The following is a 72,089-nucleotide window of genomic DNA, read 5'->3' on the forward strand; positions in this document are numbered from 1 at the left end:
CTCCTCGAACACGACAAATGCACACCCAGTGTGTACTCTAGCAATTGAAATGCGCCCCGTGAACATGTAAGAGGGAAGGAACTCAAAATATCTAAGGAAAAGTTGCTATCACTGCATTAAGTGCACTGCAACTACTTTTCTGGCCACATTAATGTGGAGAGAACTTCTGAACAGTGTTGTCTTGGCTACCACAACTCACAAAAGGTTGAAAGGGGTGTCTGATGGGATGGGTACTCAAGTGGGGATCTAGATGATCAACAAGTGTAAGGTCTAAATAATCAGAAAGGAGCTATATAATGTGGAAGAACCCTCATGAGTGGGTAGTGGAAAAAGAGAGAGAGAGAGAGCACTGTAGCATGCTAAACTATCTTAATATTCAATGTGATCAGTATACGTTAAACTTTGACCTCCTTGGACTAAAAATCCATTGACACCAATGTCTTTTATTTGCGCTTGATTGTCTCTTAACTCAACATTAACCATTGCCCAACTCATTAAGATCTAGTTCTTTGACCCATACTCTACAAATTCATTGTATTGGACTCATTAGACCAAGATTCCATACATTTAGGCTCGGGCCCCAAATCGTGCCCATACAATTGGCGCCATCTGTGGGAAGAACTTGTGTGTTAGTGAGTGCAACAGTTGGACATGGAAGGATCAGGTCTAATCCAGGAAAACCCATGCCAAGCAGGTCCCCAACGGACAGAACCCACAGGGTCCCAGCGATAGGGTAATTTTCCTGGCCCAGAACTTGAACAAAATCAGAAGAATGAAAGGAATCTAGAAGGGAGTGTGCATGTCACCCAGACGAGCAAAAGCCCCTCCCAAGTGGGCAATCACATATCCCAGAGACAAAACAACCACCAAGCCATGTCGCAAGAGATAGATGACTTGAAGAGGAGACTGCGCCCTACACAGCGGAGGCAGTCCCCTTCCAGCTCCGACATATCATCTAATGATGAAGAGGACGACAATTACAGGCGGAGATCAAGAACTCCCCTAAGTGAAACCTTCTCTTATGAAGACAAGCACCATCATAGACGAAAGCACAAGGGCCCATCCAATAAGGGCCTGGGTAATGATGCCATGAATAAGGCTTTGGATCAGATCTCTAAATCACCCTTCACGCACAAGATAGAAGGGGCTAGGCTACCTCGGCAGTTCCATCAACCTACGTTTACCATTTATAATGGTCGAACGGACCCCGTAGAGCATGTGAGCCAGTTTAATCAAAGAATGGTCATTCACTCCCAGAACGAAGCTTTGATATGCAAGGTTTTCCCGTCCAGCCTAGGACCCGTAGCGATGAGGTGGTTCAATGGCTTAAAAACGGACTCCATAGATTCCTACAAGCAGCTCACCCAAGCCTTTGGCTCTCGTTTCATTACGAACAACAGGGTTCCTCGACCTCTAAGTTCATTGTTGTCATTATCCATGCGTGAGGGAGAAACTCTAAAAGCATACTCGGACAGATATTGGGAAATTTATAACGAGATGGACGGCAACTTTGACGACGTCACCATCAGCACTTTCAAAAGCGGTCTCCCAACCAAGCACGGCTTAAGGAAATCCTTGATTGGCAAGCCTGTCACCAGCATTCGTCAACTTATAGACCGGATTGACAAATACAAAAGAGTGGAAGAGGACCAGCTGCAAGAGAAAGGGAAGGAAAAGATCATCCCTCAAAAGCGGAATGATTTCAGGTCGGAACGATACAACAATAACCATCCGATGAGAGATTTCGTAGGGCACTCAGGATCAACCAACACGCAGATGGTTAACACTGTATTCAGAGAACCGGTACACCAAGTTTTAGAGAAATTCAAGAATGAGCCATTTTTCAAATGGCCGAATAAGATGACTGGAGACTCCACAAAGCGCAACTAGAGTCTGTATTGTCAGTACCACCAAGACCACGGACATATTACAGAAGACTGTAGGAACCTTTGGAACCACTTGGATCAATCGGTCCGAAAAGAGAAACTGAGGCACCTTTTGCATCCTTCCAATGGTCATCCAGGCCAGACAAACCAAGAACCTCGTAAAGACATATCTTTAAGACCTCCCATGGGCATGATAAACGTCATCCTTACTACTCCGGGAAGGGCCAGTTCTTATCCTTCCAGAATAATGTCTGTGGCTCAGCTCTCCACCGAGGACAACAATCGGGAGTCCAAAAAAGCCAGGAAAGGGGCCTCGCCTGTGTTGGGATTCTCGGATGAAGATAAGATCAGAACCATCCAACCCCACGACGACGCTCTAGTAGTTACACTTAGGATCGGGGGGTTTAATGTAAAGAGAGTACTAGTAGATCAGGGTAGTACTGTGGAAGTAATGTACCCCGACCTATACAAGGGGCTGAATTTAAAACCCGAAGACCTAACAGCGTATGATTCCCCTTTAGTAAGTTTCGAGGGGAAGATCATTATTCCAAGGGGCCAAATCAGACTGCCCATACAAACCGGTTAAGACATGGTGGAGGTAGATTTCATTATGGTCGATGCCTATTCACCTTACACAGCTATTGTGGCGCGACCTTGGCTTCATGCCCTAGGGGCTGTCTCTTCTACACTTCACCAAAAGGTGAAATACCCGTCGGAAGGCCGGGTTGAAGAGATTGTGGGAAATCAAACCATGGCCAGACAATGCATGGTGGCTGCCATCTCACGCCAACCCAGTGCTGAGCCCTCGGCCTCTACTAGAAAGGACTTATAGCAATCAGCCGCCCCGGCATTGCCCGGTAATGAGCCAGCCGAGGAGGTAAAATGCGAAAATATAGAAAAGGTGATTGTTGACGCTGATCCAGAGAAGTTCTTTCAAGTCGGCTCAGAACTCCCTCCCCAAGAGAAAGAAGAACTTATTGGGTTTCTTAGAGAAAATATGGAAGTGTTTGTGTGGGACGCCTACATGGCCCCAGGGATTGATCCGAGCTTCATCTACCACCACCTAAACGTTAACCCATCCGTCATTCCCAAAAACCAACCACCCCAACGCCAGTCAAAAGAGCATGCCAACGTTGTTAGGGATGAAGTAACGAAGCTCAAAAAAGTAGGGGCCATCAAAGAGGTCTTCTACCCCGAGTGGTTACCTAATACTGTAGTGGTAAAGAAGAAGAGTGGGAAATGGCGAATTTGCGTAGATTTCAAAGACTTGAACAAGGTGTGCCCAAAAGACCCGTTTCCAATGCCTTGGATAGACCAATCAGTGGATGCAACTGTAGGCCATCCTCGAATAAGCTTCTTTGATGCATTTCAAGGCTATCATCAAATACCACTAGCCCTGGGTGATCAGGAAAAAACAGCATTCGTGACTCCTATTGGGAATTACCAGTACAAAGTAATGCCCTTTGGTTTGAAGAACGCAGGGTCTACCTACTAGAGGGTGATGACTAGAATGTTTGAGTCGTAGGTGGGCAAGAGTATTGAAGTCTACATAGACGACATGGTAGTAAAGAGTAAAGTGGTGTCCAAGCATGTAGAAGACCTCAGAGTCATTTTTGACATCTTAAGGAAACACAAACTGCGTCTCAAAGCCTCTAAGTGCTCATTTGGTGTCGGGTCCGGCAAATTTTTGGGCTATATGGTGACTCACAGGGGAATTGAGGTGAGCCCAGATCAGATCAAAGCCATTCATAATCTGCAACCTCCTTGGAACCCCAAAGAGGTCCAGAAACTCACTAGAATGATTACAGCCTTGAATCGGTTTATTTCCTGATCTGCAGATGGGTGCCAACCCTTTTACCTCCTGATGAACAAATGGAAAGGATTTGAGTGATCCGAGGATTGTGCCTTAGCCTTCCAGCGACTTAAAGAATACCTATCACGGCCACCCATCATGTCCAGCCCTGAGGCCAATGAGGTTTTGTTCGCCTACATCACGGTGGCCCCTCACGCTGTAAGCTTGGTATTGATACGAATTGATGGTGGCATACAACAACCAGTTTACTATGTGAGTAAATCATTACATGAGGCCGAGGTGCGTTATTTACCATTGGAGAAGGCAATTTTGGCAATAGTGCATGCCACGCGAAAACTCCCTCATTACTTCCAAGCGCACACAATCGTTGTTCTAACTCAGCTTCCACTCAAGTCAGTACTCCGGAGTGTCGATTACATGGGAAGAATTGCCATGTGGAGCACGATTCTAGAGGCTTTCGATATCAAATACATGCCTCGAACCTCCATCAAGGGCCAGCTCCTCGTTGATTTAATAGCCGAATTTGCCGAGCCCCCAATAGAAACAGTAGCAAAGGAGGAAAACATGGATGGAAAATCGGTTGGCACAATCTCTGCACAAGGAGTCTCACACTGGAAAGTGTACATTGATAGCGCAGTAAACCAAAGGGGGTCCGGGGTGGGGCTAGTTCTAATATCCTCTAAGAAGATTACCATAGAAAAATCATTGAGACTAGGGTTCTCGGCCATGAACAACGAAGCCGAATATGAGGCTTTATTGTAAGGAATGGCCATGGTGTAGAAAATGGGCAGGAAAGCGATGGAAGTGTTCTCGGACTCCAGATTGGTTGTGGGCCAAGTGAAGGGCGAGCTAGAAGCTAGAGATTTGAGAATGCAGGACTACCTGAGTCAGGTCAGGCGCTTGCAATCGGATTTTGAATTCTTCAACTTGACACACGTCTCTGGAGTGGAAACACGCATGCGGATTCATTGGCCACTCTTGCCACGTTCTCAGAGCAGGGTTTACCTCAAATCATCCTTGTTGAGGACTTGTACAGGGCAGATGTAGTCAAGAAGGACATGGCTCGAATCCATCAAGTCAAAGTGAGTCCGAGTTGGATGGATCTCATAGTAAGCTTTCTTAAAGTTAATGCACTACCAGAAGAGAAATCAGAAGTCGAGAAAATACGAAGAAAAGCTCCTCAGTTCTGGTTGTCCGAGGATCACAAGTTGTACAAGCGCTCCTATTCTGGGCCGTATCTGTTATGTATACACCCCGAAGCGTCAGAGCTACTACTCGAAGAGTTGCATGAGGGAATTTGAGGGAGTCACACAGGAGGAAGATCACTGACACACAGAGCCATCACTCGAGAATATTGGTGGCCGGGTATGCAAAAGGAAGCCCAAGAATATGCCAAGAAGTGAGATCAATGCTAGAGGTTTGCTCCAAATACCCACCAACCGAGAGGGGTCCTCAACCCCGTTTCCTGTCCTTGGTCGTTTGCTCAGTGGGGCCTAGATATTGTAGGCCCTTTCCCCAAAGCGATAGGAAATATGTTAGTCGGCACAGACTATTTCACCAAATGGGTCGAAGCTGAGCCCCTAGCCAACATCAGGGATGTGGATGCAAAGAAATTTATATGGAAGAACATCGTTACTCAATTTGGAGTCCCTCATGCCCTTGTCTCGGATAATGGCCTTCAATTTGATAGCAAGGCCTTCAGGAGATACTATTGCGACCTGGGAATTACAAACCAATATTCCACTCCGGCCTACCCCCAAGGGAATGGGCAAGTCGAGGCTGTTAATAAGGTCATAGTCAATGGGTTGAAAAAGAGATTAGATGATGCGAAGGGAAGATGGGTGGAAGAGCTGCCACACGTCCTATGGACGTATCAAACTAAACCACGATGGTCAACAGGAGAGACTCCCTTTTCCATGACTTATGGGGCCAAGGCTATCCTCCCCCTAGAGACTAGCTTCCCAACGCTAAGAACGAGCACCTTCACTCCAAGCAACAACGACGAACTACTAGGAAGGAGTTTGGATTTAATTGAAGAAAAAAGAGAAAAGGCAATGATTCAACTAGCCTATTACCACCAGAAACTCAAGCAGGGGTATGATACCAATGTAAAACTATGGCCACTAGCACTAGGAGGTCTGGTGCTGAGGAAAGTTTTGGGTAATGCCAAGAACCCGTCCTGGGGAAAGCTGGGGCCCAATTGGGAAGGTCCATATCGCATCACTTCAGTAGCAGGAATAGGTGCATATCATTTGGAAGACTTAGATAAGAAAATTGTACCCCGCCCATGGAATGTAAATAACCTAAGAATGTATTATTATTAATAAAAGCAGTTTTGCTTGCACTATGATTTATTATAATTGCGCGTCATGCGGTTCGTATCTATCCAAGTGTTAAACAGAACCTAAGTCCTGCATGGCTCCTTGGACCACAGGCTTAGAGGAAATTAATAACTTATGGCATCTATTTAAGTGTTAAATTAAACCTAAGTCCTGCATGACTCCTCGGACCATAGGCTTAGGGGAAATTAGTTAAATAAAACCTAAGTCCTGCATGGCTCCTTGGACCATAGGCTTAGGAGAAATTAATAACTTATAGCATCTATTCAAGTGTTAAATAAAACCAAAATCCTGCATGGCTCCTCGTACCACAAGTTTAGGGGAAATTAATAACTTATGGCATCTATTCAAGTGTTAAATAGAACCCAAGTCCTGCATGGCTCCTCGGACCACAGGCTTAGGGGAAATTAATAACTTATGACATCTATTCAGGTGCTAAACAGGTCAAACGGATCCTAAAATAGGTCAGGTCTTTTGAACTACATGTGGGGATGAAATTATGCATTCCGTAATCTTAAAATGCATATATGTAGATTTTTAAATAGGACTTAAAGCCTAAACAGACCCAAGGCAAATTTAAACCTATACTTATGTGCAATATTCAGACTGTCTGCCCCTTTTTATTCTTTTCCGCATGAAATAATTCTATGCATGTTAGTCTTTATTACCTAAGATTCACTTCACAAGTTTACCCTTGACACTTAGTCATATCGGCAAACAAAATATTATTGTAAACTCTAATTGAAGGCACAATTACATCAATTCAGAGCTATGCAATAAATTTCAAATAACATCAGGCAAAAGGACAAAGGATGAAAGGAAGAGCATTCTCATTAAGTAACAAAGATAGTACATTACGCTCGGACGTGATGTCTTTAAAACAAAAACAAAAATACACTTCTACTACAAATGATATTACAAGAAAAACCCTAGGGAGCAGGAGGGTCTTCATTTTGGCCTGGTTGAGAAGGAGGAACATCCTTGGCTTGGGGGTCAACTCCATGATCCTCGGCCTCTGCAGCCTTCTCCTTGGTGGCATCCTTTGATTTGGCAGAGATTTTTCTCCCTTTGCCCTTGCCTTTGCCTTTCTTGCCCTCGGCTCCCTGGCCTTGGTCCGCAACTTGGCTAGACCCCTTTGTAGTTTCAGCTAACAGGATAGCATCTAGGATAGCCGTAGATTGCTCGGAAGATTCTGGGGCATCCGTAGGGACCTCCCGAATCTCTGAGGGGTAGAAGATGCTTTCAAGCAACCTCCAAACAAAGTCTGCAGGGACACCCGCAACGTTGAGGGCCTTGTCCCATGTAATGCTACAGTAGTCCCTGCATACCTCTGATAGCTTCTCGACAAGCCTTACTTGCGTCTCCTCCACGCCAAGTTGGTAGGCAGCTCTCTTCTCGGCCTCGGTTGCTTCCTTGGCCAGCTGGGTTTCTTCCTTGGCCTTTTGCAACGCGGCTTTGAGATCTAAGACAGCCTGTTTCTCAGTGGCTAGATTGATCTCAGTCACATGCAACTTCTGGCGCTGATCCTCAACTTGCTTCTCCGCGGTTTTCAAGCCAACCTCAGCACTCAGACGAGCTGATTGTGCCTCCTTCAGCTTCTCAGTTAGCTCATATTGCTCCTGCTTGATAGCCCTTAGTGTTTTCTCTATCTCGGCATGAGAGAGGGCTTCAGCATCGGCCTGCGCATCCCGATACCACTCCTCGACCACAAAAAATTGTTGAGTAATCTACCTAAAGATCACAAAACAACATGAGTTAGAACAAAATATGATTCATTATTTATGTGTGTAAAGGGATAAGTTTCCTTACCATCGCAAGATCCCTCTTTAGGGATAGGAAAGGTTCATTTTGCGAGAAACGCCTGTAAGCGTCCATGTCCCTGGGAAGGAGCATGGGCTGCTTTAGGGCTTCAGTAATGTATCTTGCTCGACCCCTTTGGTATTCTCGGACAGAGGCATTCCAAGGAATTGGTGCCCCATCCACCTCGAGCCGAGGACTCCAAATAGGTTGTGCCACGTGCACTTCAGCTCTATCCTGCTCCTCATGGCTGTCCACGAACTGGGCCCTCTTGTCCCGAGGTTCCTGGATCACCTTTTGATGTTTTGTGTCATGCCGAGGACCCACCTTGCCTTCCTCGAGCGACTTGGCTGGCCTCTTCTTCTTCAAGTCAGGGTTAGCATTTAGGCCGAGGTCGGCGGGGACCTGTGAAGGAGCAGGAGGAAGGTTGGAGGGAGCTTGAGACTTAATGGGTGCCTTCGAGGTTGACCCTTTTTCCCTTGGCAACCATGAGCTCCCTTAGGCTCTTATTGACCTTGTTCAAGGCCATGATATCTTCCTCTTCGTCAGATGAGTTGTCCGGGTAGGCGATCACAAGGAGAAGGGCGCAAATGCCGGAGTTTTTGTCTAACTTACCCTTGGCGTCCGAAAGGTTAATCAAAGGAGCCTTTGGATTGTTTTCTTCAAAATAGAACTCGTCTATCTCCTCCTCTAATGAAAGGCGAGATGAGTCAATCTCCTCTTCAATAAATGCTATGGCTTTGAGATGGTCTTGTGGAGGTGGCTGTGCAACCGGTGGAAGGTTTTGTGGAACTGGCAAGGTGGTTAGGCGGAAGATCCCTTCGAGCCAAAAATCCTGGCTTAGAGACGTCGATCTGAGCTAACCTTGAACTCCCAGCTCTTATTGATTGGCCAATGTCCTGAAAGACGCGGGACAGAGGCTCGTAACCCAAGATCAGATGAGTGGCTCACAGTTGTCCGTCCTCACTTACAAAGATCTCCAACCTCAGAAAGTAATTAAGGGCCTGAACGTTGGTATGGCTGAGCCGCAGAGCAATGTGGGCTTTATCTACAAAATAGCCGAGAAGGGAATTATGGTCAGAATCGCTAAAAGGATATTTTCTACCAAAAGAAGATGAAGTGCCAAGCAAAAGGAATAAAGCTAAAAGGTTAAGTCCCCTTCCAAAGGGACTGATCCTAAAGGTATCACACCTGGATCTCCTGCCCGAGTTGGACAATGAAGACCGTCGCTCCATTCCCTTGAGGCAATCAGGTAGTCATCCTTCATACCCTTATTGGACTTGGGGAGACAGGATATCAGCCTAATGTCCTCGGATCGGGATTTAAGGTAGTAACCCGTATTGGCAAGCTACTCGTACATGTGAACCACATCATGCCACGTGAGCCCTAAGCCCATCTACTCGTTTAGGGCATCTACGCAGCCCAAGACCCTAAATAGGTTGAGGGTGCATTGGTGGGGGGTCAACCTATGGTTAATCAAGTAGTCTCGGGTTATCCTACGCATGGGAAGCGTCATTCCTCCCTCTATGAAAGCGATCATAGGAATGATGACTTGACCATATCTCTATCGGTCAGTACTCGGTCCGAGGGGAAATATTCTAAAACCTCCCCTTGTGGAATACGATACCTAGCTCTAAAACCCTCCATACAGGCAGGGCAATATAAGATGTCCGTCGAACATCCATTGTCTACCAACACCCTTCTAGTCGTATAATCAGCTATGAGCAAAGTGATGACGATCGCGTCGTCATGTGGGTGGTGAACCCTTTTAGCATCCTCGTCGTGAACGTAATGGCTTACTCTTCCGTTACCCTCATCCTTGGGGGTCATCCAGAAAGTTGGACGTTTTGTACTACCTTCAAGTACATCTTCCTCAACTTGGAAGATTGTCCTGTCGAGGTCCCTCCTATAATAACTCTTATTTCTCCAAGTGGGGGTTATAACGACTCTTCTAGCTTTCCCTTCAACTTCTCGTCCTTGTGATCTTGTCCAAGAAAATTTCTCAATTTTCCTTGCCTGATGAGATTCTCTATCTACTGCTTCAAATCAAAACACTCGTTCGTGTCATGTCCATGATCTATGTGGAAACGGCAATACTTGTTCCTATTGCGCTTGTTGGGATCTCCTTTCATTTTTTTCAGTCACTTCAAGGATGGATCATCCTTTATTTGCATTGATTTGTATAAGCACTTGTTCAAGTGGCATGTTCAAGGGCGTATATTACTGACTCTGTGCTGAAAAACTTGCCATCTTGTTGTCTCGATCTTTCTCCTCTCCCATCCGGGCCTTCTTTGGATGAGGACCCTGCTCAAGGTGGCACGGGAGATCTGCTTCCATTCGCTCAGCTCTCTTTCTCTTCTTAGTTATAATTGCGCCCTCTACATTCATGAAGTTTTGGGCTGAATGGACAAATTCATCCATGGTTTGAGGCTCTTGCTCATAAAGTTTATGGATGAATAAATCAGAATTAAATCCATTATGGAAGGATGCCAATAACAACTTGTCGTCCATCTCATCTATCGTCAGGGCTTCCCTGTTGAAACGAGTAATGAAGGATTGCAAGCTTTCATTTTGCCCTTGCTCTATGGTTAACAAGCCGGACGAGGAATGCTTATACCTTTGTCCTCCGATAAAATTGTTGACAAACAACTTACTCAATTCTTCGAAATAACCCACAGTGTTCGAAGGTATCTTGCTGAACCACACTCGTGTGGCCCTTTAAAGGTGGTAGGAAAGGCCCTACACATAATCTCGTCTAGAACCCCTTGAAAGTACATTGTAATCTTAAAAGTAGCGATATGATCAAAAGGGTCACGCGTTCTATCATATGAGTCCAAGGAAGGTATCTTGAACTTAAGAGGTAAGGGATGACTGTTGATGGAAGCCATGAAAGGGGAGTCTATTCGATAAACTAAATCATCTACGAGATTCGCCCTTTTCATGTTCTCCTTCATCTTGTCCATGGCCTTCCTCATCTGATCCATTTCCCTCTCCAAGTGTGGCACCCTTCATGAAGTGGTACCCCTTGATTAGTTCTCGAGCTCAGCATTTTCTCCTTCTCTAGCTTCTTGACTCTGCGCTTGTCCTTCTACATATCTTTCGTGGCATTGCCTCCTTAGACTGATCTCGCTAGTCAACTCTTGGTTATGACGGGTTAACTCCGCCATGGCGGCCACCATGGACTGTATGTGCTGGATGGAAGGCGGTTGCATGACAGATGTTGACTGACGATCACGATGGGGATTACTAGAAGCATTCCTACTCTCCTAGTGGCCTAGACTAGTGGCCATTGATCTTGTTCGAACCATGCAGTCTTTTTGTCGCAGGAAGATAAATTGCAAAACACAAAATTAAACTTTCCCACAGATGACGCCAACTGATGATGCAAAGAAAATCAGTAGGCTGAATGCTCTAGGCTTCAATGGGCTAGTGATTGCTTGAAAGGCCAGAAAAGAAAAAGATAAGATCAAAGGTGATCGAAATGAACCGGCCAAGAACCCTCTGATGCTTAAGTTAGTTTTTTCCTCTAGAATGTTAGAATTCCAATTTTTGGGAGTCATGAGAACTTCCTTCCATTAGATGTGGATGAGTGTTTATATAGTGTGCTTAGGAGTGGTTACTTGTCTCGTAACTTCCCCAATATTTGTGGAAGTTAGAAAGTTCAAACTTAACTTCTACAAACCGTTATAGAAGCTGGAATGTTCAATCTTATCTTCTATAACTGTCATTGGAAGTTAAGTATTTAGTAGGAAATTACAGCGATGAATCAGGATCTCGCTCATGTTTCAAAATAGTAACATGTGGTTCGATTCACTAGTCTTTTGTAGGTAAATCTTTCTAGAAATTTCCCAAGTGTTGGGGTTCGTCTAGGTGTTGGGGGTAGTCCAAGTGCTTTCCTGATGAATGACCTTCATGCCCATGGACGACCGTCCTACGAGGGATGACCAATCCTGTCTTCTTGACTTGGATGACACTCATGGACGAATCGGAGTTTATTCAATCTTCAGTTCACCATCAAGATTTAATTTAAATTAATCATGTGTGGTCGACTCTACCTAAACACAATGCATGCTGACCGTGCAAACTTGTTTATGCGATATCTTTCGATCCAATGGTCCGATTTGGAAACCAAACACACCATTGTGACCATTAGAATCTCGAGATCATTTTTATGATATGCAATGAACAAATCAATGCATGTAATGCCAGAACAAATTGATGCATGTAATGCAATCATGATTTTTGGGGTACATGAATTATCATTCAAGTCATTCTCCTTGATTAAATCATGGGTGTAAAATTAAGTGTCTACACCACCAAAGACCCTAATCAAAGGAAGCTAAGCCCCAATTGGGAAGGTCCGTACAAAGTCATCTGTTACTCAAGAAGGGGAAGTTACTATTTGGAAGACCTCAAAGGTAAACATTTACCTTGTCATTGGCATGCAGAGCATATTAAGAAGAACTACCATTAAAAGTACTACCTACGCTAATAAATTCCAACACTTGGAATACCTCGTCCTACTCACTAACAGATAAGCAAAACTTAATTTTGTTTGCAAAGCATTTTACATTTCTAGTATTCTCTGTCAAGTTGTCTTTTCTTTTACATTGTTAAGTTTACCTTTGTAATACTTTTGTAATCAAGGGTGAATAAAGCAAATAAGGCATCATTAAGCCATTTCTTTCCAAAGATCAAGTCCTTAACATGAGTACCTAGCAACTAAGCACAAGCCATGCAAAGCCAGCATATCGGCAAAGTTTAAGTTATCAAATGCATGATTAAAACTCCGTCTACTAACAAAGAGTTTAAATCATTAAAAGCATTTTAAAAAAACTCCATCTTCTCACGATGAGTTTAAATCATCAAAAGCATGGTAAAAACTCTGTCTACTATCGATGAGTTTAAATCATCAAAAGTATGGTAGAAAACTCTGTTTACTAGCGATGAATTTAAATCATTAAAAGCATGGTAGAAAACTCCGTCTACTAACGAAGAGTTTAAATCATTAAAAGCATGGTAAAAAACTCTATCTACTAATGACGAGTTTAAATCATCAAAATCATGACAAAAACTCCGTCTACTAATGACGAGTTTAAATCATCAAAGTTCATGGTTAAAATAAATAAATAAAACTGTCCACCAAAGATGAGTTCAAATCATCAAACTCACGATAAAAAATTTAAAAAAAAAAAAAAAAAAAAAAAAAAAAAAAAAAAAAAAACAAACCCATCTAACTGATAGGGAGTTCAAATCGTAAAGTCCATGATGAAAAATCCGTCTTTGAAATGATGAGGCTTGGTGGAGAAGTTTGTTTAATAGACAAATTTTAAATCAAACAAGCTCAAGACACAAAATGACCCAAAGCAGATCATTAGAATCTTCTGGAAGCGAGATTTAATCACGTGAGAAATCACTGATAAACGAAAAGCTTAGCCAGAATAAGGGAAAATGCGCAATAAATAAAAAAATAAAAATAAAATAAAAAAAATTCAAGTATAAACATTAAAACAAAGAGGTAATTTTTGTTCTTGAACAAAGGTAAAAGCCTTAAAACAAGGAGGCAGCCATTGTTCCGAAAAAAGAAATAAAAAGTAGATTATACTAAATTGAGGGAGCCACAATCTTGTCCCCTTGGCCCAAATCAGTTCCTTCAGCAATGATAACGTCTTCCCCACCACCACCACTAGCTGTCACTTCCTCTTGTTCCTTAGCCTCATCAGCCAGAATTTCAATGTTTATAGTTTCAAAGTTGAGGTTAGAGAAATCCACGACTAGACTATGGTGCTTCATCGTCCACCTACGCAGAAGCTCAAAGCCTTTGAAGTATTGGATGAACTGGAGGTTGGAAAAATGCTCAGATTTCATAAACCGTTGGATGACCTTTTCCCGCTCAGCATCGGTCTTAAGAAGAGCTACCTTTCCTCATCCTTCTGAATGATGAGCATCTTCTCCACTCTCAGGGCTTTGCTGAGTTCCTTAACCTTCTCCCTTGCTTTGTTCGCCTCGTCCATTGCCTCGTTAAGGTCCTTCCTTATCCTGGAACTTTCTGCCTCAACAGACTCCAGTTTGAACTTTAAACCTGCACCATCTTATGGATATGACAACTAACCAACTTATGAGAAGGAATGGACAACAAACTTCTAAGCTCATTGTCAATAACCACATTAGGAGCTCATCCAAGGGCTATAGCTGGATCATCCCAAAAACTCTTCCCAACCTTGCCCTTTCCCTTCGAGCAAGTGATGGGAGGAGTAGAAGCCGTAACTTCAGGAGACAGACTCGAAGAAGATGGGATAATTTGGACAGCTAGGGAAACCACGGCATCACCCTTCTCGTCGTGAAGCTTTCTCCTCTTTAGATCCGTGGCAAGCTGAGACAGGGTTTCATTCTTCATTCCTCTAATGTGAGCATACTTCTCCATACTGTACCTAGTGGCCATTTCCGCTAGCAAAGAGAGCGAGATGAGTAATCATACAAAGTGACAAGAAGACTTTCAAAAATGAACTTACTTTTTTCCTCTCAACGAATCTTTTCTAACACGTACTCAAAAGGCTCAGGTAAAATACAGCAATCAAACAAGTGACGAGGATTGACCATATCATCAAAATCCTCAATTTCTCGGGCAAAAGCAAGGGTAGCTTGGACTCGCTCACGGTGTTGACTCTCCAATTCAGGATGATCAAAAGCTGCAAGATCACGAAAGAAGCAATGTTATATATGTAAGAGGTTAATGAAGAAGTCAAGAAAAATGATAAAAATAAAAATAAAAAAAATACGCACCCAATGCTGAGACTTCCATTTTCGCAATAACCTTGGGACTTCACCCCAGAAGTCGTCAAACATGGTTTCCCATCAGTTCCAGAGATGAAAAATATCGTGATTTCCAATCACGAAAAGAAGGAGGAAACCCAAAGACGACCCTAGATTTTCTATCCCAAGGCAAAAGCTCAAAATACCCATAATGGGTAGAAGGTATCAATGATATAAATACAAAAATTCATTCAAAGTTATCATGTCCCCCTCATAGGTGGACATCCAAATCAACATACAACTTATGATCGTCCTCTAGGCATTAAGGACGAGCTGGGTAGGGACAATTTGGAAATTCGAAAGAAGTTGCATAATAAATGGATGGATGGGAAAACAAAGACCACATAGAAAAGCAACTTCGTAGAAACACACTTCACCATGAGCAAAACTACAAGCCTTCTCGCTAGAACAGAGCAAGCAAACAGTGGTTCCTTTGGGGAATTGAAATATTTTTCTAAAACCTTTCAAGTTCTTTGCCTTTAAAGAACAAAGTTCAAAAAGGGCATGCAAGGGAGTTGAAGAAGAAGACAAAGGAAATTTCGACATAGCTATATCAACCTCCATACAGAGAGATTCAGCATTTGATGATAGCCCTGTCTCTAGCTCACTCGACCTAACATCATCTCGCCTATATTCTATAGAAGTCATTTCTAGGTGGTGTTTAATCAAGGAATGGCAGATTAAAGGATAAAGGGCGAGTAAAATGGGTTTGAAAGCAGTAAAACGAGACACAAAGAGACTTGCTTGGGGATGTCAACCAGAAGAATACTCAAGATAGACTCTTAATCTAGCAAAGAAAAAGGAAATAGAGGGGCACTCCTATCTAAAGAAATCAAAATCAACCATCAAGAAAGCATGAAGAAGAAGAACCTTACCAATAAGAGAAAGGGTTTGAAATGTGAAATCCTTCGAAGCTTTAGGCACAAAGAAAATAAGACAAAAGGAGCAAAACGGTTTTTCCTAAAAAAGGGAAAAATGAAGTTAAGGCGCGCCAAAATCAAGAAAATCTCGCAGACACCACAAATAAAACAGGGACACATGTTTGTCATCTGACAAAGAGGTCATATCACATTAACTACAATAGAAGATTTTCGGGAAGCAAAAAGATGCAAACCGTCTCAACTGATCATATTCCTGTTCTTGTCCCAACACTGGATGACAAAGGAATAGGGGGGCAACTAACGGAGCCATGAATAAATAGTCTTCCATTAAGACGGATGACTGTAAAGCACATTATGCCCGTCATTAAGACAAACAATCACAACACATTAAAAGCAAAAATAACTCTAGTGATCCAATTAGCAATGAACAACAGTAGAAAGACTGTTACAAAAGACTTAATGAGCCACCTAGGCATTACAAACCTCCACTTAAAGAGAGGCTGCATTGCCATCAATGTTGTAATACCTTCAGGTGCAACGGACAAGAGCATTAACCCAAGGCATTGGCTATATAAAGCCAGCTAATTCAAGTAAGTACTCTCATAAGACATTTTCAGATATCATAGCACTCACTTGAGATTCTTAAGCTGAGAAAGAGATTGCCTAACTTAAGCATCAGAGGGCCTTTGGCTAGCACAATCCCGATGTCTTTCACTCTTACTCTTCTTTGTTTTCAACAGGCAAACAAGTTTGTCCATCGACATAGACGAGGAACATACTAACGAGGCAACTTTGTGCTTCATCAATGTCGATGGTCATGAGTGAAGTGCTTGGTTTTCATTAATCTATTATTGCTAGTTAATGTTGATGGAATTTTATATGTTTAGATGAATAAGATTTCCTCATCCAGTAGGCAAAAAGAAAATTTTCCTTGTATAACATCCAAACAATAAAATTAATATTTGACATGATTTTAATTTAGATTTTCATGCAAATGTCAATTTCTCCAAACACAACATAACTAAAGCTTTCAAGATTGCAAAAAATAAGTTAAGAAGAAGATGTAATCAATTATATTAAAATAAAAAAATAAAATCAACATTAGTTCTGATTGGATTCAAATCTTCTAGAGTTCCTAGAGTGCTCTGCCAAGTAAATTTCTTTAAATCCTCACCTATCATTTAAAATTAATGGTTTAAGATGCTGTCACATCATCAATCCACTAACTTACTCTTTTAAAAATACAAAAAAGGGGATAAGCTTAGGAAGCTGCCGTGATCTTTAACGTTAGCAAACGAATCTAACCTTTTTTTTTTCTTTTTTCTTTTTTGGATGGAACAAATCTCAAACTTGGTAAATTCATCAACCCACCAATTACTCCCGCCATTTTTCCCATCTAAATCCAAAAGACACTTCTAGGCAAAACAGTTCAAGAAGAAAACCGGACTTTCTTTTACAACTCTCCTACATCCTTGAAATTTTCAATACTTTCAATTACAAATGATGGATCCATCCAGCTCAATCCCTTCAAATCGTCCATGGATGACCATTGAAAGCTCAATGGAGGCCAAGTATATATATCAACTATCTCTCTCTCTCTCTCTCTCTCTCTCTCTCTCTCTCTCTCTCTCTCTCTCTCTCTCCTCCTTTGTTCTCTGTCTATTGTCTACTGACTAATAGTTTCTTCCTTTCTTCTTCTTTTTTTTTTTTTTTTTTTTTGTCATTTCTTTATTTCATAACTATGCTTGATATTAGATTTTTGTTTTTTTGCAATTTCACTACTACAAAATTGTTTAATGATTGCTCAAGAAAGGCTGTGTTTTTTTGGGGCTATCCTCTACCTACAAGGTGTTTGATAATTGTTCAAGATAAGAAACAGAGCAGACAAAGAAGATAATTGTACTAGTTTGTTACCCTTAGTATAATCTTAGACAAAGAGCAAGGCCACTATAATCAGAGAGAAGAAAAGAATGATTCTTATACATGACTGTTTCATGAATGACCTGTACTTATTTAGTTTGTGGTTTGCATCTTGCTTATGCAGTAATAATCTTTTTTCTTGTAAAATTGGTAAGGCACTTGTAGTGGGTTATGTGATATCCATAGTTGGACCAGTGCCACAGGGCAGTCAATGGAATTCTTTACAAGTTTTGGCAATTGGGACTCCTTTACGTATTGTTGATTTTTAAAATTCTTAGTCTTTACTTTGTGTTTGCCCCACTATGTTTATAATTAAAAGGCCAATGCCGGGTTACTAATTCTTATTACCCTTTATTTTCACTCAAATTATATATTAGAAAATCCGAAGTTAATTGATGATTCAATTGAATATTAATAAGTTAATCCATTATGCCTCTAACCACTTGGAATCAATTGAATATCAATTAGAATGCATCTACTTTGAATCACTCAATTGTAGTCAATATTAATATAATGTATATAATATTATTAGATTCAAGATAATTGTACTGGATCGAAAAAATATGATAGGGTTCACTACATAAAATGATATATATGTACTAGTGTAATCAATTTGCTTTGTGTTTTTGCTAATTTTTCTAATGATTTGCAAGCTGTAAGATTTGGAAATCTACTTTGGTGCTTTTCTTTTCATGTTATTGGGTTTTGCTATTGCGATGATTGTTTCAAACTTGTCTATTTAGGTTGAGTATATTAGTAATGGGACCTTGGTATGTTAGTAATATTTGGAATATTGAGGTTTTTTTTTTTTTTTTTGTATTTTTATAGGATGATGGACAATTCTTGTCAAAACAAGGATACCATGAATGATTGTACCCCGGAGGTTGGTATGGAGTTTGATACGTTAGAGGCAACTTGGATGTTTTGGAAAAATTATGGAAAACAAATGGAGTTTAGTGTTCGAAAGCATTATGCAAATAAAAGTAAGATAGATGGAGAAATAACATCGAGAAGATTTTTGTGTTCTAAAGAGGGTACTCGTAAGCCTGATAAATGAGATCATCTGACCAATCAACCTCAACAAGAAACAAGGACTAATTGTCTAATACGATTGGGTGTTTCATTAGTTTGTGGGACTGGAAAGTACAAGGTGTACAATTTTGTATCTGAGCACAACCATGTTCTTCATCTTGCAGCAACTACTTTCATGATGCAATCAGAATGAAAGATGTCTGATGTCCAAGCTTTTGCTATTGATTTAGCTTATACTTTTGGAATTAAGCCTAAGGAGATACATAAGTTAATGAGTAGAGAGGCTGATGGAAGGGCTACTCTTGGCTACACTAGAATTGATCAAAAAAACTATCTTTAATTTAGACGACAACAAAGCTTGATATGTGGTGAAGCCGGTAGTTTATTAAGGTATTTTCAACAATAATTGGTTCAAAATCCATCATTCCATTATGTTGTACAGTTGGATATTGAGGAGCAAAAAATTAATATATTTTGGCCTGATGTTAAAATGATAATTGATTATGCCCATTTTGGTGATGTTTTTAGTTTTGACTCTACATGTGGCACAAACAAAGAATTTAGGCCTTTAGCTATGTTAATTGGTTTCAATCACCACAAAGAGATGGTGATTTTTGGGGCTGCACTTTTATACGATGAGATAGCTGAATCATTCAAATGCCAATGTTACATTTTTCTTTTGTAAAGATTGTCCCTATTGTAAAAGAGAAGAGGGAATAGGCCATTGTTAATGCTGTCACTGTTACATTTTTCTTTTATTAAGATTGTCTCTGTTGTAAAAGAGAGGACGGGAAAGACCATTGTTAATGCTGCCAGTGTTACATTTTTCTTTTGTTAAGATTGTCCCTGTAACAAAATAGGGGATAGGCCTTTGATATGTAGCATTTTCTCTTCTTTAAAACAATTGTACCTTGTGCAAAGTTGAAACTTCTAGATTTTAAATCAATATTATTGGAAATTTGAATGTTTAGCAATAAATTAATTACATTATATTACATGTATAGTATACATGCATATATGAAACAACAAAGTAAGATAAGAGCGATAAAACTGATATTATTGCCAATAACTATTCATTACATATCCATAACTATTGAAACACTAGTAATACATGAAGCATTTTGGCCACTATTGATACATATTCTTCTTAAATATTGTGATCTTTGCTAGTATCTTTTTTCCAAAGAACTAAATCCTAAAAGCCACTGTGGATGCTACTCACTGATAGCCACCCGCATAATTAGTGTGCAATCATAGATCATCAACATCCAAGCTTTCAAGTGAACCTGAAATTAGAAGCTGGAAAAAAAAGTGTCAAAGTGGGACGTAAAGATCAATATGATACATTAAATTTCTAAAAGAAAGGGAAAAAATTGTCACATTGCAAGTTGCAACATCATGCACTTGCCAAAAATTGAGATTATAAACAAACCGGACTTGTTCTGAACTCTTTTTTAGGGGCAGAAGACTCAAAATATCATTTAAGTGAAAATAAAGGGTAATAAGAATTAGTAATCAGGCATTTGTTTCAATTATAAACATAATGGGGCAAACACAAAAGTAAAGACTAAGAATCATTCTTTTCTTCTCTCTGATTATAGTGGCCTCGCTCTTTGTCTAAGATTATACTAAGTACCTATTTGGATACTGAGTCTGCATTTAGCGTTTGCATTTCACCTTTTTTTTTTTTTTTTTTGAGAAGAGCAGATTATGCTTTTCCAGTGGGTTTCATGCACTGTTCACGGGACCCGCAAGTACTTTATTCAACAACTTTTTCATTAAAAATGGGTCTCACAACACTATTCACACATTTAAAAATTATTTTGCTATAATATTTTCAGTTTTCAGTTTTCAACGATATCCAAAAGGACCCTAAAGGAGTAAAGGTAACAAACCAATACAATTATCTTCTTTGTCTCCCCTGTTTCTTATCTTGAACAATTACCCAAGCGTAAAAGGAATAACATCTGATCTGTTCCCATAATAGAATTGCCTCACAAACATCATATTTGTACTCCAAAGGTTCATATATTTTAAACTGCTCATTATATTGCAATTATTAAAGCTAGAACTATCAACACTCTGCAGCTTATAAAAAAAAAATACATCATAGAGACTGAGAGCAGGGGAAAGTAGAAGAAACACACCCAGGTGCTATTAGTGCCTTCAAGGAACTTAAGAATCAATTTGCAATGGTCTATTATATGTGTAGTGAGTCCAAGCCCCCTGTTTGCCTACACCCAATTTCAAGCTGAGTACAAAACTGGCCTACTAGCAAATACAATAAATAATTATACAAGAAGAATTAAAATATCACATAGAAGAAACTAATGAGCAAAGTACAACAACAAACCCTTTGTCCCAAATTTTTTGGGGTTGGCTATGGAACCTCAACAAATTCATTAATATTTATTCTTTTCCTTCATTCTACTCATCTAAAGTCATACTCATTGTCACTTCCTTGATTGACATGTCTTTTATTATTTCTGCTAATGTTATTTTTGCTCTTCCTTTACCTTATTCTTTTTTTTATTCCTTCAACTTGGATGAACTCATCCTTTCTTACCATACCAGTGCATTAATCGCTCTACTCTAAACAAAACTAATTGTATTGGTTTGATAATTGTTCAAGATAAGAAACTAGTACAATTATCTTCAACTTGAATAATTCTTTTCTTCTCTCTGATTATAGTGGTCTTTCTTTGTCTAAGATTATACTAAAGGTAACAAACTAATACAAAACTATCTTCTTTGTCTGCTCTGTTTCTTATCTTGAACAATTATCAAACACCTTGTAGGCATAGGGTAGCCCCAAAAAAACACAGCCTTTCTTGAGCAATCATTAAACAGTTTTGCAATAATGAAATTGCAAAAGAACAAAACTCTAATATCAAGCATAGTTATGAAAAAAAAATGAAAAAAAAAAGAAAAAGAAAGGAAGAAGCTAGTAGTCAATAGACAATAGACAGAGAAAAAAGGCTAGAGAGAGAGTAAGATAGCTTATATACTTGGCCTCCATTGAGATTTCAATGGTCATCCTTGGACAATTTGAAGGGATTGAGCTAGATGAATCCATCATTTGTAATTGAAAGTATTGAAAATTTCAAGGATGTAGGAGAGTTGTAAAAGAAAGTCTGGTTTTCTTCTTGAACTGTTTTGCCCAAGAGTGTCTTTTGGATTCAGATGGGAAAAATGGCGGGAGTAATTTATGGGTTGATGAATTTCTCAAGTTTGAGATTTGCTCCATCCAAAAAAAAAAGGTAAGATCCGTTTGCTAACGTTAAGGATCACGGCTACTTCCTAAACTTATCCCCTTTTTTGTGTTTTTAAAAGAGTTAGTTAATGGATTGATGATGTGGCAGCATCTTAAAGAATTAATTTTAAATGAGAGGTGAGGATTTAAAGAAATTTACTTGATAGAGTACCGTAGGAACTCTAGAAGATCTGAATCCATTCTAATTGTACTTTACACCAATGACAGATGCAATGATAGGCTAGGGCTATTCCCACCGACTACCTAGCACTTTTTACCTAAACCTATCATATTTTCTCTACAACTCACAGTTTGTTACATGATTCTAGACAATTTTGATAACTCTAGTTTTTTAATATATTATGTTGAGAAGGAGTAATGCTATAGATACAAACTTTTTTACAAACTGATGATGTGATGAGTAATTATTGATAAATGAAAATGTAATATTAATGGTGAACCTAGATGAAAATCAATAAGAAGTTGGTCACATTAACAGTTTGTAAAAATATTGTAAAATAGTCAATGGCATTACTTGTTGAGAAGTGTTAAATCCACAACATTTTCACAACGCTTTTTACAACAAATTCTAGATTGTAAGTTGTTACTGGTTATAATTTTAACTCACTACTGAAATTAACTTTTTTCTCACAAGTAATAGCCAATAAAAATCTATTATTTAAGATTTATTGTGAAAATATTGTAAATATATTGCGGGAATAACATTTCTCATATTACATTACCTCCGAGTCATAGTCGTCGGTATTATCTGTTTCTCTGCAGGTTGCACGGATTTAACATTTCCCTAAAGATAAGGTAGATTTTGTCAAAATAAGGTAGATAACATTCAGAAATCTTGCATGGAACTGAAGACCAAGTACAGGTAGACTATGTGTGCCTGTACCCAAAATTAAAGTAAAGATGAATATAATATAGGAGAGACATTTATATTTGATTTGTTGGTAAAAGTCAGCAAGCTATAAATGGTAATTCTAATGCGAAAAATCCAATGGAATAAACTAGTCATGATTTTAGTCAATCGGCCTGAAAATGGGGGTGACAGGTTGGTGAGAAAGAGAACTTTGGGAATATGCCGGCCACATATTCTGGTCTTAATTAAGAAAAATTCAATGCATATAAGTTCTCAATCCCATACATGGCTTTGTACCATCACTTATAATTTTCTTTCTCTCTCTTTCTCTTTCTCTCTCAACAATCTCGAGCCAAGAAAATTTTCAGGTGAGTTTATCAAACTTCTCTATGAATATAATATTATGCCTTCTTTGAGTCTGTTTTTCACGTTCGTATTAACTTTTTGTCTATTGAATATGCCCAGGTCAATTGAAGCTGTTTGTCTCTCGAATTAGGTGTCACTATCTGCTCTATATTTCATTATTTTGTACGGAAATATTTCTACTTTTTGAGATGTAAATGGTTAGGGTTTTTAAACCAAACCCAATACGTCATTGTCGATAATATACATATACAATATTCCAGTTTAATATTTATGTATATTCTAATCCATCATTCAAAAGCCACAATAATATATTATTTTAAAGTTGTTGCTTTCGTAAATAGGATCAATAATAAACCAAATGCATGTTTTATTTCTATGATCCCTTCCCTAGCCTCTGTAATTTGCTATCTTTACATTTTTCAAATGAACCCTCTTGGGATCTATCCTGTGTGAGAAAGCCATTACATGCAGCTATTACATAAGAGTATTATCATCAAGAAATGCTACTTTATTCTATTTTACTATCCCAAAAAGCTACTTTACCAATTATACCATCCTATTTTACAATACTTTTAGCATTCAAAATTTTTATTTTCTTATTTTACCCATTAAAATAATATATCTACACAATAAAATAATATTTCCCCCAATCACCATCATTTATTCTTTCTTTCTTCCAATCACCATCACAATAAAATATTAGTTTTTTTTAGAATTGTGCTACAATGCAATTCTAAAGATAGAATTGCACTGTAACACTATTGCAAAAAAAATTGCAATACTTAGCAATAGTATTTCATGATGCAATACATTTTTGGGGCTTGAAATGTCAAATATCTCTTACATTTGGCATTAGCATTCCCCAATGCTAATGCTCTAAGATACCACCCAATTTCTTAATACATAATTGCCAATTATGTGATTTTATGAAAATTCAACTGTTTTGCCAAAGATTTATTATTGTCACTATTTTATGTGAACTTTTGCACATAAAATTATAAGGAAAGTAATGAAATTCGATTTTCAAAAAACAGAACACATCTTTTAATTCCTTTTTAAGATTTTGAAACGTATGAGGAAAATGAGAGAGTATTTGTTGATGGAAGTTTGTATTCTAAAAGAATTTCTGGACCTTTTAATCCTCATATATTTTAAGATCAAAAGAGAGTTTTAAGTTCCTTACACTACGCTTTGAACGGTTCTCCAATATTTATTTTACTTCTTCATATCTAAGTACTTATTTGATAAAAGTTACGTTATGAATTGGATGCACAGTACATAATATATATATATATATATATTACTTTTTGTCTGTCATAAAAACAATGTGGTATATTTGGTATGCACAAATTTATGTGTGTCACATTTCTTATGAAAGATCCAATGATTCTTGTTAAAAAATTGGTTGTGTCTAAACTTGTAGTGCAATTCGCGCAGGGATTGTGTGAGAGAGAAAGAGCAAAGACAAGAAAGACAGCAAGTTAGCTAGCTAGCTATGGCAAGGGAACAGTTGAAGGTGCTGGATGCACTCGATGTTGCCAAAACTCAATGGTACCATTTCACTGCAATTATCATTGCTGGAATGGGGTTCTTCACAGACGCATATGATCTATTCTGTATATCCGTTTGCACCAAATTGCTTGGGCGCTTATACTACCATCATGAAGGTGCAGCTAAGCCTGGCACATTGCCTCCCAATGTAGCAGCAGCTGTTAATGGTGTAGCACTTTGTGGAACTCTGGCAGGGCAGCTCTTTTTTGGATGGCTTGGTGACAAGTTGGGCAGAAAGAAAGTCTATGGTATCACTCTGTTGCTCATGATCATTTGCTCCATTGGTTCAGGGCTTTCCATTGGCCATGATGCAAAAGCTGTGATGGCCACGCTTTGCTTCTTTCGGTTCTGGCTTGGATTTGGCATAGGTGGCGACTACCCACTTTCTGCTACCATCATGTCTGAATATGCTAATAAGAAGACTCGTGGAGCCTTCATTGCTGCAGTGTTCGCCATGCAAGGCTTTGGAATTTTAACTGGTGGTATATTTGCTATTATTATATCTTCCATATTCCAGAGCAGGTTCGATGCTCCTGCTTACGAAGTTGATGCACTTGGCTCAACTGTTCCCCAAGCAGATTATGTTTGGAGGATTATTGTAATGTTTGGAGCACTTCCAGCTGCACTGACTTACTACTGGAGGTTGAAGATGCCTGAAACTGCTCGTTACACGGCACTTGTTGCCAAGAATGCAAAGCAGGCTGCAAATGATATGTCAAAGGTTCTGCAGGTAGACATTGAATCAGAACCACAGAAGGTTGTTGAAAAACCAGCCAATACCTTTGGTTTGTTCTCCAAGGAGTTTCTTCGACGACATGGACTTCACTTGCTTGGTACAACAAGCACATGGTTCTTGCTTGACATTGCATTTTACAGCCAAAACCTGTTCCAAAAGGATATTTTCACTGCAATTGGATGGATTCCTCCTGCAAAGACCATGAATGCCATCGAGGAGGTTTTTAGAATTGCAAGGGCACAAACACTGATTGCTCTTTGCAGTACTGTCCCAGGCTACTGGTTTACAGTGGCTTTCATTGACAGGATGGGAAGGTTTGCTATCCAATTGATGGGTTTCTTCTTCATGACAGTGTTTATGTTCGCCCTGGCTTTTCCATACAACCACTGGACTCATAAGGATAACCGCATTGGATTTGTGGTGCTCTATTCATTGACTTTCTTCTTTGCAAATTTCGGGCCTAATGCAACCACATTTGTTGTGCCAGCTGAAATTTTCCCAGCTAGGCTTAGGTCTACTTGCCACGGCATATCAGCAGCAGCTGGGAAGCTTGGGGCTATTGTTGGTGCATTTGGGTTTTTGTATTTGGCTCAAAACAAGGACAAGGCCAAGGCTGATGCCGGGTACCCTGCAGGCATTGGGGTGAAGAATGCGCTCATTGTGTTGGGAGTGGTCAACTTCTTGGGTATGCTGTTCACTTTTCTTGTGCCTGAATCAAATGGTAGATCATTGGAGGAGATGTCCCGTGAAAACGAGGATGAAACTGTGGATTAAAGACTGCTACTACCTGTGCACCATAACTTTTCCTTATCAGTTATTTTTGTATGTCTTGAGCACGATGTTGTAGCTATTTGTTTAAGTTTCTCTCAATAAGCCCCTATTTTTGTCTTTCTTTTTAAATGTTGTGATGCCCCACTAAAAGAGTGTGTTATTAGCCATTAGATTGTAATATTTGTTCACTTTCCCCTTCCTGTTTTAACCGCCTTCTTGTTCTTCTTGCCATTGTTTATATGACTTATGTTGCATTCCACAGTCATATTGCTTTCTTCTTCTTCTTTTTATGGAAAGAGGTACATTGCTTTTTGGAAGCATGAAATCATAAAATATTTTCCTAATTTTTTTTTATCCAAGTAGTAGCAATGAAAGGGGTACAACACAAGCAGTCTTCAACCTTTGGTCCTATCAGTACTTTTGAGCAACCCTTCCAAGCAAGAATATGCAACCAATATTCTCTGTTTTTTTTCTTTGATCACTAGGCTACACAATGGAGCTAGTCTTTCCCCTTCTCAGACCCCATCCGTCCATCCATCCATTCGAACATAGAAGGCAGGGAAAAATGCCTACATCCCCATCACTGGTGAGTTTCATGAAACTAAGTTCATTACCGGGAAATAAGCATCAAGTTTTGAAATTGCTTGTAGATCAAAATCCAAGAGCCACATATATTATACTTCTATGGCAAAAAGTTGGCTACAACATTGTTGGTCACTATGAGTAGCAAAAAATAAATGTTGGTCGCTAATAAAAATATCATCTGCCTGGGGAAGAACTAATTAACCAATCTGCTATATTAAATGGCAACAGGCTTGTTCGAGAAATTTTGAACATATTCTGGCAAAATAGTCTTGCCTTGCAAGAGGTTGCAGGCTTCGTTTTCGAGGCTAACCTTTCTGCGTATGTAGTAGATGACAGAGTCACAGAAAGGTCTTGACAATCCACCAGTTGCAAAGCATTACAAAGCTATATTCTAATTGAACTGACTCAGTATGTTTGTCTATATGATGGTGCATCTACCACAAGCTTTGGAGGAAATCTTTAAACATTTCCTGGTGATATTTGGTTGAAAAAGCACATTCCTCTACGAGTTACGTCTGCACCACATCATGAGTGGTGTTGGCTCCACCCATAGTCAAGTCAAAATCAACCATACAACACAATTGTTTTTATTAATAAGTAAATTACATTATCCTCTTATCAAAATGAAACTCTGGAGAATTATAAATGCAATATATTAGTCCATGACCTCTCAAACTATTATTAAACAAACAAAATTATTAAAAAAATAAAATAAAATAAAATAAATCTTACCCCAAACTTTAAACAAAATGACACCCCCCTCCCACCCCAGCTATGTATAAATTAATAGGAATCTTTTTAAAAAGTAAAATATTCTATAAGTAAAGACTAGTTGGATTTATATAAACTCCAAGGGAGAGAAGTGTCACTTCACAAAATGAAATATTTAGGAGAGTCATTCTATAAAACGTCAAAAGAAGTTTGTATAGTTTAAACCTTCATCCCCCCCCCCCCCCCCTTTTTTCCCTCTTAAATCCTCTTGAAACTCTCCCAAACGCTTTTAATGATAATTTAGTGTATTCCACTTTGCTACTTTATCAGTAACTTTTGAAAAACGCAGACGCAGGATTGGGCGAAAACGCCCAATCCAAACGCACTCTAAATCTCCCAAACGCTTGATAATTTAGTGTTTTTACTTTGCTCTTTATCAGATAACTTTAGTTTTTATTTTTATTTTTTATTCTTTTGATAATACAATAGTTGGAAGATGAGAAATATAAACTTTGAATATCTCTGTTAAAAATACTACGCTACCCGGTATCATTTGATCGAGTCTTCCACGCATCTTATCCAATAACTTAAAGCTATCTATTCTTTTTCTGTTTTTTCATTTGCTTCCTTGGCATAGATTTCAGAGACTATAAGGAACACCGTTCAGAACTTCTGATGGCACGCACACTAGAAGATTTCGATTTATTGAAGAAAATTTGGCCACATGATCTAAGGCACAAAATATTCTGGTTTGCTAGGAAGACTGCCATGCATGCAAGCAAAGTTTGGGGCTATGGACCATGGTGGGTGTATTTGTTTTCTTGTATTTCTACGAACCAAAATAAGACCAATGTCTTTCTCAAAAACAATAAAAATAAGGCCAACGCTGGACTAGAATTTTGCTCTGTGTTGGGTGAAATCAATTTCTCAATTATGTTGTTTATATGGTGCCTGAATCAAAGTGAAAATATCCTTCGGAGACGTCAGGTGAAAACAAATAAACAATAATGGAAATAGAGTCAAGTAACAGCACTTGGCAGTATCAAATGCATCCCCTGAAACCAAATTTATAAGATGATATACAACAAGAGTTTGTAAATATCCTTTTACAGGACAATCCTTTAAAGATGAAATCAATATAATGACTTACATTTAGAGTTTCTAGATACCCTTTAACAAAGCCATCTTCACCTGAGAAGCAGTAATCAATAAGGAAATTGACACTCTCAGTTTCCAGAAAATATTAGCCTAAACCTTGAGCCTCCCAGATGTTAGTTTATTCACGGATCATGCAATACTATCTTGTTTCTAAAATGGGTTCTGCACAGGGATAACTAATTCATAAGTTGGCATAGTGATATCAGATCTTTTCCCCACTGAACAAAACTCAATAACTGCAGAGATTATTCAGTGTGCTCGGTCTTTGATCACTTCAAGATCCATCTCTGTGGGGTCAGTAGCCTGAATCTCATAGTGGACACCATCCAGCTCCCGTCTAAACCTGTCTCTAGATGTAGCATAGAGCATCTTGGCACGGATTCGAGAGGATGATGGAGCCCTGATACCAATGTCATGCAATGAATAAATTAAGAATGAAATTCTGATGGCAAAATTACTGAAATCAATAACAATACTGATTTGTTTGGATAGGAGTTTCAATAGAAGGATTGGATTGTAAACTATAGTTTAAATGACTTGAACAGGGTATGAAATGACATTTTTTTTCCTTATTGATTATGGAATGATTTGGGTTATGTGGATTGAAAATGACTAGATTTAAGATGTCATTTCAAATCCAACATATCATAAATGTTTTTATTTGAGTAAAGTCTCTACAGTTCTTATGATGATGTGTTGTTAAACTTATATCAAGCAATTTAAACTAGTAATTTTTCTTCAAATCCCTTGATTTGAAATCCTCAAATCCAAACAACCTAGATGGAAAAAAATGCCATTGCTGTGGGACAAAATTATAAACTGTTGATGTAAGCAACTTCCAGACACTTGAAAAATCATAGCTTTAGATAATTTAAAAGTATTCCTCTCATAAAATAACATATAGAATTAAAGGTTCAAACAAATCATTGGAAAATAGTTTTCAAAAGATGGAAATATAAATGACAGAAACAAAAAAGAGGTAATGGTCAGCAGATGGTCTTGGTCACAATACCATTCCTTCCACAAATCAAAACAGACACAAAATACAGAACCAGATTGTCAAGAGTAGAACTTATTTTTCTTTGTTTTCCTTTCAGTTGATCAATAACAAAGTGATAAAATGGACATAAAATTCTAAACAGAGCTGAGAGTTCGAATTCCATTACATGAAAATTTTAAATTGGAATTCGTGACAAGTTTTGAACAACTACAACATTGACATCAGTAGCAGATTTGTAATACCCAAACCCAAAGGCTGTTCTTTATGGTTAATTAATAGATAGATAAAGCAATGGAATTTGTAAAGAAGTAATCTTTATTCATGTACTCATAACCAAACAACTAAAATATATCATTGATGGCCATATGCACGGTGAGCCCATCATCTGATAGATATAAATTTATCCTGTTTAACTTCGAAGGTGGACTACAGTTAAAACATAATTTTGGTAACTTCAGAAAGCACGGTCATCAAATACTACTGAGTTAACAAAGTTCAACCGATTAAATTATGCATAAATATGGATGACAGAAAAAATGAACAAATATTTAGTTTCTGTTGATAATGGGTGAGTGAAGACATAATCAGGACACTTTTAGCAGTCTGAAACAGCAATTTGATATAACATGTGAATGCTGAAGTTTATTAAAGCTTGGACACATCAGGACTTCCCACATGTTAGAGTCATATAGAAGAAAAACGGGTGCTTGTAGCTACTTCAGCTTTTTTGCAAAAAAATTCCTTATTTTCATTCTCGAGCCTGTAAAGGATGCAATCCAAACAAGCTGCATGCCCAGAAATACCACATAGTAAGCTAGGGGATGACATTAGATGAAGATAGCATGATATTAACAGAGTAAAAATGCCTTCAATTTTAACAAAAAATTTTATTCAAGTAGCAGAGCAATCAATTTTTGAGGTTTCATAAAGGAACTAACATAGAAAATCCCAAGAAAGTATTTATAGATTCAGGTAACTATAATTGCATGGACATGTTGAAGTCAGGTCAAAGATGTAGTAAAATACAAAAGAGAGAAGCATCAGAATAATTTAAGAATGAAATAAGTATAGACATAGGCAATGTGGGTTGTAAGGTTTTCTTTTTATTGTGATTAGAACATACATGAAAGAAATTTATTATGATAATTACCACGTCTCACAAGGATGATCAAAATGTTTATTCATTAATTACCCTCTTGGTGAAAACGTGATAATACCAGTCAAAATGGAATAGTTAGGGATCATAGGCGAAAGCTTACCATGCAATGAAAAATATCTTGCTCTTTTGACAGTTATCAGAAGTCACAAAATCATAGTCATATACAGCATATCGGCAATCATTCTCAGGCAAAGCTGCAGTGAAATCATCATAGCTCTCAGCTGGACCACCGGTCTTCTCAACCACTACCTCCTTTTTACCCTCATCAACCTTGAAAATCACATAACGGTGAACCTTCTTCCTCTTCAATTCCAAAAACGTGTTTTTGGTGTGATCAGCAACGCCCATGCCGGACGAAGCATTTGGCTGGAAACCATTCGAATTGCATCACAAAATATTTCCATATAGAAGCTTCAAAAATAACAGGCGTAATAGCTATTGATTCCTTTCTAACAAACAAGATGGTCATCAACAAGTTGTCATGGATGATGTTGTATCCCGAGTTCCCAATTTAGAGTTGATGTTTGATGATATAATAGGTCTAATGATGAAACATTATTACAAGCTAAGATCATATCTAAAACAGTATTCATATTAAACTACAATCAAATACTTCAAATCACAAGATCAGTCCATTCTCACGAAACCACCAGTTTAAAATGTTGATTCATACCCAGAATTCAGTTTCTTCCAAGGTGGGTAGCATGATTAAAAAGTAGATTCATGCTCAATTGTAAGCAGAACACTTAAAATGTTGGAGTAGCACTCCTTGATTCATTAAACAAATAATTGATCTAAATAGTTTCAAGACTATTATTCAAAAATTGAACAAATCAATTACAATTACAACTGAAATTATAAATGAACAAGAAACCCCATCAGAGAACAAATATCTAAGCTCTATCTGGGAACCAAAAATACAGAAAATTATTTAAAAAGGAAATTCCTCCAGCCAAAGGGGGAAAAAAAGTCAAAATTTTTTTTTTCCTGTTTTCCTGAGATTCATCAGAAGCCAAAATGAACTTACAACAAGTGGTGTAAAATATCATCCAAGTTGAATAAATGTCATGATGAAACAGAACATCTTCAAAGATTACAAAAAAGAAAAAAAAAATCTTCTTGAAAAATGAATTTATAATCTTATTGATCATAATTCATATTCAATAGTTGCACTGATAAGAAACAATAAATTAAAAATCAACATAGTCCGAAAATTATACCCACAAAATAAAATTTAAACAAAGTAAAAGAAGGTCCAAGAGAGAGAGAGAGAGAGAGAGAGAGATACCCTGCTGAGCCATCTGTAAGACATGGTAACAAAGAAAGTATAATAATAATAATAATACTATGGAAGAAGAAGAAGAAGAAGAAGAAGAAGAGAGGAAGCTAAAGCCGATGGGTATACCCTTATAGCACGTATACCCCCCCGGATGAAAGAGTTTTGGAAGGACAAGGAAAGGAAAAGGCAAAAAGTCTTTTTATAAGAAAGAGATGGGAATAGAATAGAATAATCCCAAACAACCAAAGGGAACTGCAATTTCCTAACCCTCTCCTTAATATCGGACTTTTCTTGAGTCACAGGACTGCTGTGCCGATGTCTGTCGGGTGCCTCTACTCTTTTAAAATCAATTATTATGAATAATGTACTCACGCGGCTTTTTTAAAAAACCTGTGGTAGAGACACTATTACATGGATTAAATTGGTATTAAAAAATAAATAATAAAAAATAGTATTTTTAAATATGATTTTAGATAGAACATTGACATTGGGGTGTACCAATATTTCAAAAATCAAATTTATCTGGATGTATATTGCTTTTTTAAAGCAACCGTAAATAGTGAGTTCTCAAATATATAACATACTATTTAAAGGTTATAAACATATATATATATATATATATATATTATTATTTGATTGTATAGTTAACATTATTTTATTGATGTATGTAACAATAAGAATTAAGAAGCTAGGTGTATTGTTTAAGCATTAGCATTGGGGGGGTAAAAACCTCCGGTTGTTATTTTACCAACCAAGACACTAAAAAAGGGTTTTACCTAGATATGAGTACCTAAACTTTTTTGCCAACTGTGAACAGTAAAGTTGTATTATACAACCATACTATTCATTAGTTGTAAAAATAAAAACACATATTTTAATGGAGTGAGAGGAAAAGATGGAAGAGAAGGAATTGATTTATTTATATTATTTTAATGAGTTGTATGTAAAAATAGAAACTGAGATGTTAGATAAGTTGTAAAATGAATGGTAAAATAAATAAAGTAAGTTTTGAGGATATATAATAGACAATTTTCTGCATCCCCAGATGTTAATATTCAATAGGTTAGTAAAATATATAAATTAGTGTTTGGGAATGTAAAATAAGTCTTTTTTTTACATCTTCAAATGTGAATGCTTATAAATGTGAAATTGTGAGGCATAATTTCAAAAAATAACATATGTGAAATGTGCAATATGGAATGTGTATTAGGATTTTCATTATTATTATTACCACCAGATAAAAGGACTACTCTTATTCTTGGGACATAAAGGGTGTGTGGATTAGAGTTTTTATTTTTATTTTTTATTTAGGACAAATTGTGGGTTTAGTGCTTTAGTGCACTTGAATTGACATATGCCGATATGTGAACATTTTTGAATATGTGTTTGAATCTTGTTTAGTTCACTGTATTTGGATACTAGATCTAAGTTGAACCCCTTTTTTTAAGTAGTATTTTCTTACCCGTTAGGTAACCACTTTTTTAATATCAAATTTTTATTTATTTAAACTTGCCAATAACTCATTCAATGCATGGAAACAATTAATAAAATATAAGTTTTCACTTTTTTTAATTATAAAATTTAATAATTATGGTAACTATTAATAGGCATTTATTATGTTTGTGTTTTTTTATGGAATTATATGCTCTACTATTTAAAGAATATATTATTAGATAATATTTAATGGAGAGTTTAAATATAAAATAGAATTTAAATTAATTAAAAAAATATGATAGAATAATGAAAGTATAAGGTTTCAAATGCTTATGTAGCAAAATAATATAAGCTCAACCAAAAGTTAAATGTCTTTAGATTTATATATATTATAGATAACTTTGATTTCAAAATGTTGAAAAATAATATTTATCAAATGGGTTCTAGTTTATTTGTTCTTCAACAGATTTTTTAAACTTAAATATTTTTTAAAATATAATTGTTTTAATTATTATTTTAGTAAATATATAAATAATTTTTTGAAAAAAAGTAAGACACATGGCTAATTATGAAAGTGGATGGTTCAAATGGAGAATAAAGAACTTGATAACATTTTAAAATAAATAATATATTTCTCAATAGTTGAGAAGGGGATTTGAACTCTAGATATCTCTGTTGAGCACCAAAAAGTTTTGTTGACATACAAACTATTGACAAACACAAAGATAACGTTATAGAATTTCAATTTACAACTTCCACTTCATGATAATTACTCTTATTGTTAAGCTAAGATATCAATCAATTTTTGGTATAAATAGGATTTGACTTCATATCACTTATCGTGATAAGAGACTTTACTAATTGAGCTAATTGGAACTCAAGACAAATAAAACATTTTTAATTGTACAAAATTTGCTCCTTCAATTGTGTATTTCTATGGGAGAAGGTTTACCCCACATCCAATGCATACTTCTTCTTCTTTTTTTTTTCTTTTTTTTTTCTTTTTTTAAATATTGGTGTTGAACTGTTGATTTGGTATGGATTGGACTAGGACTGGAATTTATAATTAATTACTTATTATTTATTATTTATGTTGATAATATTGACACAAATGGTGTCAACTATATATAGTGGTTTTAATAAAATTGTTGTACACTGCTCATTCTTGATATAGTGGTCACTTTATAAATATAAGTGTTTATGGGTTATGGAAGGTCAAGGTCAGAGTTCAAGCATCCAGAGAGAGTTACACACATATACACTTAAATTAAATTATAGTAGAATTTCTATATTATATTAAATAAATAAATAAAATTGTTATGTTTAATGTCTATCATCATAACTCACTAGTATGGTTGGACGGAATGAAATAGCTGAGAGATATTTGTTTTAAAAAGTTGTGTAATAAATGACTTGGCATCAAGTTGGCACTTAATCCGTGAGGTGAGGCCTTTGTGATTGGTTAAGAATTGTTTGGTTAATTGACTGGAAAGTACGAAGGAAAACAACATCCCAAGTTCCAACAACGTGCTTAAGGCCAACAAGGCCCATTTGGTTGGTAAGGCTTTTAATTCTTATAAATTTAAGATTCTCATTTAAGGATCCGTTTGAATACAATTTATTTTTATTGAAACTGAAAATTGAAATTTGAAAATTGAAAATATTATAGTAAAATAATTTTTAAATGTATGAATAGTACCTTGGGATCTATTTTTAATATTTTTTAACTTGTAAACACTAAACAGTGCTAAATAGTGTATGAACAGTGCTCAACCGTGCGTAAACAATGCTCTTGTCCCCTAAAGCAGAAACCTGTGCCAAAAAAAAAAAAAAAAAAGCTAAAACACAAAACGTGGCTTTCATCCGGATCCAAACACTCACTAAAAATACATATACCAACTCCTCAAATTCTTAATTCTTTGAATTCTTGATAAACTATATTGTCAACGTGTTTTTTTCCTACTAAACTAATTTTACATATGTCGCTACAATTCATATTAAAAAAAATTAATATAACTACATATTTTAAAATTTTAATATTTGAATTGCATTTTTTTTTTGGGGCAAAAAATTGCATATTCTTTATGTTTACCAAAACACATGTCAATTAGATATTATTTATGGGTCATGTTAACAGGTTATGGGTACCATTATGATAATTGTTAATAAACCATTTTATAAAAAAATTGACACCACTTTCACAAGAAATATAAAAAGTTGTAAAAAAAAAAAATTATCTACCTTTTATTTTCCTATAAAAAAAAAGTTTCTAAAAATACTTCTTAAATCAATGCCTTTAAGGCATACGTTAGCTTTTTCCACTATTTATTATTTAATCTATAAACTTATTTTTTATGTATAATTTTAAAATACAAAAATTTGAAATTTAAATATTTGATTAATGACATAGTTATTGATTTTTATCTTTTGAAAATTTAGAGAGCATGGAGGATAGAGAAAATATAATTCAATTGTGGATTTATCAAAATTCATATCCAATAAAAAGATATTGAGTGGAGTTGTCAAATTTTGTCTTTTTGAATTTCATACTTAATAGAGAGAGAGAGAGAGAGAGAGAGAGAGAGATCACTAGATCTTTATGGTAGAGGAGAATTTTTTTATTTTTTTTTAGAGTGTGGTAGAAGAGACTTAATAAGGAATGTTAACTAATTTTAGGCTTGATTTGTTATATTTATATTTAAGAGCAAGCTATGAGAGATTAGAATTCTTAATTTTAAATGGGACTTTCAAAACCCATAAAATGTTAGAATTTGAGATATCCCAAGATCTTTAAACTCTCACAATATTAATATACCGAACACCTATAAATTTGGTAACTCCCAAAATTTTAATTTTCATCTTAAATTATTGTCAAACAAATATACTGTAGGGTGGTAGGCCCAGTAGTGTATATCTTTGTATATGTTGGGCTAGAAGCCCAATCCGAGGACATTAAGTAGTTCAAGGACAGGAAAACATTGTCAGAGGAGTCCGTGTTAATGAATAAAAAGGTGAGGTATAGTCATGGGGGTCCAAGAGAGTGATTTGAGGAGGAATGCGTCCTTAGCTGAGCAAAGCTGAGGTCGGAAGGTACGGGTCTGCCATCAAGAGCAACGTTTCGGACAACTCTATTGATGAGGATAAGTATCAGGAAGGAACAGGACAGAGGGAGGCTATGAAATATTTAAGGGAAAGCTGCTACCACTGCATTGAATGCTCTGCAACTGACCCTCTGGCCACATTAATAAGGAATTGATATCTAAACAGTAATTTTCAGTCTTATACCTACTACTAGAGACTTCAGAAAAGTGCTGATAGGACAAGGATCAATACTATCAATTTACTCTACACGTGAAGGGTAGAGATGAAAGGAGGAAGATAGTATAAAACAGAGAGAAAACCTTAAAGATGGAGGATGGGAGAATTAAGAGAGAATTACTGTAGTAATAAAAACTGTACTTGTAACGAACTTCAAGAATTATATACAAGAACTGATCTCCTCGGACTGTGCTGAAGACGATTTTTATTAAATACAACCAGTCTATTTTTACTTTGTTGTCATTTGGATCCACTATAGTTGCTACCCAACTCATTAGAGTCTAGTTTTCTAACTTACTCTCTACAAATTCATTGTATTGAATTTTTTGAACCTAGATCCTTTGCATTTTTGGGCCTAGGACTCAAACTGTGTCCTTACACATACCATAATGTGTGCCATGTACATATATAGAATTGTAATAAATCATACCTAAAGCTAGTTAACATCCCTTATTAGGTCTCACCTACCATAATGATTAGGAGTTTTATTTCTCTCTCTATTAAAACCTCTAAAATAATAAGTCATGGTGTTAATAAGGTTTTCTAATGAGTAGAGATAGTTTTCATTTTACCTATTTTTTCTTATGTTACCAAAGATAGGAAAACATAGAAAGCTATCTTTACATAAGGTTTTTCATGAAAATAAACATAATGTAAAGTAGTATACCTTCTTTAATTTCTTAGGACCTACAAAAAATTTAAAATATAATTTAGGGGGCCAAGCTATATATATATATAACAAAAATATTTACATCAAATTTATCTTTTTATCACTCAAAATAAATTTTTTCTTCTAGTAAGTTTGTAAACTATGGACTATCTTAAACTTTTAACTCATATTAAAAAAAAAAAAAAAAAAAAAAACTCTTTATTTTAGATGAATATTTTTTAAAATAATTTAAAAAGTACACACTTATAATATTCTCCTCTCTCCCCATATGTGTGTTAAAATACTTAATATTCTAATATATATATATATATATATATATTAATAGTTTTTGTGGGGCCCAATAATTCGTGGGCCGGGCCCATTTATTCGTTGGGATCCAAAGGCCCAAGCCGAGGAAGGTGATGGCCTAGGCGGGTCCATTTATTCGTTGGGATCCAAAGGCCCAAGCCGAGAAAGGTGATGGCCTAGGCTTGGCAATACAAGTACGAAATAGCCTTGGGACACAGCCGAGGATGATTCAGTCCTCGGCATGTCCGAGATCTCACAAGAAGAAAGGGCAAAAATGGTATAGAAACAACTTGGGAAAAAATCTAAAATATCTGTGCCAATAGAAATGGGTATGCTGGAAAGTGTAACGACTAGGGAAAGCTGCCCTTACTGCCATTCAATACTCTGCACCTGACAGAGCCATACTCTCCAGTTTTTACAACCACCCCCAACCACTCTGGGTATGGGCTGATGGGACAAGTATCAGTCTTGGAATGTCGGTCCTACACGTGGACGAAGGATAAAAAACACATGCTAGTATAAAAGGAAAAGTAAGCAATTCATAGCAGAAGCTGGGAAAAATGGCAAAAAACCAGAGCCTCCCAGCCTGCCTCCAGGAGAAAGACTCCTGGGGCGAAGAAGACTTAACCATGTATGGATATCACGAATAACCCACCGTTTGACGATCAAGGCCTAGCCTTTCAAACCGACGCTCTACAAATGACATTGTTTGGGCCTTTTTACGTGCGAACCCAACACTGTTACAGTTCGTTACAAATCGCGTCCTCACAGTTTTTAAAGTGGTATACAAAATTTCTTTTTTTTTTTTTTTTGAGAAAGGGTATACAAAATTTCTTAAAATGACTTATTAACAAATGCTTAAAAAAAAAAAAAATGCTTTAAAAACATTTATTACCCGAACCATATAAAAATAAAGAAAAATAAAAAAAGAGGAAAAGACTACAAAAGGGCAGGGTCTAAAAATCTTAAACCATGAGTTAGCTGTTGGATTACAAAACTCAAAGTTAAAATATATATATATATATATATATATTCTTTTTCAAAGCATATTATACATCTATACAACCAACCATTTTTCACTAAATTATAATAATGTGGTGATTAAATTCATCTTTAATTTCCAACAATTAACATATTTTGACATCTTCTTCTCAAAAAAAAAAAATATATGTATATATATATATATATATTTTAACATCTTTTTTTATGTATAGTATTTGTACGGAATTCTTTTTAATTCTAAAGTAAAAAGAAAGCCAGAAGAATGAATTTTAAAAAGTTTTAAAAAACAAATCCAAAATATAAAAAAAGAGGGCCGGTGCGTAGTATCAACGCTGCCTTGCTTTTTTGGGGCTTTGACTCCAAAGCTTTTGCTTTAGAAATTTAGAGCGATGCTTTTGAGGACAAGTGGGACCACGAATCTATTCAACTTTTAGATGCGATCATATCCACCGTTCGATCTGACCCAAAAACAAATCTTCTTCGTTGATGGCCCACCCATCTCAGTCCGATAAAAATCTAATGATACAATTGCAATCCATTATTCCACAACGTTTTATCGCGTATATTACTACTAACATCTTCCCCTTTTATTTTATTTTTTATTTTTTTATTTATTATTAACTATTTATTACATTAATAATTTATAAAAAATTAAATAATTTGTGAATTTGGAATTTCCTTCTCAAACTTTAAAGAGTTGACTTATTGATTAAACCCTTATTATATCTATGAGATCTAAATTTGAAATCTCTTACTTTTTTGGATTAGAGGTAGCAAAATTAGACACGACCTGCGAATTTGACATGATATAACACGAACTTAATAGGTTATGAGTTGAGACTTAATGAGTTCATATCATATTCGAATTGACATAACTGACCCGTTTAATAAACTGGTTGGGTTAGTGTTTAATACATAAAACCCGTTTGACATATTTAACTCGTTTAATTAAATGATATTTTACCAATATACCCTTCAAACTCTAGGTATATAAACTTATTAGTTATTGTGATTTATTTTCTTTGACATATTGTGATTAATTATTTGTAATATTGAGATATGTTTTAGTTTTGAATAATTATTTGTGATGCAGTTATTCATTAGTTTTGAATTTTATATTAAAAATATTTATTTATTTATTTATTTATTTTTTTCATAATTTTGATAAAATCTAATAAATAGGTCGACACGATTGACCTATTTAATAAATGAGTTATATTAGGGTTGATGAATCTTAACTTGTTTAATAAACATATCGAGTTAATGTTGACTTACATAGTCGGATATTCATGAATTGACCTGCCACGAATTTGATACATGAACACGAATTGCTACCTCTACTTAAAACTATTGTCAAAGATGTATAATTATCACCCGATATATGTGAGATGTAGCGTATACATGTGAACTACATGTACGTGAGGTCTAGAGATTAGTAGACATTCGTAAATTTCTAAATGCCCTTGTTTCTCAAAAAGAAAAAAAAAAGTTTCCTTCCAAAAAGTAAAGTGGGTCCCACTCACATTGCCGTGCTCAAGTAGCTCACCTCAACGTTATCTAGTCGCCGCGTAACCAATTCGTAATAATTTCATTATTACTTTACACTATTGCCAAGGCCAGGAAAAAATATATAAGGATAATGGCGACGACGTCGTTTATCATATTTCTATATTGGGCTGTAAAAAGGGGCCCAAAAAATTCATGATGACATGGCGGAACATGATTGGCAATTTCACGTAACTCGAAAGAGAAAACGCCCGTAGAGGAACTAATCCTACTTTACCCCTAAATTTAAAAATCAACCCCTCCCTCTCGTGTGTGCCCTAGCAGAGAAATTAGGGTTTTTTTTTTTTTTTTTTCACTGTCAAAATTTTCGCGCGAAAATGGAATCCGAAGGTGGCCGTTGGATAATTATCTTTGTTTATACTACTAATTCCTTCGTAGATATGAATTTGAATTTGAATTTTTTTTTTTTTAAAATGTCGATTTTTTTTTGAATTTTGAAAATTTCAGGGCAAAAAGCCTCGTTGAACCCATCGGCAATGCTCACTTCTCTTCTTGGCAGGAGAGCCAAGCTCCACGAAGAGCTTCGAATCATCGAGAAGCAGGTAAATTTTCCTATTTTTCTACAACTTGTTCAGGAATTTAATTTAGCAATTATTAATAATGGTTTTTTTTTTTTTTTGGGGATGAGTATCAGTGTATTGAAATTATGGGTATTTGAGAAAAATGCAAAAGGGTTCATAGTGCAAATGGGAACTGAATGTGAACATGAAAGGATTGGTGCTATGCTTAAACCAATGCAAAAATATGTGTTAGCATTGGGAATTTTGGACCCACTTATCATTTATCATGTTCTGTTAAGTTATCTGGGTTAGCTGCTGTCTTACTTTTTCCGATTTGTGTCGCGCCTAACATAGCATCCTTTATTCAAATTTGTATATGATTTTATGTTAATTGCTGTGAATGTGTACGTGTATTAGGTTTCAATAATGTGTTGGTAAATCCTAGTGCCAAATCATCAACAGTGTCTTATTTGGGTGGTTGTGTTATTTGAGTGAAACTTGTTTCATTGGAAAGTAGATATCTAGCACTTCAAAATGGACACAAAATTGACCCAATTTGGATTTTTAAATGATTGATAAATGGTTGTTTGAAATTGGTACAACTATGATTTCTTGAGTGAATAATGTAATAGTTAAAATGAGACGTCACTCAAACATGAACGAATTTGCGGCAGTTTGTTTCCTTGTTTATTTCCATATCAAGCCCAGACTTTAAGCTACCTATGAAAGCCTCACTTTGCACAGAGGAAAAGGTAGTCGTTTTAAGACCATTAAGAGGGACTTAATTTGATTGAGCCTAAACTATCAGAAAACTTCTCTCCATGATTATTATTATTATTATTATTATTATTATTTTCATTTCAAACAAAAGAGTTGCCTAAACCTTTACCTGCTCGGTAGAATCTTTCCAGAGGTTTCTTTGGAGGTTGTTGTAGGAATATCCTTCACTTGAAAGTAGCAAATTAGCATCTTATGTATGCGTCATTTAATACAGAATATTAATGTAATTTGTTGCCATTGGGTTTACCATCACCATTACATAGAACAAGAAATTTTCAGCAGTGTCTAGCTCTTATTTATTTGTGGCTGAAACTGTATATGGTGTGGTGTATAGGTGAATCTGGCTAAGAATTCCAACCTCCTTTTTTTCTTTCCCTTTTTCCTAAATCCAGGAAGATTTTTAAGCCCATGTGCATGTACAAACATGCAAATATCTTTTATTTGTTTAAATTTTGAAATGAAATAGGGATAAATAGTTTAAGCAACCTTCTTCACACCAACCCCCCCCCCCCCCCCCCCCCGGGCATGTGCGGGTGATAAGCAGTTTATGCCACTAATATTAATACATATATATATATATATATATTTTTTATTATTGTAAAAACACACACACAGAGTAAAATGAAGATTTGGTTGGAGCCTAATAGTTTGCTTTTACTCCAGGTCTATGATATGGAGACTAGTTATCTACAGGACCCGAGCCAATGTGGCAATGTGCTGAAAGGTTTTGAAGGGTTCCTATCTGCAACTAAGAACACTGCCTTGTATGAAGTGTCTGAGAATGAGATATTCTTTACCTTCAATTTTTACTTTTATGATTACATTTCCCCCATCTTTCATTGGCGTTTATATGGATTGAATGTATGTGTGCTAAACTCCAAATGCGTGATAATTTTTAGTGAAAATACAGAGACTGGGTTGTTTTTGAAATTTATTTTAGGAGTACCCTGTCTAATTATGCTTATTCGAATTTCTTCTTTGTTTCATATTCTTGTCATGTTTCTTGTTGGTTAAGATACCTGTGCCTTTAACACCTCCAAGTCACATTTATGATCTGGTGAAGTTCTTAAGGTTTCAGCGTTTGTCTTGTATCTGTTCTCTATGTGAAGTATTCTCACAAATGATTTTCTTTTTCTGACCTGTTTTTGAACCAAAGCTCAAGAATAAACTTAAACAGTTATCTATTTTGACCCTGGAGAGGAGAGAAAAGAGGGGGGGGGGGGAAGCAGCTTGTCATGGTGGCACTATATTGAATCCCTATATATTGCCATTTATGTTGTTTGGTCCTCTTTTGAAAGTGACATTGCCCTCTCTTTTTTCTATAGCAATTCAGTGCACAAGTTGGTGCAAAACTGAATAGTAATTATTCTAATCAATATGATAATAACAAGAAAGAGGATGAGACAATTATTGGGTAAATTGTAAGGTGATTTCAAGGGTGAATTGTCCGCTTCAGAACCTTCTACAGAATTGACGGCCACACCTACAAAGGACCCTGGCTCTTGAAGCACAAGCATAGTTTTGGCAATAAGCAGTATGTAAATGGAGATGTGAAAATGGAACTTGGACAGTGAAGGTATGCAGGGTGGAAGAGGAATGAGTATATGGATGGGTGGTAAAATGTGGTGATTTGTGGTAATGGTTTTGGTTTTGGGCTAATGGGAATAACTAAGAATTGGATTGGGAAAATGGTGAGTCAAAAGGTGAGGGATTTTTTTTTGGGTGGGTGGTACTATGACTATGAGGAAAAGGTCTTTGGTGATAATGAATGTTGTGAGGAAGATAAGAAATAGCACAGAAGAAAAAAGGAAAGGGAGAAGGTAAGAAGCATGGACAATTCAAAACTGCCGGCATTTCTGTGTCTGACACACCAGGGACACTCTTTGCATGCTTGTTCTCATTGCGTTGGGAGGAAAAAAAATCTTTTTATTTTAAAAAAATTCCTCTGATTTTAGTTATGTATTTAAATATTTGATAGTTATTTATTTCAAAACTTGAAATAAGCATAAATTATGCCTACAAATAAATAATATTACCTAAAATATTAATTAATTAGTTGTTGTATCCCCACCATGTCGTGTCCTAATTTCTAAGAATTGTTGTGTTGCTATGTCTCATGTTTGTGTTAGTGTCAATTTCCATGCTTCTTAGGGGAGAGGAAAAGGAGGGGAGAAGGAAAATAAAATGTTTAATAGGGCCACACTAGATAATGCTGAATTAGCAGACGTCTCTGTTGGCCACTAGCAACATAAGCCAAAATTGAAGGGAAAATAGATGGTTGTACTAAATAGTTACACTTTTGACATTTAAAGGGCTAAATTAGAACTTTTGAAATCGGGGGGTCCAAATTGAACTGTCTCCATGTTTGATGGACAGAAATTGCAATTTGCTGTTAATTATTTAAATGGAAAGAAAACTTACCATGGCCTACTTTTAGAAAAATCAGTGGACATATATATATATATATATGCTGCTCAAGGAAAAGTTGGGTCATTTCCAGTGCTGTTCGAAACATGTTGGAGACATGTAGTTTCAGTAAGAGTCTCAATTGCTGTCTTAGAGATAAATATCCATTTTTAAACTGAATAGATTAATATTGGGAAGTCAGATGTTTCTCAGTAAATTAGGTAAAGGTTAATTATGAACAATCTAAACCTCTGTCTTAGATTGTTTCATTCTCTATAGCATTCCATGTCATTCCTCTAAATGGGAATTTTAACTATATCTGTCACTTGAGGGAATCTAACTTGGTTGGATGTTTAGAGAAAAAAACATTACGTGCAATGATGCAAATCATTGAAAAGCTGATGAACCTTAGACATATCTTCATAGAAACAACATTTTAGATTGATGGATCCTAGATGTTAATATATTCTTATAGGGGAAAGTCCCCAAAAAAAAAAACAATCTATATTTTTATCTTTGTGACAAATTAAACCTCATACTTTTAAATGTGCCATTTTAAACCCCATGCTTTCATTATTGTGCCAAACAAAATTCTCTATGGTCTCAAGTGTTTCATAATTTCCAAGTGTCTGGAACAACAATGAAATTGCAAGGTTCGAAGTGGCACATTTGTAAGTATGGGATTTAATTTGTCACAAGGATAAAACTATAGGGGTTTTTTGGACCTTTCCTTTATATTATATTAAGATGTACATAACTTGATGTTTCTTGCATTATGCATGTATACATACATAAAAATTAATATTTTTTTAGATGAGGTGGGTTGTTGTTCATCTGATATCAATGAAACCTAACCACTTGAAAACTTGTGGTGCAGCTTGAAGCGGTCTAGGAAGTTTCAGCCTGAAGATAGGCTCTTCTCATTATCTTCAGTCACCTCACCAGCTGTATGTATATTGAATTTCAATTGTTTATTGAAGGCACTGCATTTACTATTTAATCTTTTCTTGTTCTGCTTTGTTGTCTTCTTGGAAAAGTGGCCTTCATGCAAGATAAGGCGGGCTGTTTCATCACTTTACTGTAAATTCTAGCTGCTAGCCAGTGTTCAGTTAGTAGTTAACATTTCTGCTTATGTCATTTATTATTGTTGAGCTAGAAGTGCTCAATTGGTAGTTAATATGTTTGCTTTTGTCATAAACTATTGCCAAAGTATTTTTGGTTTGAATGGGTGTGTCTTTATGCACTTGCATATGTGATTTATTCTGGTTGTAATCCATAATGATATTGGAACACAAAGAGGGTGCCGTTCTCCTTTTTCTTTTAATGTCTATACCTTTTTTCCCCTTGATAATGGAAAAGTAGAACAAAATGAGGTGGGGGTATACCAATGTTAAAAGAATTTTTGACAAGTCCTCTTTCTCCAGAGTCCAAAACACAGCACTGGGAAGGGTATCTGTAAAAATCTGACCTGTTCCTTGATTTATAAAGGATGATAGATAAGGGTATGCTTGGTTTTTCACTCTCATTTTATTTTCAAAAGAGTGCCTTCAGAATAGTAACCCATTTTGACTTTAAACCGGCAGGTAGGTAGCATTTAGAAGCAGCTAATTATCCTGGTTATTGAAGTCGATTCTGATGTTGGAGTTGGAATCCATGTCAGGGCTTCTCATATTTATTTTCCATTGTTTCTGATCATTGTAATATCCATTAGATCTCATGATCTAGAAAAAAAATTCTAGGTGAGATCCGTATTTGCCCCAAATTAAGACAGCCACATGATTATGCCTTACCTCTACCAGCCAGAGCCTCTGACTCTGAGGGATGCATTGCATTTATGTATCACGACTGAATCTCTAGAGCAGTTCAGCTACATTTAGGCAAACCCATGATCAGGAAATTTCTATTCTTTCGGTCATCATTTATGTTCTGGTTCCCATATTGCTAGCATCTAAAAATTGTATTAGGGATCAAAGGTTATTCTAGTTGTAAAATACTCTCTTCATTTTTTTTTTTTTTTTTTTTTTTTTTTTTTTCCAGTTATTTAGTTCTTAAGGTTTGCATGCTGCTTGATGTTAGTGTTCTATTGATAATTTTGTCCATTTCCAGGCGGCGAAGTAATTTAGATAATAAATTTCTAAGTCTTTGGGGCGTTTAAACGTTAGTTGAGATGACTGATTTGGGGCTCATTGAAAGCCATCACTTGATAAATTGCAGTCAGGTTATATCACTTGGTTTGCCTTTGCCATTGGGTAATATCAAAAGCATTGGAACAGTGAATCTATCAATGCACAATACATCAGGTTCAAAATACGAATTTAAAATCAAGAAATTTCAGCCCCCCATTTCCCTGTGGGCGACAAAACAGCAAAGAAATAAAATATGGCTGTGGCCAAAAGAGAATTAAGAATATGGTGGTGGATATGATACTTTCCGTTAGTTTTGTTTTTGTTCATGGCAAAACATACAACTCTACAGTAAAGGGCAATTTTCCTTTGGGATGTGTTACTCCATAGAATTGATTTCTATTTTTCATTTATAACTGCAAAATGTTCTCCATTATCGACTGCATGAGAGAGGAAGTCATATACTGAGATTTACTTTAGACTATTGGTCAACTGTGAAGTCCTTTTATTTCCCTTTTTCCAATCCTTCCAAAATCAGATTTTTTGCACTGTGAAGTCGTTTGCTCCTTTTGTTGTTATTATTATTTTTTTGTTTCTCTTAAAAATATAGATCATAATGGTGTCATGTCCACCAGGAGGTTCTTTGACTTATTTTAACATGGTTTTTTTTAACATATGTTCTACTGTGTTTGTCAGGCTGAAGAGCTTGCCGCTGGACGAGATGGTGAGCCTATATAAGTGAACGTTTTGACTGCTTTGCTTTTCTAAATTCTTATTGTTTTTCCTTCCTTTGTGTTCATTGCAGATGGGAGATCAGACTATGGTCTTGGTCGGTCTAAGGGTGGAGGTATTTACGCAAATGGCCAGTAAGTACTCTGCTACTTTATCACTCTAATGATTATATTACAAATGTTACCCAAGCTTGAAAATGATTGAAATTGAACAAATTTTACCATGTGTTTGGGCGCTCAACTCTTTAGGTTACGCTGGTATTTTAAATTCTTTTGTTGCAATCTTCAAGTTTGGCAAGTTTGAAACAGAATTTGAAAATTGTCCTCGGAACACGTTTCCGGAATTTGTAGAGGCAAAACCCCGGATTCAAAATTCTGTCTAAACAGGTAGAATTTTCCAAATTCCTTGATACTCTTCTCCTCACTCTCTCTAACCCTCCCTAAAGTCGTCGAAGACACTGTTGACATTGTTAGAATTATGGTTCAAAGATATTCATCATTTCCTAACAGCTAAAACTTTTAGAACAGTTAGTAATATAACATGATATTAGATCAACAGATCCTAAGTTCGATACATTGCTTTACTCTACCTCTCATTTAAAAATGTTAAAAGTCTCACGTGTTGAGTCCTACTTATTAAGGGGGAGTTTAGGCCCACATGTGAGGTAGAGTGTTAGAATTATGGTTAAATGATTAAATTCATCATTTTTTAATAATTTAAACTTTTAGAACAATCGTTAATTTAACACACATCAAAGACCTCATCCTCCTCAAAGAACCAGATGACATATGACACTTCTCACCAGTAAGATCCAGAACATTTTGTTGATTTGCTCATTCATGGTTACAATTTCAAGGACTTTGCCTTTGCTAACTTCAACATGTCAACCATAAGTTTGATGGGTACAAGGACCCCAAAGTGGATGACAAGGATGATGTTGTTTTGAAGGAAAGGAGTTTCAGAGAGTTCGTGGAGAAGAACTGGTTTGTGATTGTGGAATTCTATGTGCCTTGGTGTGGACATAGCTAGTCATTGGTGATGAATTATTGATTACATGTTGCTGTAACTAAGCTGAAGGGCATAGATATAGTATCCGTTTAGAATTGCTTATTTAGCTGAAATTGAAAACTTTTTGTTGAAAGTGTAGAAAAAAATGTTAAAAATAAGCTGAATAGTACAGTGGGACCTATGAATAGTATCAAAAAGTATAGTGGGACTTATGAATAATAGCAAAAATAAGTTGAAAGTGGAGATAAATTGAAAAATTCAGCTCATCCCAAACACACACATAGACTTGGCCAATGTAGATGCGTTTGCGGAGATTGACAGGGCTCAACAATAATATGTTAAGGAGATCTTTATCTACCAATTGAGAAAAATTTCAAGATACAGTGGTTTTGTTGATTGGAGAGATTTGTATTGGTTTGAGAAGAGAGTAAGGTCCTCATGGTGAACAAATAACGTGGTCTACCATTCCACTAAAAGGCTCCTACCTATTTAAAATTGCTGAGTCATAAATTATTCTTAAATAGAAACTGATTACTGACTCAGCAATTTTAAACAAGTAGGAGTCTTTTAGTGGAATAGTAGACAAGTGACGTGGTCCACTATGAGGGCTGTATAATTTCTCAAGAAGAGGAGATGAGAAACATGATAAATAAAAAAAGAGATTTGTTTTGTTTTACCTGAAAAAGAAGAAGCTAGTTGCAGAAGCTTTTATCTAGATTGTAGGTGATTGTTTTTAAATGATGGGTTTGAAAAAATACCATCATTTTAAAATTTCCATGAAAATATAAATTTCATTTTCCAAACATAATGTTAATGACAATATTGACATTACTTGTGGCTAATTCTTTATAACTTCTGGCCTCATAATGTAAAAATAAAAAAAAAAATGTGTCACAGGGGAAAGCCGAAGAAGGGAAGAGCTGGGCCAAGGGATGCAAAACGAATGAGGTCTTCAGGTGATCCGGATTTTGACTATGATGATGATCCTGATGTGACATTGTAAATTTTCTTGTATACCTATCTCCTAAAAAAAAGAAAAAAAGAAAAAGAAAAAAGAAGACATTGTAAATTTTGCTTGCACTGAATGAAATGTGATTTGGCTTTTCTGTGTATGCTTTGCAAATCTTGGGTCTTGGGGCCATAAACAGTAAGCTTTTTGTCTTCAAAATCCCGTCGATTCCAGAACTCCTTAGGAAATGAAAGCCCCTCTTTAACCCTTGCAGTTTATAAGAAATGGTGTCATTGCATATAATCAAATTTATATCTTTACCAATTTTTTATTTGCATTGAAACTGAAACGTTACATATAACCTGAATCTGATCCTATCATGGTGAAGGATGTCATCAAAGTTTCCTTTACACCAAGATGCAGGCTAGGATGTTCTTTTGATAGTGCAGTATTGCTTTTATTATGACCACTTGCAAGATCTCTCCAAAACTGTACACTCTAATTTATCTGTGGGAAGATTTTTGTGTTTTTAATTTGCATTGGTATGGGTACTTTTCGTCTTTTGGTACGTGCTAGGCCTGTCCATGGGTTGGGTTGGTTCGGGTTTGGACTTGAACCGAACTCGACCCATCTGGGTCGGGTGGTTGGATTTTAGACATGTATTTGATCGAATAGTCGGGTTGGATCTGGTGTTTTGGGCCACTGGTTGGGCGGGTCGAAGTTGTTGGTTAGGCGGGTTTAGGCCATAAATTGGGCCCATTTTTTGGACTTATATGAAATTTATATTAGTTCAACTTTTTCAGCCTTTTTAGCCCAAATTAAGGAGTTTGGCAGGTTTCAAAATTACTTGGGTGTCATATTTTTTGAATTTTTCATATAAAGTAGATTGGGCATCCCTTTTACTTTTTTTTTTTTAAATGGACCTTTAAGATAAACTTAAATTAAGCAACAACTCTATTTATAAATCCATGGGCCTTCAAAACATGAATATCCTAGACAAAATACCCCACCAGAAGACACAAAATATACCACATGTTAAGCATTAAACAACTTGGACAAAGTAACTCACCACAACACAAAATAAACCTATTTTTACTGGATTCATATCTTCTAGATTTCCTATGGTACTTTACCAATAGATTTTCTTAAATCTTAATTATTTAAAAAAAAAAATGATTTTAAGGTCAAGATTCTGTCATGTCAGCATTCTACTAACAATACTCTTAAAATAATAAAATAATGTTGCAAACGAAACGGTTAAGATTATTGTTAGTGGAATGTTACATGGCAAAATCTAGACCATTAAAGAATGATTAAAATTTAAGAAAATTTATTTGGTAGAGTACCTAGGAAATCTAGAGGATCTGAATCTATTTTTATCACATCTGTTAAGCATCCACATAATGACCACAAAAAATAAACACAGCAAAGTATATTGTAAATCTTGGACAAAGTGCACAACACAACTAATAACACACAAAATCCTATTTTCACCACATGTGACTTGTTAAACAGCCACACATTGACTACCAAAAAATAAACACAACAAAATAACTTGGACAAAATAGCAAAACACAATACACAAACATGCCTATTTTTACCACATATGATCTGTTAAACATCCACACAATACAAGCACCTGGCAGTAAGCCAGTAGCTCAATACAAGTCATATATATTCAAGAAAAACCCAGAGGCATAAAAGCCAATTTTAACACCTATGTTAAACCTGCACCTGCCAACCACACAACAAGTAATATTTCCAACAACAAATAAGTCAAACACAACAAGCATAAGCAATAGATTTATACTACAATATTTCCATCTATATATATAAATGAATATATACTAGGTAAGCCATATAGGCAGAGAAGGCAATTAGATTACTGCAAGTTTTTAAGATAATAAATCATAAGGTAGTAAGCTTGTTGGCTATACAATGTTCCCAGCAATATAATTAATTACAATTACGAAATACCACAGATATTTCCAAAAAGATAGATTTTCCAAAGTATTGAATGACAAATACTCTAGCTAATAAGTCTATAACTTATAGAAAAGAAAACCTATTGACCAAGATTTCTTTTCTATAAGTATTAAGAGTAGTATTGTTAGAAAATCAATATACAAAAGAGCTTCCAAAATGTTCCCCAAAGATTGCCTCCTTTACAAAATAAATGATTCCTCCTTAATGGACAAAAAAATATTTACAAATAATACATTAGTACCAAATACAAAACCAACTAGAAAGGACAGCAAGTTTATAACAGTAAGGGGCTAAAGACAATAACATATTAAGTCAATTATCAATCTTCAATACTAATTAAGGGTCGTTTGCTTAAGCTAGAACCTAATTTGGAGTTGGTACCTGCTGATGCACTTGATGATGATTGTTGATTTAAAACTAGAAAAGAAAAGGAAATAAATACAATAGATTAAATTTTGTTTGAATACATGAGATATTCAATAAGAATTAATAAACAATAAGTTTCAGAATTTAAACATATTACCTAAATCATGAAATTCCTCCTCCAATGCCTCAACCTCATCCCTTGATTGGCGATGAGAAATCGGAATTGTGGCTTGAAGCCAATTTTGTGCACATACAAGGTTTTGAACCATGAGAGGAGAGAGAGACCTTCGAAATGGATCAATAATGCAGCCTCCGGTGCTAAATGCTGACTCAGATGCAATAGTCGAAGCTGGTACAGCTAGCACATCCTTATCCACTTTGGACAACAATTGGTACCTACTAGAATTGTCCTTCCACCAACCCAATACCTCAAAATTCACATCCTTTCTACCATCACAATTTTCAGCCAAATACTTTTCAACCTTATTACTACAACCTACAGATTGCTCAACTTCCAAGAAAAGCTCATATCTAGAGTGAACCATCACATATGGATCACTAGCATCCCCTTCCATTTGTGTCCTCTCACTCCCACTTGGTTCTTGCACATTTGGGGAATAAATAGAACAATAAAAATTATACAACTTCATAAAAAGATCTTTCACCTTATCAACCATCACTTTCCCCATTGCATTCCCATAAATCTTAGAAAAAGAAAACCTCAAAAACCTCAAATTTTTTCATGGATCAAAAACCACAACCACATACAAAAGAGGATTAATTTTATCACTTTCCCTCCCAATACTTCTCAAATTTAATTTGCATGTTTGTGGCTGTGTTTTTCAAGGGGGTGTTTTGGGATTTAACTAAATGAGAAATACTCTCTTGAATAACAAAGATCTCATCGAAGAAGGCATTTGAAGTAACATACAAAGAGCCGGAGAACTTCTTTGTTGCATTGTAAAAAAGCCTCAAGAAAGTCACAAATGCCCTACAATTTTGGAAATCACTCATACAAGGAGATCCCAAACCACCACTATCTTCCTTGTTTCTAAAGTATGACAAATAACCATCATCTTCAAAGTCCATTCTAAGGAACACTGTCTTAAAATTTTCAGTAGTTTCTAACATGAGGTAAGTTAAGTTCCACCTAGTAGGTACATCTAGACAAAGAAGACTCTTGGACTCCATACCTAACCTCTCCATAAAACTCCTAAAAGTTTGATATTTATTGGATGAGGACTTCACATACCTCACAGTTTCACGCACCCTAGCAACAAATGCATCAATTTTTTTCAAATCCTCCCCCACAGTGAGATTTAGGATATGGGCACAACACCTCATGTGCATGAACTCATTTTCTAAAACTGACCCATTCTAATCTTTTGTTACTCTTTGCAAAAATTTAATTGTGGTTAAATTGGAGCTAGCATTATCCATTGTCAAAGTGAATATGCCATCAATACCCCACTCACGCAAAGACATCTCAATCTTTCTACCTATAGTCTCCCCCTTGTGATCTTCAACTTGACAAAAATTTAAAATTCTCTCACGCAACTTCCAAGCATCATCAATAAAGTGACATGTGAGACACATATAATTCAAATTTTGAATAGAAGTCCATGTCTCCATAGTAAGACACCTTACAACCCTTAAAGGATTTCCTTAGTTTCTCTCTCTCACTATTATAAATTCCAATCACATCTCTAGCCATAGTTTGACGAGATGGAATATCCTTTAGACGAAACTTAGGTTGTAAGGTAGTTACATATTTCTTAAACCCATACCTCTCAACACACCTAAAGAGGGAGGGTTCTAGTTGTAGCCTGACAAAAGATGATGGAGTCCCATAATTCTCCATCGCAGCCAAGCTTTTTACTAAGAGAGCTTTAAGTATCGATGTTATCGCAAGAACCTTCACTCCATTGTGGATGTCTCGCAGTGGTTTTAAGATTAAGTCCTGGGTGATCATAAAATCCTTTTAACTTTTGACAATAAGAATGATGTTGACAGAATCCTTATGAGTGAACTGTGGAGCTTTGACAAGCACCTAGTTGCAATGGAAAAATATTAGAAAGATACCCCTCTACATGAGCTCAAGTTTGAGAAGATGAATTTTTGGGTTCAAATCCACGGTGTTCCATTACGGTCTATGATAGTGGCTGCAGTTGAAAAAATTTGTGAGGTCATTGGAGATGTCTTTCAACCAAAGGACCCAAAAGATGCAGATGGTGGGAGTTTTTTACGTCTTAAAATTTCTATAGACCTATCTTTACCTTTGTGCCGTGGACGTTTGGTTTCTCTAGAGAATGATAAGTAAGTGGGTGAGCTTTACCTATGAAAGACTTCCGAACCTGTGCTACTGGTGTGGTCGCCTAACTCATGTTGACAAGGATTGTGCTATTTGGATAGAAAGCGAGGGAACACTCCAAACAAAAGATCGTCAATTTGGTTCGAGTATACGCGCACCTACTTTTGTGCCATGAAGGAAGAGTGTACTCATGGTGCCTAGATTTTACTCAGTGAAGAAAAAATCAGGAACGATTAGTCCTAGTTCCATACTAGTCATCGAGTCCACACGTAAATCCATGGTGAGTCTATGACCATCGGAGGGTTTAAGCGGTTGTAATGACAAGGAAAGAGGTGTATCACTGGAAGGGGAAGTCCATGGGCTAGCTAGCAACGTTAAAACTACATTTAATCACCATAACATGGGCCTTGATTTCACGCATAGACTTCATAACATGATAAATCAGGACTTTATGCCTAAAAGGGTTATTGAAGAGCAAGTCAAGGATTTTGATACGCAACTGAAAGAGATCGATGTTGAGTTGGCCAAGTCTGATCATCAGAATTTTAATTCAATTAATCATGTTGACTCTGACTCACGTGCACCTAAGTGCCCTTTAGCCCAAGCTCAGAATAATGAAGCATGTGATCCTCATGATTTGGCTAGGGCTTTCACGCCCTCTGTCCAGTTGCGTGTTCTTCCTAAGTGGTCTCACAAAGTGAGAGAAGCAAACCCCACGGCAAGGTTAGCAACTGAATTACTCTCAGGTAAAAAATGGGTTGCATCAGATATGGTTATTTGTTATGATTTACCTTCCAAAAGACAACATGTTTATCAGAGTGATGTTGAAGGATTTTTTGAAGTGGTGGAGGTTGATCATCAGCCCTGCCAGGAACAATGAGTTGCCTAGCATGGAACTGTCGTGGGCTTGGGAATCTACGTACAGGAAAAGAGCTTGTAAAGATTATACGAGCAAAAGATCTCTTTATGGTTTTTTTAGCCGAAACATTGACAAATGAAGCAAGGCTAGATACGGTACAACGAAACATTGAGTTTAACCATCGGTGGGTGGTTCAACGAGAAGGGTAAGGAGGTGGTTTGGTTCTTTTTTGGAAATCATCAATAAATTTGAAGGTAGAGGGTTCGCATAAGTATTACATTGATGCAACCATCAACAAAAATACAAGTAATCAATGGCGTTTCATAGGATTTTACGACGAACTAGAGAGAGCAAAAAGAAGTGATGCTTGGAATAAATTAAGACTTCTAAATTCTGATCCGGTTATTCCATGGTTATGTGTGGGGGACTTCAATGAGATTACAAGACAAGAGGAGGAGATGGGAGGTGTGTGGCGGCCTCACAACCAAATGCAATTCTTCTGAGATGTTATTGACGAGTGTAGTTTTATGCATCTTGGGTATGTAGGTCTGAAATTCACATTGGCTAGACACTTTGAGAATGGAATATCTATATGGGAGAGGCTTGATAGAGGATTAGCCAATAATGGGTGGTTTTTGAAATTCCCAGGGTCTTGGGTTCATCATCTACAATGTGATTCTTCAGACCATTGTTTGCTTCTTATTGTTCTTGCACCACTAGAGATTCCTCAACGAAAAAAACCATTTTGATTTGAGGAAATGTGTTTGTCCAACCCAAGTTATGGAGAAACTGTATAGGCAGCCTGGGACTCTACGGATGGGTCAAATTTGAGCAATGGAATTTTGGCAAAAATTGAGAAGTGTGGCATGGACTTACTTTGGTGGAATCGCAATGTATTTGATAATGTGAGACAATAATCAATAAAAAAGAGAGAGTTGTTGAGCAGGGCCGAAATTGAAGCACAATGCTGTGGAGTTAATCATCGAGAAAGGGAATTAAAAGCCGAAATTGGGGTACTCATGGATAGGGAGGCGAGGATGTGGGCTCAAAGGTCACGGTTACTATGGGATAGCCAAGGTGACAAGAATACATAGTATTTCCATAGTCGAGCAACGAAAAGATTCCGAAAAATTAGATTAGGGGAATTAGAGATGAGATGGATGACTGGAAAACTCACCTTGATGAGATCGTTGTCGTGTTGACAAGTTATCAGAATCTTTATACAACTTCTACTTCTGAAAATTCTAGCAATGTGTTAGCGTATGTCCCTCAATTAATTATGGATGAGATGAATTCATACATGTTACGTGAGTTCATGGAATGTGAAGTTTCAGCAGCTTTGAAACAAATGGCTCCACTTAAGGCACCAGGTTCGGATGGAATGCCACCTCTATTCTACCAACACTTTTGGGGGACAGTGGATAAGGATGTGACTTCCTCCATTTTATCTTGGCTAAACACAGGTACTTTACCCCACCCTATAAATCACACTTTTATCACACTCATTCCAAAGATTGAAAATCCTAAATATGTCACTCAATTTCGCCTTATTAGTCTTTGTATTGTGTTGTATAAAATTTTCTCTAAAGTTTTAGCCAATCTACTAAGAACTCTCCCTCCCACCATTGTCATAGAGCACCAGTCAGCTTTTACCAAAGATATGTTGATTTTTGACAATATCTTAGTTGCCTTTGAAACATTACACTGTTTGCAAAAATATAATTCTGGCTCCTCGGGATTCATGGCACTTAAACTGGATTTGAGTAAGGCATATGATTGAGTTGAGTGGATTTTGCTTGAGGAAATCATGAGGAAGATGGGGTTCAACGAAAGATGGATTAATCTGACCATGACTTGTGTTAAAATAGTGACATATTCTATTTTAGTGAATAGGGAACCGAGAGGCCTTATTCACCCATCTAGAGGTATTAGACAGGGTGACCCACTATCCCTATTTCATTTCTTGTTGTATACTGAAGGGTTGAATGGGTTGATAAAAAATGCTGAATTGAATGGAGATATTCATGGCTTCTCTCTCTGTAGGAGGGGCCCAAAACTAACTCATCTCGTATTTGCACACGATAGTCTCTTGTTTTGCAGGGCAATAGTGAAAGAGTGTGCCAATGTTCTAAAAATTTTGGAGGCTTATGAGGGGGCTTCAGGTCAAAAGGTGAACATGGATAAAACAGCTCTCTTCTTTAGCAGATCTACTTTGGATGATATTAAATCAAATATCAAACAAACCCTAGGTGTGCAATAGATTTTACAATATGAGAAGTATTTAGGGCTTCCTTCATTGGTGGGGAAAGGAAAGAAATCTAGCTTCAATTATATTAAAGAAAGGGCGTGGAGAAAGTTTCAAGGTTGGGAAGGTAAACTACTATCATAAGCTGGAAGGGAAGTCTTAATAAAATCTGTGATCCAAGCAATTCCAACCTCACTATGGGATTCTTCAAAATTCCTTTGGGTTTCTACCATGATATTGAAGCACCAATTAAAAAATTTTGGTGGGGGCAACGAGGTGACTGTAGGAAAATTCATTGGGTAAAGTGGGATGAGTTGACAAAATCAAAAATGGTGGGTGGAATGGGATTTTGGGATTTGGCTCTTTATAATGATTCTAAAGCGAGCTTGGCACCTATTACATAATAGATCATCTCTATTTTATAAGGTGTTCAAAGCACCTTTTTTTTCCCAAATTGTTCAATAATGGAGGCCAAGGATTTGAGGGGAGGATCGCGTGCCTAGAGAAGCATACTTAAAGGGAGAGATGTTATACAAAGAGGGGCTAGATGGAGAGTTGGGGATGGGAAATCAATTAATATATGGCAGCACAGATGGATTCCAAGGAAACTCTCTTCCCTAGTGGTGTCATATCCAATTGAGTCAATGGTTGATTGTCCTATGGTAGTATTGATTGATGAAAGTGCATGGAAGTGGAATGAAGAATTGATTGATGGGATTTTCTCCCAAGAGGAAGCAGCAATTATTAAAAAAATCCCACTGAGCTGTAGAGTTGCTGAGGATGTCTTGATATGGCCACATACGCAGGATGGGCAGTACACATGTAAAATGGGTTATAGGTTCCTCAAGGAAGAAGCCGAGCTGGGTTACATGCAGGAGGCTTCAGGAATGGACACAAACTTGTGGAAAGGGATTTGGTCTCTCCAAATTCCTAACAAAGTTAAAAATTTGCTATGGAGGGCATGCCGAGGTGCGATGCCAACAAAGGAGGTCTTAGTCCGATGTACAATCATCGAGGATCCACTTTGTGACTGCTGCCATGCAACCCATGAGACATCGTTGCATGCTCTCTAGCTATGCAAGGAATTAGACACGGTTTAGGAGAGGTCTGCCCATTGTCAAGTGCGTCGAGATGCCAACTTCTTGAATTTCAAGGAGTTACTCTCATGGATACTCACATAGACAAGCGAAGTGGAACTTTTTGCAATGATAGCATGGGGGATATGGAATCAACGTAATCAAGCATGCTGCTACCTTACTCCATCAACTTTTCCAAATTTCTAAAAGAGAAGCTTGCCGACTTCACGGTTTGTTAACCATCTGCAACACCGATGTTGGTAAGACAGGTCAATCCCAGAACTAGATGGAAACCTCCTCTGGCGGATTTAATAAAAATTAATTTTGATAAAGCTATTTTTTCTAGTGATAATGCGTCAGGCGTTGGTGTGGTAATTAGAAATAACTTCGGTCAAGTCATTGCATCTTGTTCCTAATGTTTACCTTAAGTTTACAGTAGCAACGAAGTGGAGGCTTTGGCAGTAGCTTGGGCGGTGTCTTTTGCTGTAGAGATTGGCATTACTAAAGTTGTGTTGGAAGGTGATTCCCTCACAATCATGAAAGCCTTATCAAGTGATCACAGTTCTTTATCTTCTTTTGGGTTAATGATCGATGACGCTAAGTTTAGTGCAGGTAATTTTGATCAATTGCTTTACTCTCATGTAAAGAGAGAATGTAATTCTATTGCTCTTTGTTTAGCAAGATAAGCTTTTGACATTTCGGATTTTTTAATGTGGATGGAGGATATTCCACCACAGTTTTCAACCGTACTTCAGGTTGATTTAGCCAACTTCTTTTAATCAAAGTTTAGTATGGTTTCTCAAAAAAAAAAAAAAAAAAAACCTTCAGTCATACAATTCTATTAGGACATACGTGGAACATGTTATGAACATATGTCATATAGAATTGGCTAATCCTTTTCCAAAACGCACTTTACTTGTATTAGGTAGATCTAGGATGTGTTTAATATTTGAAGGAACAAGAGTTCAAGTCTAAGTATTGAAGCCATGCAAATCTGTCCAAGAATCAAATGAAGAAGTGTTGTTCATTAAAGCTCAAAAAATATCTCGATAGATGTATCTATCGAGAATTACGAAATTTAGATTTCCAGATCTGTTTTTCATGCATATTTAAGCTATGTGTTTAGATTTTCTTTTCTCACAACCCTACATATATATATATATATATATATATAAGGATTATTTTAAGGGCCGTCATAAGGTTGTCACACTTGTTGTTACATGCATATGGTGACCGAAGACAATTTGCTCTAGTTCATCTTTCTCTTGAAGAAGCTGCTGCGTTTGTATGCCATAAGGTTTTATGACCAATGAGCTTCTTAGTCTTCATCGTGTGGATGAACTGAAGAACTTTGTAGCCAATATCCTTCTGAAGTTGGTGTGTTAGTCACGTACTGGGATCCGTGTATCAATTGACTAGTCACGTATTTAGAGCCGTGCATTGAAAGGAGAGATTGTTACTACATTACAAGTCCAATTATGTATTAGGATAAGGGTTCAACTGTAAGTTGGTATAAGGTATTGAGATTCCTTTACTTGTAACCGCTTATTTTAATAATAATGGATTCTCAAGAGTGGTACCTTAAATTCACCCGGTAGGGTTTTGCCTTGGTGGTTTTCCCTATTTGTAAACAAATTTAATTTCCACTGCATTTAGTTATTTGGTGATTTGTTTGTGCCACCACGCTTATTGCATGTCAAATTGACTTAATTAATTCACTTGGCTAATTAATTGGTTTATTTACCCAAGATGTCAATACATTCTTGGCCTATCAAGTGGTATCAGAGTGGGCACACTCTGATTAGGGTTAATCTTTGCTATGTGATCCATTGACCCCTGTTTGTCTTGGATAGAGGACAATCTTTAATTATCTCTCCTTTATTTGATGACACTAACTATGCATATTGGAAAGTATGTATGAAAGCTTTCTTGCAGTTTTTAGATGAAAAAGTGTGGCAGGTTGTGGAAATAGGCTGGACCAAGCCAAAGGAAGCGTCGGCTGAATGGGATGATGCTAAGATCAAAGTGGAAAACTTTAACAGCAGAGCATTGAATGCTTTATTCAGTGTAGTCACAAATGAGGAGTTCAAGATGGTATCCTCCATTGAAACTGTTAAGGAAGCATGGACCATCCTCCAGACTACTATGAAGGAACTAAGGTTGTCAAGGATTCAAAGTTTCAAAATCTTACCACGAGCTTTGAAAAGATTAATATGGAGGAGGATGAGTCATTTGATGAGTTCTATGCCAAGCTAAAGAATATAGTGAACTCTGCATTTAATCTTGGAGAAACCATTCCAGAACCCCAAATTGTAAGAAAAGTGCTCAGATCTCTTTCGGAGAGATTCCATGCCAAGATCACTACTATTGAGGAATCAAAGGACATTAATTAAATTCCTTTGATAAAGCTGGTTGGCAACTTGCAAACCTATGAATTGGGTTTGCCTAGGATCCAGAAATCAAGTAAGAGTAAGAGCATGGCACTGAAGGCCAAAAGTAGTGACACCAATGAGTCTTTAGATGATGAAGATTCCAAAATGAAATCCTACATCACTAGACAATTCAAAAAGTTCATGAAGAATTCCAATGTGAAAGGATTTGACAAGGATCGAAAGTAATCCAATTCTTCACAGTTTAAGAGCCAAGATAAAGGGAAGGATGTTAGGGATGGTACTCAGTACAGTGTTCCCTCTGGACCAAAATGCTTCGGATGTCAAGGCTTTGGACATATGAAACAAGAATGCCCAACTTATCTCAAGACCATTGGGAAAAGTAAAGCCATTGCTGCTACCTTGAATGACACCGAGTCTGAGGATGATTCAAATAATGATGACAAAGGAATCTTGATTGCCTTCATCGTCATGGTAAATCCTATTGAGGGGATTGTTGAAGAGGTAGATGAAGAAGTGGACTTGGTGGAGTCTAAGTTTGAGAAAATGGATGAACAAGATGACATCCATATGCCTATGTAAAGTTGTACAAGGTCTCTGAAAAGTCTGAGAAATTGTATAGGCTGGCCACCAAGAAGCTAAGTGATGTGGAACTGAGAAGAGCTCTCCACAATGGTTGATGAAGCTAATTAGACCATTGGAGTTTAGCGGTTTGAAAACAATTTCTTGGCTAAGAAGACCAAGAAGCTTGAAGCGGAGGTGTTCCAAGTCAAAGGTCAATTGGAAAAGACTTCCAGTGCAAAACTTGATGAGATGCTTAACTTTCAAAAATTTGCTTTTGATCGAACCGGTTTCAGGTATGATTTCTCTTCTCCTAATATTACTTCTTCTAGTACTACTGTGTTTGTTTCATTTGCTAATAATGTTGAATCTGAGAATAATGATGTGAAAACTGTTTTAGCTAGTGAGAACATAGACAAAAGGAAATCTATCTCAGGAGCACCCCCTAAGCTTAATAAGAAAGAGACTAAAAACCCTAGGACTAAGAAGGGTAATAACCAAAGGTCTAAATAGAAGAAGCAGCATCTTTGTCATCACTGTGGAGCTACTGGACATACTCGACCTAATTGCTATAAGTGGTTAGCCATTCAACAAAGTAATAATATGATCTCATCTGGAAACCAGAATCAATTTCCATCCTCTTTTGCTCCTCTTGGAGATCTTTTTAAAGCCCTTATGTTCCTTTTGAACTTGAATGGTTCCAATTCTTCCCCCTCATCGCTAGATCAAGGGTTCACTAAACGGAAAGGTTCTTTCAAGGTGTGGAAGGAAAAAGGTTCAAAGTGATTTAGTCACTTTTTCTCTTTCTCCCTCTCTTTTTGTTTGTGTATTACTTGTGTGTTTTGCTTTCTTGATTTAAGTTAGTCTAGTTTTATGTTATGCTTTATTTAACATGTTTTTGTTTATTTGTTTTTAGTTTTGCTTTATTTTGTTTTTCATAAAAACAAAAATTGAAAAATCAGAAAAATACAAAAACAATGTGTGTTTTGTGTACATTGGTACTTGTGTACCTTTAATGGCCATTGAAACAAAATTTTCTAAAATTTGTATCTTTTGTAACTTAGATGAGCATCTTTATGCACAACTAAGCAAGTGAGCTTTGTGGCTCATGTTTGTGATGAGTAAGATTAAGTAATATCTTGTACTTAACACTCATATTACTCTTTTTGACGGGAATGACTAAAAAAATCCTAAGAGAAAGGCATAAATAACCATCTCACCACTAAAGCCCACCAATCATGAAATAACATTTGTATGCTTCGGCATAGCAAAAGTGCAATGTTAAGGCTTAACATAATTTGGTATTTCTTCCCTCTCTTATATACCCATGCATGATATGCTAGAAAGAAAAAGAATATGCAAAGAAAAATCAAAAGCAAATAGTATCAAAATGCTTTTAAATATGATTGCAAGCGTGTTTCTAAGAGATATGGGAGTTATAGGATGTACCTCGAATGTGATAGTCCCCATCAAGCAGTTATGATTGTGTGTGAGTTATATTGATTTTCTCATATCTAAAGTCGTCATAACATGAAACACCTATGCACTCTTGTGATGTTTTCACACACAACATGCAAATTCTTTGCTACTTTTGATACATGTGCAAGTACAATGTGATTTGGACATCATAAGAAATACATGTGTTAATGTATGCTCACTAAACTGTCTTGACTTATTTTTGAAATATAAAATTGGTTAGATATGTTTAGTGTGTGTGTGTTTTGGATCTAAATGCTTTACATTTTTCTTGTTGAGAGATGATTTTGAAAGCTTAAAATGTTGTTTGGATCTTTGGTTGAGTAGCTTGCTTGATTGCATTCATTTCTGTGTTTTTCTCCTCTTTGAAAAACTGTTTTTATCAAGCTCAACAGCTTCTCGATAGATCTCGACAGATAGCCATCTATCAAGACCCTTGGACTGCTTTTTCTTGACAGATCTTAAAGCATTTTCAATCCATCGAGGCTTTTTGGAATTTGTCTCGATAGCTTCTTGACAAATTCTCAATTCATTGAGAAAGTTTCTGTTTGGCCTATCGATTCTCGATAGCAGCTCGATCCATCGAGGCATTTTTGCAGTTGATAGATTCATCTGTCGAGAATTAGTTCTTGATAGATCCTTGATGGATCTCGATCCATCGAGACGCATTTTCTATAAATAGATCCAACGTGATTTCAGATCTCATTTTCTTCGATCTATCTCGACAGAAACACTTTCTTTTCTCTCCCAAACACTTTTCTCTCAACCCCTTCATCTTCCCCGCTTGATTTTTGGCCTAAACCTTGCTTTTTACCTCTAGTATGATCTCGTTTTCTCTCTTTCTTCATGCATTTCATACTTTTAGACCTAGATTTTTGGGTTTTGAAATTTTTTTGGTGTTTTTGGAAATTGATGAGTTATTTGTGAAATTTTTGGGTTAGGTTTTGCTTAAATGATGTTATATGCTCATGCATTGCATTACATTTACATTTTCACATGTTTCATGCATTTAGATGTGTGTTTTATATGTTGGAACCTTGTGTGCTGGTAGGATTGGATTGGGTTGAGCCCATAATGTTCTTTTTGTTGGTATAAGGTACTGGGATTCTTTTACTTGTAACCATTTGTTTTGATAATAGTGGATTCTCAGGAGTGGTAGACTTAAATTCACCTGGTGGGATTTTGCCTCGGTGGTTTTCCCCATTCATAAACAAATCACCTGTGTCAAATTTAATTTCCGCTGCATTTAGTTATTTGGTGATTTGTTTGTGTTACCACGCTTATTGCATGTTAAATTGACTTAATTAATTCATATGGCTAATTAATTGGTTAATTTACCCAAGGGGTCAATACATTTTTGGCCTATCAAATTCTAAACCACATATTATTTATTTGAATAACAGAGCAAGCATTAGGATTCTCATCACTAAAAATCTGAGGGCGGTATGCATATGCATACTCCAAGTACTTGGATGGCCAATATTCACTTTTCTTGATATCACTCTTCTTGTCATCGTCCCCCTTGCCTTTTTCACCATCTTTCTTTTCTTCTTCTTTCTCTTCGTTTTTGTCTTCTTCTTTCTTGTCATCTTCCTTCTATTTTTCATCTTTTACTATAAGAGTCTGCTTCTTCTTTCTCTTATACACAGTTTACCAGCACTGTATATGTTAACACCGATTTAACGCCTGCAGTACACTTCAACGTCTCAAAGTGCATTTAACAGTGACTGCAATGCAGTTGCTGCCATATGTTAGTACATTGCTTTTTAAGAAAGAGTGAAATGTTAAAACAAATTGAGAATCCTAACAACAGCCGCAATAATTGAGAAACTTGAAAAAGGTATCGTATTTCTATATTTTTAATATATTAGCTATTTATCACATAAGATTATAATAAATAAAATTATAAGATAATAAAATTAAACCAAATACTGGCCTTTTATGTATAGTAAACCTATCCCTCTCTTTTATGTATTCTATTGTAAATAACAATTTTCACATTGTTTTAAGACCAATCATTAGCGACTCAATATTTACAACTTACTCTTAATTAAAAAAAATTACAACTTACTAATGCTCTTTGTGCAAATAATTCCTTTCACAAATTTAAATATTTTCTTTATACTCTACATTGCACTGTCACATCCTCGTTAACCACTCTTGTCATTGGTTTAAGCAAGTTGTGTAACCATGTCAAAGTAGAATATTACTCAAAGAGACTTTAGAAAAGATTAAAATATTTTATTCATTATGAAATTATGTTAACGTAAGATAATTTAACGTAAAATAATTTATAATGTTAATATGTTATAACATTTTAATTAAATATAATACATTTTTGAACATAAATTGGAATATTATTAAGGATCTTTTTAAAATATACTTTGCTTATAGCATATGTTTGTAAACTCCTTTATGTTTATAATATTCTTTAATGTTATGTTTATAATAATATATAATTTTATAAACATAAAAAAGAGAGGGATAAATCCCTTGGATTTTGGTGGGGAAATCAAGATAATACAAGGAAGATGCAATGGGTGAAGTGGAGAACTCTTTGCTCCCCAAAATCCCTTGGAGGTATGGGGTTTCGAGATCTTAGACAATTCAACGATGCACTTCTTGGGAAACAGGGGTGGAGGCTCTACCATGAAAAAGATATGTTGCTTTATAAAGTGTTCAAGGGGGTGGAGAGTTGGAACTCGGAGCTAGGTGGAGAGTTGAGGATGGTTCTACAATAGATGTTTGGAAGCATAGGTGGTTGGATTCATCAGGGGGTGGAAAGGTCTTCTCTCCTCGTCAGGACTCGTCTCTAGCTGTAGTAAAGGATTTGTTCATTATTGGAACTAAGATTTGGAACTCTGACCTTATTGATCAGAATTTTTATCCTTAGTAGGCAGAATGTATCAAGAGTATGCCTGTTAGTTTTCATACAGAGAGGGATTGACTTATTTGGCCGTGGACCCCGGATGGGGTGTATTTGGTCAAGAGTGCTTATCAGATTTTGGCTACCGAATCACTTTCTTCCCAGGCCAGTTCATCCTCTCTTGAAGCTACCAAGCCCCTATGGAATGGCATTTGGAAGCTTAAGGTCCCAAACAAAGTGAAGCACTTCATGTGGCGGGCGTTACATGAATCTCTACCTACGAAATTCAACCTCGATGCTCGGCATATCCTACCTAACAGTAGTTGTGGTCTATGCGAGGAGTTTCCTATAGATGTTATTCATTGCTTATGGCTATGTGACCATGCCAAGTGTATTTGGCTCTTGGATGTGACCTTCAGCTTTCCACGTACAAGAAATTTTAGAAGCTTTGGTGATTTGGTGTCTTTTGTGATATCTGAAATGACTCCAAATACTACTACACTATTCTCTATGGTTGCTTGGTGTATATGGACTAGACGCAATAAGTTAAGAGAGAGGCAACCTGTTCGGGATGTTGGGGAAACCGTGAAGAGAGCCAGGGAGCTGTTGCAGGAACTTAAAGATGTGCAAGACTCCCCTATACTGTCTGCTATTCCTTGGGTGGAGGTAAAATGGAAACTACCCGGTGCTGTTTTATTTAAGATCAGTTTCAATGGAGCAGTTTTTTAGGACATGGGGCTTGCTGGTATGGGGATTATCATCCGCGATAAGTCAAGGATGATCATTGCTGCCTTTAGTCAGAAAATTCCTTTGCTAAGCTCAGTGGATATGGTGGAAGCTCTGGTAGCAAGGCGAGCTCTGATTTTTGCCCAAGAGATCAGTATTTTCAACGTCGAAGTGGAAGGTGATTCTTTGAAAGTTATACACGCAGTTAATAACCCAAAGCCCAGTAGAACTCAACTGGGTCATATTATAAATGATATTCAGAGAATTGGTGCTGGCATGCAGACTTGTAGTTTTTTTTATACACGTAGGGGGGGGCAATAGGTTGTCCCACTCCCTTGCTTGATACTGATGTGTGGTTAGAAGAATTATCACAAGGCTTGATTGATGTATTTCAGTTTGATTTAGCTTAATAAAGTTGACTTAGCTTTTCTTGAAAAAAAGAAAAAAAAAAAAAAAGAGGGATAAAGATATAAAAGCTAATAGTTTTGGTTTTATTTTATTTCCATTTAAAAAATTCTTTTCAACAATAATCTTTATATTTTTTATATATTATAATCTTATAAATATAGTATATTAAAATTTTAGGAAGCCAAAACCTTTTGCTATAAATTTTTGTGAAGTGGTATGTCCACAATATTTTCCCAACAAATTTTAGGTGGTAAGTTTTTATTGGTTCCAATTTGGAACCAACCACTTAAATTAATTTTTTTCCCAGTAGTAACAATCCGTAACAATGTGCCACTTAGGATTTGTTATGAAGGTTTTGTGAAAATGTTGTGGACATAATATTTCTCTAAATATTTAGGAACCAAAAGAATTAAATCAACCTTATTAGGGACGAAGCTATTGTTGGATTTGGGGGGCAATGGCCCCCCCATTTAAAAAAAAAAAATTATTATATGCATGGGTATTAATTTTAGCAATTTTATTCCGTAAAATTACACTTTGCACCATTAACAATACAATTAATTCTTTTAAGAGTATTGTTATAGTCATAAACTTTTCTATAACATTTTACAAATTGAACATGTTTACAAATTAACTGTTAATGTAATAGATTCTTATTGGTTTGCATTTGGACCCATCACTTATATTATTTTTTTACTTACTAGTTACCAATAACCACTCATCACATTAGCAATCTATGAAAAAGTTTGTAACTCTTGCATTTTTCTCATTTTAAAGACCAATATATATATATATATATATAGATCTAAAATCTAAAATAAAATATACATGCCCAAAAAATTAGCCCAACAACAAACATTACTAATAGTAATATATATATATATATATATATATATCCCTTAGCTGCTAAGCAGTAGCAAAGTTGGAGGTCAAAGCCACCGCATACAACCAACAGCAAAGCCACCCCCTAACTCTATGTTCTAGCTCCGCCCCTAAACCTTATAATCGAATTATTTTAAGACCCCTTTCTAGGATTGTATGTTTCAACTTTTGTTAATGTCATTCTTTCCTATGTCTCATAATTAGCTGGCAAGCTATTTGAGTAAGTGGTTGTTTGAAGTTTACATCATCTCATCTTTTTATTATTAGAAGATAGATAAATATAATATTTAGCACAATCTTGTCTTCAAGTTGTTATGGAAATTTTAGATATTTATTAACATCATATACTATTTTTAACTTTCAAAGAATGCATTTTCGTACAAAACTTTAAATCATAACAATATCTCTCTCTCAACTTTCTCCAATTTCTTTCCTCTCTATATTTTATTATCCAAAAAAGGAAAAAAATAAAAAAGAAGATTTTTATGTTTGATGATCCAATTCACACACCACACAAAGTAGGAATAAAAGGCTTAGTAGCACTCCAAATGATGATTTCCATGAAAACCTCTTTCTTGCTTTTATGCCCCTCTTTGAATCACTTCATGTTTACCCTCTTTTTTTATAATTGGCGGCAAGTTTTTTTCTAAACAGTTATTATTATTATTTTTTTAAATTCCCAAGTTTCATTGCCTTGCCATCAATTTTTTTACTACTTATCAAATTTTTTTATGAGATAATTTTACTTTACGTGATAATAGGATTTTTCCCTAGAATTTAACATTCATTATCTCTAAATTAGATTTGTCTCACCAATTTATTTATATATTGAGATAGAATAGACCGCCATGGCCTTCTTAAACTCTTACACATGTCTGAAATCATCGTATAAGGCAAAAAGGCACCAGTAGAATTGCATGAAATTCTACTGGTGAAATGGCCTTCTGAGCAATAGTTGTAGCCTCGCCACGAGGTACCCCCTGAAAATGGCGAATTCCTTCGTGGATTTAGTGAGGTTTACTAGCAGAAGCTAATAGTTTAATTTCTATTCCATCTAAAGAGTATCGTGTGTGCTTTCTTCAGGCTTCTGACATCAGTTGGTATCAAAACCTTGACATACCCTGGTCTAATGGCTAACCGGAGAGATGGTGACCACCACAACAATGACGGCGGTAACTGTAGACATCGCATTTTATATCCTTTACGACTCAGGCCCCCATTCCCCAATGATGCTCAGACTCTAAGGCTCAAGGCCAGTTTAGAGCCCAATCAGATATCAAATTGACTTGAAGGGTGCTAAAATGGAAAGTTTAACATTTTAAATGAGCAAAAATCTATTTTTGGAAATAAAATGACCAAGGTAGTTCTCGGCTTGCATACGTGGGTCACGGCCCACATATGCAAGCCAAAGTTTGTGTACGCAGGCACATTCCTATATACATAGCTAGGGTTTCAAAAGTATAAAAAAGGAAAGTTTTTTGCAATAATGGATGAGGTTTGGAATGAATCCTACATTGTCTAGGAGTCATTCCAAGCCCCATTTTTTCAACTATAAAAAGCCTTACATGGTGCATTTTCAGAGGACACAGAAATCCCACGGGAAAAACCTAAGATTCACTAGAAAATAGTAAATCAAAGGGGAGCTTTTCACAAAACACCCTTAAGTCATTTTTGATTTGATTGGGACCTTTTGTAGCCCTAATCCTTTGAGTTTAAGATTGCTAATCACTATTTTATTGAATTGTGTTAGATTTGACTAATGGGAATGGTAAAAAATTAAGTCTAGGAGCTTTTGCTTTAAGGTATTTTTATGAACTTTTCTGCCTTTAATCTGTTTCTTCATTTAGTTTATGTTTATACATGCTTGTTTAGGTTAGTTTTAGGCTTTCTTTATGTCTTTAAGCATGTTAGGCTGCTAGGTTTACATTTTCTTTTTTTGCTAGGCTTCTACTTTGTTTCTACGTTAATTAGGTTTTCTGGGTAAGGATCTACGTACGCATGATCTAGCCTATGCACACAGGTTGACCTCATGTGTACACAAACCTGTTCTAACGTGCGTGATGCTGTTACCTAGAAATCCTAATTTTTATTTGTTTTGTTTCTGCATTCACATGTTTGATCTGTGTAGCCTCTTTTTCACATGTTTTTAAGCCCCATAATTGCCTGTTCACCTTTTAACATGCTCGTTTGCTATCACATGTTTAGATTAGGGTTTCTTAGTTTTAATGTCATTTATTCACATGTTCATGCATTGATGTCATAGGTGCTGTGCTGCTGAGAGGTAAGTAAAGGGTAAGTCATGCATTAGCAATATTCATGCATTTGTGTTAGGGTTTTACTTTATGATGGAACATGCTTAGGTGTATGATTAGGGTTTTGTAATATGTTTTCCTTACTATGATGATATGCTTTCCTACCATGTGCAAGTTGCTGCCTTGTTTTAGATGTATGATGGGTATTCATATATTAGATGAATGCAAGGGTTTCTTTTGTGTTTGGCTCTCTTTTGTTTAAGGGTAGATAGATATGTGTTTTGGGATGAATGATGCCATGATTGTATACTTAGATGTATGCTAGTGTGTGTGTGAGTATAGATACAAGTGTTGAGTACGTTTTTAATGAGGTTAAGATATAGGACACAATGATGGGAGGCCAACCTTAGGGTTGGGCAATCTTGGGTGCCTAACACCTTCCCAAGAACGTATCTAAACTCCAAACCCAAACTCTAGTAGTAAGATTAAAGGTCTTTCCTCGAAAGGACGCTATATTCATGGTTCTTAAACCATATAACTAGGTGGTGATTCCACATTTTTGTTGTGTCCACAGTGATGACATCAACAACCTAGTCCTCACTAAGGTTGAGTTCCTTGATTTTTGTGATGAAAATAAAAAGTTTCATGATTCAACCCGATAGAGCTTGGAACGGATTCAAGAAGCACTTGCCACCTAGCTTAATCGAAACTCCTAATTGTGATGATGAAGAGCGATGTGATAACTGAGCACGTGGCCCTACCCATCGCTGTCCAAATCGGAACAGGCAGCAGGACTACAATGAAGAGAATAGTGAGGACAAAGATTATGTAGAAGGAGTCCTTCGGAATCATCGTGGTCCTGTGAGGGATAATGGTTTAGATTATTAGGAGCAGAGGGACCACTGGATGAAAGTAAAGTTACCATCCTTTAATGGTAATATCTCCATTGGATAGTATTTGGATTGGATCAGTGAGGTGGAGAAGTTTTTTGATTATATGGGTACTCTAGATGATGAATAAGTGTGTTTGGTGGCATACAAATTGAAGGAAGGAGCATCTGCCTAGTGAGATCGTGTTCAGTTAAACCGTACCCGTCATAAAATTTTTTTGATGCGATCATGGAGGAGGATGAAGAGATTAATGGCTGTAGACACTGCATTTTGTACCCGTTACGACTCGGCCCCCCGTTCCCCAATGATACTGAAATTTTGAGAACCAAGGTTAGTTTAGGACCCAATCAGATGTTAAATTGACTTGAGAAACGTTAAAATGAAAAATATAAATTTTAATGAGCAAAAAAATCTATTTTTGAAAAATTAAGGCCAAGGAAGCCCTCAGCATGCACACATAGCCATGATGCATGCGCATGCAAACATGATCCTACGTATGCATGTAGGGTTCCAGAAACTATGAAAAACAAGTTTTTTGCGTTAATGCTGAGGTTTGGAAAGAATCTCACATCTTCTGAGAGCCGTTCCAAACCCCCATTTTCACAATATAAATAGCCATACATGGTAACTTTTCGAAACAGATAGGAATCCTAAGGGAAAACACTAAAATTCACTATAAATAGTGAATCAAAGAAGGAGTTTTCCACAAAACATTCTCAAGCCAATTTTCTTTTGATTAGGGCCATTTCTGGCCTTGATCTTTGAGTTTAAGATTATTAATCACGTTTCTTATTGATTGTGAATGGATCTAATTAAGGGGAATGGTAAAAAATCGAGCTTAAAGAGCTTTTGTGTTTGAGGTATTAGTCTAAACTTTCTTTTTCTTTTCTTTTCTTTTTATACTTTAATAATTCTGTTTGCTTTAGTTTTTTTGTTCTTATATGTTTATATAGTTTAGGGTTAGGTAATTTTTATGTTTTAAAGCATATTAGGATGTTAGAATTCTTGTTTAGAAACTCTACTCTGTTTTTTGGGTTGCTAAGGTTTCTGGGCTAAATCCCACGTGTGCATAATCCTAGTTGCATGCTTAGGCTTGATTATGTGCACACAGGCTTGTTCATGCATGCACATGGTCCTGCCTAGAAACTCTAACCCTAATTTTTTCTGATTTTATTTCTGATTTCACATGTAATGCTTCTCTTTTAGACCTTTTTTTTATATTATATATTCATGGTTTTGAGCTTCCGTTTCACATGCTTGTTTGTTTGTTTGTTAGCTTTCACATGTTAAGTTAGGATTTATCTTGTGTTTTCTTGTTTTGATGCCATGAACATTTGAGGCACTCAATTTTGCACCCATGATTTAATCAAGGAGAATGACTTGAATGACCATCCATGTACCCCAAAAATCACGATTGCATTACATGCATTAATTTGCTCTTGTATTACATGCATTAATTTCTCTTCACATTACATGCATTAATCCATTCATTGCATATCATAAAAATGGTCTTGAGATTCTAACGGTCATAATGATGTGTTTGGTTTCCAAATTGGACCATCAAATCGAAAGATATTGCATGATCAAGTTGCATTGTCAACATGCATTGTGTCTATGTAGAGTCGACCACACATGATCAATTTAAATTAATTCTGATTGGTTAAGCAATTAAAATTAATTAAATAATGTTGTGATTGGTTTATAATTAGTGTTTAAAATAGGGATGCATGCATAGGAATAAAAGGGTTGATTGGATAACAGTAAAATTGTGGATAATCTAAACTTTATCAAGATTTATTTTAGGGTATTTATCTACAAGATAATTGTTCCTAAAAAAGCCTGAATTATCCAAAAAAGAGATAAAAAAAAAATCATAGACTAAGGATGAAAACACGTCTATGTGCGGGGATCGGATCAAAAAACCCTAGAAGGAGAGTCCAAAACACAATCGAACATGGAAGAACGTACAGTGTCCAAGAGCCCATTTGACACTTTTGGAGTGCCGAACGGAACTTTTGGTGCCAAACGACACTTTAAGAGGGCTGAATTTCCCCCTTTTGGGCTTTGGTCCAATGCCCTTTGAGTGACGATAAGGCAC

General features: G+C 36.3%; 4 protein-coding genes across 6 annotated transcripts; 3 read left to right on the top strand and 1 right to left on the bottom strand.

Annotated features, from left to right (window-relative positions):
• Window positions 1–873: 873 nt before the first annotated feature.
• Window positions 874–1,890, top strand: LOC115961710. Its single transcript, XM_031080639.1, has one exon. The coding sequence runs from the start codon at window positions 874–876 to the stop codon at window positions 1,888–1,890; it is 1,017 nt and encodes a 338-aa protein (XP_030936499.1).
• A 21,001-nt stretch (window positions 1,891–22,891) lies between these two features.
• On the top strand, window positions 22,892–26,149 carry LOC115959372 (inorganic phosphate transporter 1-4-like). Of its 2 annotated transcripts, XM_031077734.1 has the most exons (3): window positions 22,901–22,973; window positions 23,071–23,101; window positions 24,409–26,149. In XM_031077734.1, exon 3 carries the CDS (start codon window positions 24,467–24,469, stop codon window positions 26,030–26,032), a length of 1,566 nt encoding a protein of 521 aa, XP_030933594.1. In that variant the 5' UTR covers window positions 22,901–22,973; window positions 23,071–23,101; window positions 24,409–24,466; the 3' UTR covers window positions 26,033–26,149. The 2 variants fall into 2 exon arrangements, with proteins under 2 accessions (XP_030933593.1, XP_030933594.1); XM_031077733.1 differs by lacking the exon at window positions 23,071–23,101 and having other exon boundaries at window positions 22,892–22,973.
• Window positions 26,150–28,346: 2,197 nt separating this feature from the next.
• Window positions 28,347–32,241, bottom strand: LOC115959244 (actin-depolymerizing factor). Of its 2 annotated transcripts, none has more exons than XM_031077584.1 (3): window positions 32,048–32,241; window positions 30,743–31,008; window positions 28,347–28,883 (listed from the first exon to the last, which is right to left on the bottom strand). In XM_031077584.1, exons 2-3 carry the CDS (start codon window positions 30,988–30,990, stop codon window positions 28,733–28,735), a joined length of 399 nt encoding a protein of 132 aa, XP_030933444.1. In that variant the 5' UTR covers window positions 30,991–31,008; window positions 32,048–32,241; the 3' UTR covers window positions 28,347–28,732. The 2 variants fall into 2 exon arrangements, with proteins under 2 accessions (XP_030933444.1, XP_030933443.1); XM_031077583.1 differs by having other exon boundaries at window positions 31,931–32,140.
• An 8,186-nt stretch (window positions 32,242–40,427) lies between these two features.
• On the top strand, window positions 40,428–48,860 carry LOC115959246 (chromatin modification-related protein MEAF6-like). Its single transcript, XM_031077585.1, has 7 exons — window positions 40,428–40,529; window positions 40,647–40,741; window positions 42,143–42,243; window positions 44,763–44,832; window positions 46,705–46,732; window positions 46,814–46,874; window positions 48,646–48,860. Exons 1-7 carry the CDS (start codon window positions 40,517–40,519, stop codon window positions 48,749–48,751), a joined length of 474 nt encoding a protein of 157 aa, XP_030933445.1. The 5' UTR covers window positions 40,428–40,516; the 3' UTR covers window positions 48,752–48,860.
• The last annotated feature ends 23,229 nt before the right edge of the window (window positions 48,861–72,089 follow it).

The sequence above is a fragment of the Quercus lobata genome, chromosome 9, assembly GCF_001633185.2.
Source record: "Quercus lobata isolate SW786 chromosome 9, ValleyOak3.0 Primary Assembly, whole genome shotgun sequence".
Lineage (NCBI taxonomy): Eukaryota > Viridiplantae > Streptophyta > Magnoliopsida > Fagales > Fagaceae > Quercus > Quercus lobata.

What these genes read in the sequence shown, in the direction of transcription:
- LOC115961710 (XM_031080639.1), top strand. Translation starts at nt 874, where the DNA reads ATGTCGCAAGAGATAGATGACTTGAAGAGGAGACTGCGCCCTACACAG.
- LOC115959372 (XM_031077733.1), top strand. Translation starts at nt 24,467, where the DNA reads ATGGCAAGGGAACAGTTGAAGGTGCTGGATGCACTCGATGTTGCCAAA.
- LOC115959244 (XM_031077583.1), bottom strand. Translation starts at nt 31,954, where the DNA reads ATGTCTTACAGATGGCTCAGCAGG. An exon ending in CTTACAGATGGCTCAGCAGG is followed by an intron (nt 31,009 to 31,930) that starts GTATCTCTCTCT and finishes AATGGTTTCCAG; the next exon opens with CCAAATGCTTCGTCCGGCAT. An exon ending in AAGATATTTTTCATTGCATG is followed by an intron (nt 28,884 to 30,742) that starts GTAAGCTTTCGC and finishes CATTGGTATCAG; the next exon opens with GGCTCCATCATCCTCTCGAA.
- LOC115959246 (XM_031077585.1), top strand. An exon ending in GCAACTAAGAACACTGCCTT is followed by an intron (nt 42,244 to 44,762) that starts GTATGAAGTGTC and finishes CTTGTGGTGCAG; the next exon opens with CTTGAAGCGGTCTAGGAAGT. An exon ending in GGTATTTACGCAAATGGCCA is followed by an intron (nt 46,875 to 48,645) that starts GTAAGTACTCTG and finishes AATGTGTCACAG; the next exon opens with GGGAAAGCCGAAGAAGGGAA.